The sequence below is a fragment of the Topomyia yanbarensis genome, chromosome 1 (assembly GCF_030247195.1).
Source record: "Topomyia yanbarensis strain Yona2022 chromosome 1, ASM3024719v1, whole genome shotgun sequence".
NCBI classification, from domain to species: domain Eukaryota; kingdom Metazoa; phylum Arthropoda; class Insecta; order Diptera; family Culicidae; genus Topomyia; species Topomyia yanbarensis.
Window position 1 is genome coordinate 93,876,309 of NC_080670.1, and position 72,089 is coordinate 93,948,397.

The window sequence follows — 72,089 nt, forward strand, 5'->3', positions numbered from 1 at the left end:
TAAATCCCAAGTCAAATTACTTCCTTGTTTGTAACGCAAGCGGGGAAGCAAATTGTCTTACGACCAGAATTAGTATTGGTTTGTTACGCAGAACGCTACTAACTGGACGAGGAATTCCCGGCTTATTAAGCTATAGCGTGTGGTATTTGTAACGCAGGTGCCACAAACTATACTTAGTCTAGAATTAGAAGTGGCTTGTACCGCAGGACGCTTGTAACTAGACCCAGCACCCCCTTCTGCGGCGTAAGATCGTTCGGCGGAACGATAAGCGATAGTCTAAAAATGACAAATCCTACAAAAAATGTTGTAGAAGTGGTTTTCACAAAATTAGTCAAATTTTCGAAATAAAATATTGAAAAAATCTTCATTGACTCCTACATTGAAAAAAATCGATTTTAAAAATTTACAGTCGATTTACAAAAAAATCCCACTTTTAGTTTGGATGAAATTTTGTTCCACGATAGATAATTATGTTCCCTACCTACCGTCAAAAATTCATGTTGGGCACTTTTGAGGAAAAATAGTTATTTGAAAAAAAGTTTACCTTGTTCAAACTGATTTTTTTTCTTCAGTGTATTTTTATCGAAAACTAAGCCAATGAAAGTCATGATCATCTCAGAATCCCAGCTGCTAGTTGCCTGATACATGCAAAAAGTATCAGTAACGAATTTGGTATATATTCATAACAAACTTGAATGAAGACTGAAAGATTGGAAGACTAAAAGACTGGAAGACAAGAAGACTGGAAGGCTTGAAGACTGCAGTTCATTTATTCCTCTCAAAACTGATAAGTTTTATGAAACAATTGACAATGAAATTTATTTTATGTTTGATGGAGCAGCAGCACAATACAAAAATAAAAAAAAACCTTGGCTTGTAGATTCCAGTCAAAGTATGAGCAAATACAAATAATATGTATTTGGTATGAGTTAAGGTTGGAGATAGAATGGGCCAAAATCGACAACGAAAAAAGCCTTTTTTCACACCGAATGTTAGATCTTCATAAAAATCAATCAGCTTATGTAAAATGTTGTTACAGTACTGCTGATTGATTTTTATGAAGATCTAACACTCGGTGTGAGAAAAAAACTGCTTTTTTTGTTTTCGGTTTTTGCCGATTCTCTCTCCAACCTTAAGCGCAGAATGGCATTTTGTTGCAGCATCTCATGGAAAAGGACCCTGTGACGCAATTGGTGGCACTCTCAAGCGAATGGCAAAAAAGCTTAAACTCTTTGATTCAAGTGGATTCCCGAGCAAACGAAAAGCCCATGATTCCCCTATGCTCATGGTCCAAATTCACCCCCACTGCATGGTGTTTTGATAGTGTTTGAAATGGGTTTTCAACCCATCAAAACATCATCAGCATGATCCGGAAGATCCCATATAAAAACCATATTCTGGTTTATTCATGGGTTTTCGAGACTATTTCATGGTGTTTTGATGGTTGTGAAATTTGGCCCAGACTATATTCATGATATTTCTATGGGGTTGCATGGTGTTTGAACCCGTGAGAATTTGCTCGGGTTGTACATAATTGAAAAATAATTATTCACGTAATATATTAAAACTCATTGTAAATTACAGAAACTCCACAAAATTAAATAAATTCGCCTATTACAATCGAAAACTGTCACCCATATTCTACAAAATGAAATGCAACATATGAAAACATATTTTATATAATTTGAGATAAAAAACGAAAGACACCACCACATGCTTAATACAAACGAAGAAAAAGGAACTCCGCCAATTTCGCCTTCCGCGAACTAGCCCCGGGCTCTTCTATTATTAGTTTATCTTTCGGCATAAATCCTTACATGTGAACGAAACCAGAAAAATCACAGTTCCAGATTCCTCTCGGCGACAACACCTGCCATGGAAACTGCCATTAATCACGATGTAGTAAATTTTCGATAAGATCAATTCTTCAAAAATCATCTAAATAAACATAAATTTTATTCTAAACACGCTTAATTTCTGTCTATCATAATTATTTCGTAATTTATTAAGTTATCTTGCAATTGGAGAAGGTACTATTTATCTACATAGTTTTAATTGGAATATCGTGTGCATATATGGTATACATGTAAACATTCCTCTTTAATTAATTTTATCAATGAATCTTGTAGTTACGTAAAACATTTTTGTCAATACAACAATAAAAGTTCTACAATTTTTAATGTTTGGTGGTTGATTCAGACTATTTTCCTTAAACAGATTCGATAGAAGTCATACAATACATCTAGCCAAACATGTCAAATGGTCTTAAGTGCAAATGACAGTTTCTCTTTGTTTACTTCCTCTTTCGCTAGTAACTCGGCCGTTTATACGTTTGTTCCTTAACTCCATATCAACATTAGAATAGGGCTAATAAGATTTGTAAACAAACTTTTGTTTTGCTGATTTCTCTTAATTTGTTATATTTTCAACCCAGAAGACATTTGAAATTGATTCTACCAAGGGTAAAGATGTTGATTCATGTGTATCTTTCATGAAATTCGACTCGACAGCGGAGTAATGAGCGAAATAAGTTTGTTTTTAAAAATCTTATTAGCCCTTTTGAAGAATTGATATTGAACTCTTAGCAAAGTATGCTAAGCCGAAATCAAAATTTATTGATATATCCTGAAATAATATTGAAAAATTTTATGATGCCGCCGTAATAATCGAAAGAGAAATTAACAAAGAGAGGCTCTCATTTGCACTTAGGACCATTTGACATGTTTGTCGAGGCATATCTTTCCTAAACACTTGTTTTTCTTTTTGAATGTCGGAAAGATGAATGAAAATTTACAACAATAATACTTCAAAAATGCTTGAGAGACTTCACAAAAAGCAATAAATGTTTCCCTGTAGTACAGCAAAAGAAATATTCTAGATGATAAACTTCCAGTTCAAATTCTGTGTATAGTCCCATTCATTAGATACACGGTCACCTATAGGACGAATGTATGTCGAAATGGGAAAATTATGCTTGTTTTAATATTTTTCTACGAGAATAAGTTATCTTTTTTGATATTGTCGGAAAAAGGTTATTCAAACATTCAGAAATATTTGTACGGGTAAGTGCGAAATATTTCGAAAAAAGCCCGACTTGACCTGTACCCGGAATAAATATTTTTTAAAGAACCCCACCCGACCCGTACCCGGTGATAACAAAACCCGAGCCCTCCATGATTCCTACGAGTACGGTTTCGGGTCGGGTATCGCGTAAAAATACCCGTACCCGCCCATCTCTAGTTGAAATCGGGATTTGCTACGTGTTCGAACGCATCACCCTGTAATTCCTGAACCGGATGTCAGATTCATTAGAAAAATAAATAGCAGCCAGTGGGAGCGCTGTACCTTTCATTTGAGACCAATTTCAAAAATTCGGTGAATTATTCTCGGAGAAACAGGTATGACATTAACTTTGGGACTTGGCAAGTTCCCTGGGGCATCAAGAACCGTCATAGGTGGCCAATGTGGTCAAACCGACTTCGATGGGTCATTAATGATCTAAACACGCAAATCCAACTATAATGTTGCATACATTTCAATATGTATTGCCTCATTTGGACATCATGGTGGTACCAGTTTATGTGGGAATTTGCTGTGCGATCGTACTTTTCAACCCGTAAATCCGGAACTGGAAGTCGGATTAATAAAAAAAATCAATAGCGACCGATGGGAAGGTTGTACATTTCATTTGAAACTAAGGTTGTGCAAATCGGTCCTGCCATCTCTGAGAAACAGAGCTGACATTTGTTTCCCACATACAACATTATTAACATTTTCCGATCTCGACGAACTGAGTCGCGTGGTATTTAAAAAATCTGCCCTCCGGGCCGGGATTAAGTTGGCCAGGTGCAGAGTGATTGCATAACCTTTCTATATGAGAAAGACAAAATATGAAGCTACATGAATACTTACTAAAATACAATTACTTTAGCTTAAACAATTCGAAGTATTCACAGACCCGTAGCATGCGCTTGGCCCGGCCCAAGATCAAGTTTCTTAGGGGGCGCAGAACCAAATACAAATTTGTATTTGGCAGAATGCTTGACCTGCTTTATAAAATATTCTAAAAATTCACACATTTCCGATCCGATTCAGTGACGGTATGAATGTTCGTATTTGAAGTGTATGAAAGAATATTGATGTCCGTGCACGCCCAGTTAAACCCATTCCGGAACCGGCTCTGAATTCTGAATGGATTCCAGGTCAAATGCAACAACCGATACTGACGCAATCGGTTGTCACATTTGAGCTGGAATCCACACTGACTCCATTCAGGATTCCAAATAGTTTGGCCGGGTGGTCATCAACCGTCACTGAAACGGATCGAGTAGGTATAAATAGTGCTTAAGTGTGTCATTTCAAGGTACACTAAATCATTGTTCGAAAATCAAACGTGAAGGGAGCCAAAGTAAACACAAATGGGATGCTGAACTGAAGCTACGCCAATGGCACTAGAAGCCAAAGCTAAGGCCCTGAAAATAGATAGAAACACCTGAACATACCTTGTTTTTTAAATCTGTGTTTGTGTGTTCCTTTTAACGCTTTCATTTATTTGCTGCTTATTTTAACAACAAGGCAAATTCTCAGAGTAAAGTAGTATTTTTTCTAAAATTTGGCAATTTGTTTCAAAAACAATAACCAATAGACGGCACCGTATCATAACGTCCGAAGAGTAGTGTGTCAACGCCCAGGACATTATGACGTACCAGGTTGCATCATAACATCCGTTAACGGATGTGTGTCATAATGTCCCGGACTTCATGTCGCACCCTTATGTTCGATTCTTATGATGCATGATGCATGCATTGTGTGTTATAGTGTCCCGAACGTGATGACGCACCTTCGATTTCGGATCTTATATCCCATTGATATTCTGGATACTGCGAAACACTTCATGTGATAAGAACTGCGTCATGTCCTTTCGTCCTAAAGTAATGTGCGTCAGAACATCCGGGACATTGTGACGCACGAGTGTCTACTTGTCTATCAGGGGGAGGGGTTCAAAAAATCTCAAATTTGGGTCTACGTCGTTTATTTATGGTCCCTTATAAAGAAAATGGGCTTTTATATGAAACGAATTTCCTCCTATTAATTAAATCCGATCAATGTTATCTTGCAAACTAAGCGGAAAATGTACTTCTCAGTACAATTGGTTGGTGTTAAGTCAGACCGGACTGTTGCAATATATTGATTTCGAGAAAACCGCGTTTAAAGTTTCAATCGCAGTATCCTTTACGTTGTAATTGGAAATTATTTTTGCCGTAATTCTTGTTTGTTGATACATATTCTAAATCTGGCAAGAGTCTATATGTAGCTGAAGAAATTCTTTATCCAGTGCTATCATTATCTCATTTTGTTGATGTTTTGAGACATAGTCCGGTCTGACTTAACACCGAACAATTCATACCCACATCTTTCCATTTTAAAATTTTATTCCAATAGCAAATTCTCGTGCTGTAGCTGGACTGTTCTTTCGCTGTTCTGAGTTCTAGGGTCTTGGGTTTTGTATCACACTACATTATAGACACGGCAAAGAATTCTAAATCAGAAGAAATACAGCCCCAGAGAAGATCGTAGCACCTATCTGATGGTAAGGAAATTAAGTGCATTTTCTGTCACGAATTAAATTACTGTACATATTGATATCATTCTATAAAACCTTACAGTGGGGATGAAAACGAGAAGCACAAATCTTGAGCGTTTTTTCAAAACGTCATATCTGCAATGAGTTACTCTCTTTGTTTACTTTCTCTTCTGTTAATAATTCGGTCACTTTAACATTTATCCCTCAGCTCTTTGCATAATATGCTAGTTAAAACCACTGTCTTTCGATCTGTACTGTAAAATAAGTGAAGAGTTATAGTGACACCGTAAAAATCGAAAGAGAAAGTAAACAGAGTAACTCATTGCAGATATGACGTTTTGAAAAAACGCTCAAGAAATATGAACCAACTGATTTTAAATACTTAAATTACCTCAAGGAGAAATTTAGCATCCGACTCTGTTGAAACTGTACACTGTAGGGCTACAATATGCTGATGAGCATAAAGTCACTTTGAGAGCACGGAAAGTAGAAGCACTTAAACAGATAACGCCGTGTAGATAAATTTGCCGTAAAGGCAGAAATTTCGAATTTAATTCAATCCTATAAGATATTCAATCCAGAGAAAACAACAGAAAAGTGACAGATAGCTTTACGTCAACTTCAAAGGTGGCCCTTTGGAAACAGTGGGAAGCATACGTTACCTTGGGTTCACTATGAAGCAGTATACGTTGCATTACATTACATTTCGAGCCACCGCTCGACCGGAATGACATTTTGCGCGCTATTTTTTCGCTGGCTGATTAGCTGTTCACAAGTTTTATAAAGAGCAGCTGATCAGCCAAGTAAACAAAGAGCGCACGAAATATCATTCCGGTCGAGCTGGAGCTAGAAAACTCCGCTATATAACAGCGTATTTTGCTTGATTGATTGCTACCTCGGTTTCGGGATACACTGCCAAACCCATTCCGGAACCGGTTCGGAATTCCGAATGAAGTTAGTATGGATTCCAGCTCAAATGCAACAACTGAATTGATTCCGACACAATCGCTTTCGGAATCGGTTGTTGCATTTGAGCTGGAATTCATACTGACTCCATTCAGGATTCCGAATGGTTTGACTGGATAAGAAGGGTACACCGGGTATTTACGAGAAACACTAATAGCGGTAAGCTTGAATCTAGTTGGTACCGCCACACGGTACTATCTTTGATTTTAGGCCCGAGTTTAGTCCGGCCTAAGACGTTAGTACCTGTCATAGACTTTTCTACGGCTCATGTACGTACGTCACATGACACAAATACTACTTCACTAGCTGGTGGAAAATAGTAAACAAAGACGGCAAAAGTAAATGGGATTGTTTTCAACCAGTAAGCTGCCCTGGTGTTCGTGAGACTGGCCGACAAGAACTCAATTACAGAAATGGCTGCATCCTGAAGCCAAATGAAAACAGTGTAAAAGGCCGCCATGTTCCTCTTGCATACATCTCAATAATCTCCTTGAACCTATCAAAAACTAAATATATGCTGTTTCGTTCATCTAGAAGAGCTATAGGCGTGCATCCAGACCCAAGAATGGGACAGTCTGTAATTCAGGAAACTAACTGCTTCAAATATTTAGGACTTCACTTAGACCCCACACTCTCCTGGATTGAGCATATCACATCTATAGAGAGAAAAGTTGCATCGTTATGTGGGGCTATGCGTAAAGTATGCTCTTTTGTTCCCCAGCATGTACTTCTAAAATTTTATTATGCGCACATCCACTCATTGCTGAACTACCTTGTATCTGTGTGGGGCCGTGCCAGTATCTCGAATCTGAAAAAGCTACAAACGCTTCAAAACAGATGTCTTAAAATTATTTATAAAAAACCATTTATGTACCCTACTATTTTGTTATACAATAATAATGCCCATAACATTTTACCTTTGCTTGGGTTGATTAACTACCAAACAATAATATACATCCACAATGCTTTGCATAATACTATTGCTCATAACAATCTAGAATTTACAACAGGCATTCGAGCTCACAGCACTAGACACGCCAATCATTTATTAAACTCCAGAGTATCCACGAACCTTGGTCAAAGACGCATTTCTTTCATCGGACCTAAGTTATTCAACCAGCTTCCTACTGATTTAAAGCAAATAACATGTCGCACTCGTTTCCAAGCAAAATTGAAACTAATTTTAAAAAATAAAATAGGAGAATTTTTAATTTAAACTTCGTTCACCACCAATCGAGCTTATTCCTTTAGCTATAATTGGTTAACATTTTTTTTAATAAAAACAATTGATAAATGCATTTTTTATAGCAATTAGTAATAAATAAATTTAAATTATAATGAGCTTCCTGCAAAGCTACGATGGGACCCTTAAAAGGATTCTTTTCCGCTGGGTACTCGCCGTAGCTTCTTGTCAAATTTTGTGTTTTGTCGGTCTCGTAATGTTTTTTTTTGTTCTCAGCGTTTCCGCGATTCGTAACTTTGTTTTGTTGTGCTGACCTTTTTTTTGTACGCTGAGAACTGATGTGTCCACTACCAGGGGGCTCCGTTTGTGAGCTTTTTGGTGTGGGGGTAAGAGGCGGGCTATTAAAAAAAAAAATTGAATCAACTTTTCGAACTTTATGTGCAATATTATGGCCCATGTTGCACAAAAATCATATGAGTGCAAGTAAGCAAGTTTTATCCCGTACGAAAAACAGGTGTAATCGAATTTTAAATGCATTTTTTTTAAAATATTCTTTATCGTCCTATATCTAGAAGGTGCTACACGCTCATTTCAAAATGCCACATCGAAGAGTTATATTGTAGGTTAGCAGAAGTCGAATCATATTGAAACAAACTGTCGAACGAAATTTTATAATTGGATTCAGAGATGAAAATTGTTTTCGTTCGTTAGTTTACCTATGGCTATCAAAATGAGTGAAGTTTAATTTGCTCCCATTTTTTAGTTATTTTAACACGAGGAAAAGAATATATAATCACAATTTGTTCCCTTTTCTACACTGAAAAAAATCCAAACGTTAAATCTATTCGCCTCAAACCGCTTAAAATTCAAATGAAAAAGGAATGCTATTGTTATCACGCGCACACATACCTTCTATGTGTCAACTGTATAAACTATGTATGCACACACATAAGTTATATGTGCATATTGTTATAGAATGGGGTTTTATGTGCCTAATAGTTATGAAATGTGAATGTAAGATTAATATTTCTTGTAAATACACACATTAGGTTTATGTGCCAGCAAATAGTGTCTATATGCCTCCGTTAATTGCAAAAATCTATGTGTAAAATCAATAGGCATAACGTTTACTTTTTTTTGAGTGTAGGTTTATCTTCTCTCAAAGAACACCACAAGCAAGTGGAAGTTTATTTATATTTTTACTGCTTTCGAAAGAGTTCAAAACTAAGATTGAATAAAAAACTGTAAATGAAGCCATGCCATATAGCCTAAGTAACACTTTTAAATACGACTGCAAACAAACTGTTACAAATATTATCATTTTGATCGTTATTTAAATGTTATCGGAGCTTGTTTGTATTGTTTCGTAATTTATAATTTTCTAGCATATCTTGAACGATTTGCATTTCCGCTGTAGTACAAATTTTCGTTTAATTCTTTATGATAGAACAGATATGCACAGGGTATGAAAGAGCTGTGAAAGCTGAGACTAGACAGATGACTTGGCAAAATTACGCAAAAAGTTGAATACGGAAAAATCGCTTAAATCGTGTCGGAACTTAAGGGGGGTTGTGTAAGGTATAATCGGCAAAAAATTGGATACTTTAATTTTTTTCGATGCAAAGATTGTCTTTTCAGTCTGACGCCACATCGAAAACTGTACACCATAACTCAAAATCTACTGGACCAAACGTTGAGACATTTGCACAGTTGTTTTTCACAGCATTTCACAAGTAATTAAGGGAGCTTTTATTGTTTGGTCGATTTTCGATTTTTTCATAGTACTTTGAAACCAAAGTCCGATTATTGCTAAAACAACGATTAACATGTTATTGTAAAATAATAATATTTAGCAGTTTGCAAAAAGCTCTTGCAGTTGCCTGGGCAATGATGTGAAGAAGAAGAATTGTGCAAAATTCAGAACGATTGGTCCAAGAAATTTTGTCTGCATCCAGTATCAGGTTCAATTTGTAAATTTATAATTGTCAATTCATTATCAGACAGATGGCAGACTATAGGAAATAACTAATTATAATTTTTATTGATTAAAATTACTGGACTTTTGGTATTTCAGGCTTGATTGGGTAGTCGTGCTGATAATTTTAATTACTTCATTTTCAGCAAAGTAGGTTGCCAAATTCTATATGCATGGTTAGTAGACTAGTTGGGTAGGATGGTATAATAAGCCCCACCAGGCTAAAATTTCAGATTTCCATTCCTTGGACGACATAATTATCTGAAGCAAATAAATACTTTTTCTGGCATTTTTCATGTGTTGCAGAACAGCAACTGATACAAACTTTTCAAAAGATGTAAGCTTCCACTCTTTTTCTATAAGCATTTGATTTAATTTGGAACAGTCAGATTTGGCTGAACTTACTACTAAGTGTAATGTTAGAGAAGCTCTTCAAGCCCTTGGAGTGGCTAGCGCCTAACATTACAACTCTATAACGTTCTCGATAGTATGCACCATTATTAGCAAAATAACGTTTTAGTCAATTATGGATCTTAAATAATAAATTGTTTAAGCGGTTACTCCACTGTACAATTTTAAAACAATCGATTTTTTATTTATTAGTCTAAAATGTGCTTTAGGATGTAAAATATGATATCCCAAAACATGGAGAACGAAAACAATTCAAAAATATACAAATCTCGACAAACATATGATTACGGCGTATAAGCCAACTGTCAAAATTCACTTTGAGAGGAAATTCTGGACAAACCGTTACTCACCAAGCACAAACGTTGGTAGTAAACGCAAGAGAAAAGTTTTCTCTTTCATTAACTGATGTGAACTGTATTCAGCCAGTAACGGTTTGTCCGGAATTTCCTTTCAAAGAGAATTTTGACAGTTGGCTTTCACGCCGTAATCATACGTCACTGGCCGGAAATGTAACTCGAACAAATGATTTTTGGTCGCTTTGAAATTTTCACAGTATATTCAAAATTGATTTCTCCAGTCACGTACGCAGGATTAAATTTTTTATTGCTTACCTTTTTATTGATTAACGATTTTGTGTAGATTTTTATGACATTTTCTACGCTTTATCACTCAAAACTGCGCCATTTCGCTTAAAATCAAAATATCGAAAAAATCCTACGTACATCGCTATTGACATAAGGAATCAGAAAAACTTTTGTTTTTGGCGCTAGGTAAAAAATCACGGGAGATAGATTTCCGACCATGGACCCCTTTCAAAAAACGCGCATGAGGTGAAAATGCTGCAGAGCCACCATCTTGTGAAGAAATTGCTCGAAAAAATTATTTTATTTGATACAATACTTATGTTATAAATCCCATTCAACAAGATGTCGATTCACCATTTTATTGAGCAATTAAAAAAATCTCGAAATAATCAGACTATTAAATGGCATTAACAGTTAATTTTAAATTAACTTTGGTGTACAGTTTTTTTTAACATAGCCGTGTATAGCTGATCAGAACGCAGCAATGCAAATGACAGCATCATGTTACCGGAAGAGGACAAAAATATGCAAAAAATTGTCATGCTTCTCCTGTACACATTTCGTTATTTTCAATCCTCTCTTCGGCTTTCTTCTGGATAAATATGGCTCCCTTTGCTCGCAATAAAGATGGCAATAAATAAGCCAGTTTATCAGGTAGGAAAGACAAGCACTGTCGAACTACACTAATAAAATAAAATACCAATTAATGCGTCGAAAACTACGCATTTTCAATAAAAGTGGAATAACCCATTAAGTGGGTAAAGAGTTCGTAACCATAAATGAATACAGCTCTTGTACGTCAACCTGGGTATGCTTTACCTTTTATTTTTCGCAGAACTGTTACAACAAAACGCGTGAAAAATATCCATTCATGAAAATCGCGCCAGAATGAAAAATACTGTCAATAGAATTATTTCTGAATTAAAAAAAATAAAATAACATTCATTTCACATTATTGTCTCCTTAACTACTTAACAAAATAAAACTGCCAACTGGATATATTTTGGTGGCTGGATCTTTTGGCTGCTCTAAAAATTCCAAACTTGCGCATATTTGCAACATCCTCAGTAGTTTAAACAGCCGTTTTTACGAGCATTGCCGAAATGTTCCGTTTCCGCCACGTACTCAGATGCAGGTCGGTAATTTGCAGGTTCCGCTACGAACCTTAGTTTGCAGGTAAATTCGCTTAAAATAATTCTTAATGACTTTTCACTCATTATTAAGATCAGTATATCCATTGACATTATCTCATCGAGTAGTTGTGAAATGAATAAAAAGCACCCACTGTTAGAAGCAATGGGTAAAGTTTTTTACCGTGTTTATCTACCCGCATTTTTTTATTTCCTCGTTCTAATTAGGCAATCCATTAGACGTTTGTTTGACAATTCAGCGGTGGGTTCTGTCAACAAGTCAACTCCCGCGAACAGAAAAACTCGTCCGACAGACAATTTTGTTAGTCCGATTCGTTTGATGTTGGATCGAATCAACGATATTGTCGGACGTCGCACCCCTCGGAGTAACGTCAGAATAAGTAAACAAGAAATAATCAGCTGATCAGAAACGTCTCATGGATTGCCTAATTCCTTCTCTCTACACGCTTGATTCCAATTGCACATCAAAGGGTTACAGTAAAGCACGTTTGGATAAATTGAGATCAATTCTCGAGTACTTTTTCAAATGGACGTAAGTAACATTGAGAGCCTCTCTTTGTTTACTTTCTCTTTCGTTTATTACGACGTCATTACAACACTTTGTACTAATTTTCCAGTACATATCGAAAGCCGACGGTTTTTACTACAATATTATGCAAAGAGTAGAGTAGTAAATGTTGAAATGGCCGAGTAATGAACAGAAGAGAAAGACCTCAAAGAGAATCTCTTATTGTTACTTACGTCCACTTGAAAAAGTACTCGAGAATTCAATCAATTCAGATCAAAGTTGTTTTTGTGAATTAGTAGCAGAACAACAATAGGAATTGTTTTGATTCTTTTCTTTTTAATTATTTCTAAGAGAATAAGCGAGACCATTTAATTCGTTAATATAAATCGAGAACATATTTTCACGCATTATTGCCCATATATCTATTGTATCACACATCAAAAAAAGTAAATAACGGAAGAAAATTATTGTTTTAGGGGATAGATCCAAACAAATAACAATAGGATATAGATCGTAAAATGCAATATTTTATGAATTTTCCTACACTCGTGGTTAGCAAATTGGATCAGAATGTTAACAGCTTAGAAATTAGCTCCACAAATACTCTAAGCTAAGAGTAAATAATTGATTTTAAATATGTGCAATGTTCCAATAAGAATAAAATCACATAAAACATCTGAACACAAAATATTTTGAAATTTATTGTGAACACAACGGTGATCAATATATTTATTTCGATTTTTGGCATATGCATAAATAGTTCTGAACAACCGTACATTATTCCAAAACATTGCTTGAACCGCGAATCACATAAATATGGAATACGTCATATTAAAATATTAATTAACTCTATAGAAATAATTAAACAGGTATAAGATTCTGTCAGTTGTTGTAATGATCATAATTTAGTTTGAAGCAAAATTGTGTATAAACGGCACAAATAGTTACAGGGGTGTTGGTAAAAATATATTGCTAGGATCTTTTAAACTCATTTATGTTTTAATGTACTTATTATTTTATTCATAAAATCATAGAAATTTTGTTAGCAAATAAAATCGTTCCAATTTGCATTGATGCATTATAGAAATATATTTATATTCTGTCTGCCACAGTGCAAAAAAAAAAAATAAATATAACGCTCGTGAATATAAATGATCATTCTGTCAAAGTTTAATTTTTTGTTTGATCTTTGTTTACTTTTTATTTAAACCTCGCTGAAAAACGTGTATAATTTTAATTCGCAGGCCTTCATTGATAATTGATCTTTATTTCAAACTTGTGAAAATTCACTTGAAACGAAAATAAATGTTCTCCCCACGTCGATAGGTATCATGTTCAATTAGAATGACACTCACAGTTCATTTTAAATTCAAATTGAAATATTTTAACTAATTTTTTAATCAAAGTTTGAAATGTCGACAAACATCTAATTCCGGCTTAAAAGCCAACTGTCAAAATTCTCTTTGAAAGGAAATTCCGGACAAACCGTTACTCGCCAATCACAGATGTTGGCAGTAAGCAAAAGAGAAAAATGTCCTCTTCCATTAACTGCTATGAACTGTGTTTATCCAGCGACGGTTTGTCCGGAATTTCCTTTCAAAGAGAATTTTGACAGTTGGGTTTTAACCAGTAATCATATTTTTGTCGAGAAATAACTATCATGGCACCAATTACAACCGATGGTTCAGCCACCTCTAACTCGACGAGCGCCTATTCAAACTGAATAAAACCTGTTTTAATCCACCTAGCGGTGCAATTGTGCCTTTCTCATTTCTCTAAACTATGGCACGGAAGCTTTTTATGTTCAACATAATTGTGGAAATGTCCATTACATTCTTAGTACACTTTGCACTTATACACAATGGCATGCAAGCCACGAACTTGATGAGCTACGTGTCGACGGTGGTACACTTGAAACAAAAAATATCATACTCCATTAGCCTAATCAGCATTAGTTCAATGTTATCTGCTTGCTAACTCATTTTGTCATGCGGGGGTGGGTATGTGAGGAGGGCGAAAGTCCCATGAACGAACGACTCCCCAGCTTAAATTGGTATGCTTTGTGATTGTTCACGCGGAAGACGAGATTTTCGGACACTTAACTTTTAAACACTGCACTTATCGCGAAATCGAACTGTTTATTGTGGGAGAACACGTCTTCACTGAACGATAATTTATTTCAACTAAACTAATTTACTATCTACTACATACAGTCAGCTGATCGAGCTCGGAAAGCCTTTTCGCTCCAGAGAACTTTCCAACAGGAGAGATTGCGAAACAGGTAGAAATTTACATGCGAGAAACCGAGACAGATCAAACGATCTTGATCGGGACTGTCTAGGGGTGTTCAAAAATAATTGGGTTTGACTATGTACTATCTTGTCTCGCTCAACCAGTGATATAGTGGTGGTTTAAAGATGATGGGGTTGAAAGGGAGGAGTATGAGGGCTGGAAGGGGTGGTAGTCTGAGGGGTGATTTAAAGAGATTTTTAAAGAAGGTGAGTGAACAGTAGAGGGGGGGGGGGGGTGTAACCCCTCTCCGTAAACCATCAACTATGCCCCTATTAAAATCCAGAAACCTTATGCGAGTCGAAAAAAAAATTGGAGGGCCGGGATTAGGTTGACGTTTTTCAGAGTGATTGCATAACCTTTCTATATGAGAAAGGCAAAAATGTGCCAAAATCCAAAAAAGTGAATCGTCGTCAAATTTTTTTTCGAGTTTGCATCAAATCTCGACGTTTCATGCACCTTGAACACATTTAGCATCAAAAATAAAAATTCTATTTTTAAGTTTTCCTATAGTTTATATGAGAAATTTCGGTGTGGCCGCACTCTGAAACCCGTTATTCCGGAACCAGAATTCCGATCGATCCAAAATTCTATAGCAGCCGATGGGAAGGTTGCACCTTTCATTTGAGACTAAGTTTGGGCAAATCGGTCCAGCCATCTCTGAGAAAAATGAGTGACATTATTTGACACATACGCACATACATATACACACACATACACACACATACATACACACACACATACATACACACATACAGACTTTTTCCGATCTCGACGAACTGAGTCGAATGGGATATGACACTCGGCCCTCCGGGCCGGGATTAGGTTGACGTTTTTCAGAGTGATTGCATAACCTTTCTATATGAGAAAGGCAAGAACATGCACATGTATATCAATTTATTTTCTTTTGTGCATATTATGTCACTACAAAGTACTGTACATCATCGGCCAACTTTCAACTATCCAACATGTTAAAGTTCTATGTTCAGAAACATATCGGCAACAAGTTGGCAAAATTGTTCTCAAACCCTATGGAACGAGATATTTGACGAAGAAAAGCTATTTTACTGCAAGAAAATATCGGAATGAATTTACTCATTTTCTTTAACTTGAATTTGTTGTTTTTTAACATTGACGTGTAACGCAGATCAGAACGCAGCCATATAAATGACAGCATCGTTTGATTAAAGCTTACCAAATATTTTAGGCCGGTTTAAAAGTTAGTCCGGCTTAAAAGCAGTTAGTACGGCTTTGTGCTTACGGCTATAAGAAAAATAAATGATCGACTTAACATGATAAAAGCATGTTATCTCGCGTGTTTTTTGAAAAGGGCCAATAAGCATACTGTCAAAATTCACTTTGAGAGGAAATTCTGGACAAACCATTAATCGCCGGGTATAAATCAGAACAGACGAAAGAGAAAAGTTTTCTCTTTCATAAAATGTTAACATCCATTCTCGGCAAGCTACGGTTTGTCCGGAATTTTCTCTCAAAGTGAATTTTGACAGCATGCTTATTGGCCGTTTACAAAAAAGACGCGAGATATGTTGAAACCATACACAAATGCTGCTAAATATATCTAATACAATTATAAGAAGCTTCATGGCTTTATTGTAACCAGGAACATTAAGAAAACCAAGAGAGAGATTTTGAAGACATTGAACAATCCATATTTACGATAAGCGACTGCATGTATCGAAAGTACACCGCTGATTACATTACTGGCCTTTTCTGTGCCAGAATCGTTGGATTTGCGAATATTGTATACAACTTGCCAGACTAAAGAGATCAGCGGATACTCAGCCACGTTGAAACTTACGCCATTGCGGATAAACTAGCTCGGGTGCACTTGAATATATCTTCAACAATGTCAAAACACAAACTATTTAGGAAGGATGTTTCTAAAAGATCAGATGCTGCAGCGAACACAATCGTGGTACTAAGAATACTCGGAGGAGAAAGCGATACTTTACACTACAAACGAAATTCTGAAAAAATCCTCGTTTGATCCTAATTAGAATCAGTTGTGTCACTGGGGCCATATACTAGCGGCAGTCAGCTGCCGGCTGGACTTGTGGGTGACAGTTCCGCAGATAGAAGAAGTTCTGTCGCATTGTAATAACAAAAATACTCGCCTTGTCTGCTACTAGTTGGTCGAATCACAACAGAGCCTGCTTTTTGAATTGTGATTCTGTTGTGGATTTCTCATTATGCAGTAATCTATTGTTTTACGAATCTTCCTCCGGGTGGTGGAGGACGAGGTGGTTCATCGATTATTTGATTCATGTCCGGATCCATTTGGTGCTCTATCACCGCTTTGGGATTCGCCAAGAGGAAATTAGCTTATCCAGTGCCGAATATTTCTACATTCCATTTTTAAGAAAAAAAATATATTAATATAAAGCGCAAGTTAACATCAAATCGTTTTTACCTTCAAATATTTCCAATTCAAGTTGTTTAATACACAAATATGTGAGCAGATCACTTTGTTTTGAATAGACGCCAGCTTGCTAGTTATACATCGAAGAATGAACAGATCAAAATGAATTAGAGCGAGTACGTGATTTTCACGTAACAGTGACGGGGTAACTGCAATGAAGGTAACGTGCGCTTCATTTCATATTTATTAATAATCCGATGATTGTTACCTTTGTCAGGTAAACTGAAGCGAAAAAGTATTTTCTTGGATTTACGTGATGTGTTTCACGTAGCATTAACGTGTGAATTATTTTGAGTGTATATATATATATATATATATATATATATATATATATATATATATATATATATATATATATATATATATATATATATATATATATATATATATATATATATATATATATATATATATATATATATATATATATATATATATATATATATATATATATATATATATATATATATATATATATATATATATATATATATATATATATATATATATATATATATATATATATATATATATATATATATATATATATATATATATATATATATATATATATATACCTCATTGAAGTGAAACCCAGTGAGCAAATTTTCTGGCAGAGACGGCTCTGCTAGATTTCTGTAAGTCTTAGTTTGGCAGCCCTGTCAGATTTCTGCGCGTATCCTGTCGGGTTAGTTGGGCTAGGGTGAACTCGGTTTCGCTCGAGTTTTCTGGCAAATTTTGACAGGAACCGAGCAAAACCCTGGCTTAACTCGGACATAAACTGTGCAAAGATCCTGGCAATTTCTACCTGGTAGAATTTAGCACGAATCGAGCAAAACATCTGACAAAGATGTTGCAGGAAGCGTGCAGAGATCTTGGCCGTACATTTATGACTGGATTCTGGATAAAAGCGAGCAGCATCGGTTGGTTTAACTGCTTCTGTCAGAAACGGTTGTTGCATTTCAGCGAATTCTTTGCCAGAATTCTCGCGCAAATCGCGCAAAATGCTCGCAGAAGCTCTGCCAGCATCAATTTCGCTTTGCTCAACTTTTGCTAACTTTCTACTTGCCACGCTGACCGGGAAGGAACGGTATTGGCGATTTGCGGCAAAGCCAAAATTAGTCATGCGACACCTATGATTCAGCTCATGAACTGGGAAAGTGATACAGTTTGCTTTTTTTCACCCGTAAGTGAGTCGTAGCTTACAACAAAATCTTCATTATCTTCTCGGAAAAAGCTTACCACTGCCAAAACATGAATGAAACGAGTAAGAAATTTAGTTTTATTTGCGATTATTCTGAAATTACAGCAATTTGCAACTATTTCACTCATACATTTCTTCGAAATGTAATCGGGGTATTATTGTGGTTATAAAAAATCGTTCCATAAATAAAGTTCCAACTCGAAACCGAGACCCAATCAACACCAATGTCAAACTCCTTTATATATTGAACTACGTAGGAGATTCAGTGAAGACTATCGGAGAGAAGGATCGGCTGTGCATGATACAAAGCTGACACTTTCCTATTAGCCGGATATATTCTTTCCTCGCGTGATCTGGAGAGTTTCATGAATTTACACCATCTCATGAAGGTTTAGCTTAACTTAGGACGAACGGGAAATGCTGTTGCGGCGGCTACGGTGCTCAACAAATTACATTTCGAAACAGCGCGCATATAGCTCTGCGAATAATATTAGAAACCACTATGTTTTACACTCTTTTCGCAAGATGTTTACTCATCATCTGATAAAATGATGATTTTCCTCCATTTTCATAAACAATTATCAACAAATTGATCGGTAATTTGGTGTTTAAAAGTCATTTTTTACCAATGTTTACAGAAAATATATGCACTACACTCAGAAAAAAGTAAACGTTATGCCTATTGATTTCACACATAGATTTTTGCAATTAACGGAGGCATATAGACACTATTTGCTGGCACATAAACCTAATGTGTGTATTTACAAGAAATATTAATCTTACTTTCACATTCCATAACTATTAGGCACATAAAACCCCATTCTATAACAATATGCACATATAACTTATGTGTGTGCATACATAGTTTATACAGTTGACACATAGAAGGTATGTGTGCGCATGATAACAATAGCATTTCTTCTTCATAGGGGCCGTACACAAATGACGTAGCTTTTTTCTGGCGATTTTCGACCCCTCCCTCCCCCCTCGTAGCATTTGGTCACAAAATTCTAACCTCCCCCTTGTAAATGACGTAGCATATCTCTAACCCCCCCCCCACGCAACGCGACCGGGAGATGAAAAAATTTCATATGTTTTTCAATTCTTTTAAATATATGTCCTTACAAAATGTTTGACGACTTTTATCGACATTTTCATTATAACAGCAAATTGCCTACAAAAGAAGCCCATTTCATGACAAATATAGTGTGGATAGTTTTGTTTAGAATTTTACATGTCATAAAGCACGAAGAAAAGTTCACAATCCTGCAGCTGCCAACGATTTTAGGAAGCATAAGCTCAACTAAATTACTAAATTTTCTTTGATTGAATCCGAAAGAAAATTCAATTCAGCTATTAAAATAAGTCTACTAGTTAGCAATATTAGCTAACTAATGTGGAAATTTAAATCCGCATGAAAAAATTATCATTTTCTTTGCGAGCCTGCCATTCCGCGAACAGTAAAATTTACAAAATGAAAAAACCGCGTGAAAATAAACTTAGGAATGGAGGAACATTAAATTTTTTCTCTAATTAATGGGTTTTGATGCCCGCCAAAAAATTAAAACTTAATGCTACGTCGCACAACTTCTGACCCTACCCTCCCCCTCGTCACACTTCATCACAAATTTGGTGTACCCCCCCTACCCCCTAAAATGCTACGTCATTTATGCATGACCCCATATGAATTTTAAGCGGTTTGAAGCAAATAGAATTAACGTTTGGATTTTTCTCAGTGTATGACAGAACAGAATAAAATCAACAACACTTTCCTCCCAGCGCTATCTGCGAGCGGTTTCAACGTAGAATCGCCAATATTGCTGCAGCTTCTATGTAGCATGAAAAAGTGCCAGGCTGTTTACACCCAAGCTAGAGCGAATATAGTAAGTATTACACCGATGCTACAATACTATTTGGCATTTCATAAGATGTTTGAAAATCTGGACAATTCACAGATGCTTTTGACGACTAAATTGCTTGCTCAATATGCCCTATCACCCGTGAATAGAAAAATGCTTCCGGCTAACGATTTTAGTTGACTTCTACTATGACGTTGGACCGATTTTGTGAGACGTCGAACTGGAATCAATCCACCCAAGAAACGTTACGAAATAAAGAAAACAGAATTAGCTGAGGAGAAACGTCTGATGGAATGCCCAATCGTCAATATGCTGAGGATTGATAATACCACAGACTAACAGATTTACATTTTGTCACATTAGAGGTAAGATAAGACGCAACATAACATGTTTTTTAGGAAAAACAAAATTTGATTCGTGTGACGTACATTCGTGGGAGTTGATAAAAAAGTTGGAATAGTTTTGAGCAGCGGGTGAAATTCAGGACAGTATTTCCGTGGCAAAGCAAATGAACGATCCTCAAATTTCCTATTACAGCGCAAATTCGTTAGTTGGGTCACGACTGCGCCCCAACTAGCGAATCGTACCCGTTAATTGGGGCAACTGACAGCTGACAAAAATTACCCAAGGGAAACGCTGATTTTTTGTTTTCTTTCATAAAAAACAAGCAAAAATATTTTACGATTCACAAAAGTTGGCTGTTTCCTTCCAGTTTATAGTTTTTTTTGTGACAAAGTATGTCATTAGTGTTCTTTTTGCCATCAATTATTTTTGATAAATTCCCTCACATAAAACAGGAAATGGATACACCGTCGGGAAAAAGCCGATAAAGCACAAACATACTACCACAGATAACAGACGTTTGGGCTAGAACAAAATTTCTTCAAAAACCTGTGTAATTTTTCAAATTGATAAACGTTGGAATCCGTGTTTCACTATTGCCATCTGCGCAACTGTTTGCTACACGTGTTTGACAGCTGCACTCTAACTGCATTCTATCGATCACTGCGCCATCTACAAACGTTTGCCAAACGTGTTTCAGACGTCTGATTTATTCGGAATTTCAGTAGCGGGTATTTACACACGATTCAAATCGAGCCTAAACGTCTGTTATCTGTGCTAAAAAAGATTGGATAATGTGATTGAATACATCAGAGATGACCTTCAAAAGTTACTAAACTAACGTCTCTGCGACACAAACTAATTGATGCTGACTGGAAGAAGCGAAATATTTAACACATTTGTTTCACTAAAATCATTCCGAAATATGAATTCAAAAAATAAAATTCCATTGAATTTAAAAGTATGATTTTTTTTCTGGATCGCCACAGAAATTAACCAATGAACCCCTTGAAATCAATGACATTCATGCCAGTTGCGATATTGCAGCGATTTTTTCGCATTCAGTGCGTGCAGGATTTTTGTCGTTGATGCCGAGTATTCGCAAAACATTTCAAGATGGCGCAAACTGAAAAATTGATTGAACTAGTAAAAACATATCCAATTCTGTTCGAATTATTGCACGAAGACTACAAAAATATTCGTAAAAAGGATAAGGCGTGGAACTAAAAGAAAGTGGTAAGATTGTTTTTATTTGCATTTACAATATGTAGGTGTATACGCGATTGTCACAAAAATTCTCATGTTGATTTTTGAATCGAGTTATATTTCTGTATGTTATTGAGTATTTCAGACTGATATATAATGAGTATTTATTGAGTATTTATTTATAATTAATATCAACAGACACAGTGTGGTCCTAATGATAATTTCTTAATCTATTTAAAAAGTCAAATTGTAATCTGCTACGTGGAATGTGAAGATCGAACTCGGATGAAACTCTGTTGAAAGTCCGCTGCAAACCAATGATGGCACCGTTTACTCCATAGTTAGTCCGGCGAAGAGGTAATCGGAGGAATAAATTATTGCGAAGGGCGCGAGGGCGAACGTTCATGTTTATCGCACTGAGAAGCTCGGGGCAGTCAATTCGATCTTGCAAAATATCCGAAATCGTCATAGCACGGAATAGATCCCGTCGCACTTGCAATGTATCGAGTCCAATAAGCAAACCCCGGCTTTCATAACTTGGCAGCTGGTGAGGGTTGCTCCAAGGCAATCGACGAAGGGCAAACCGAACAAATCTGCGCTGTACTGCCTCAATTCGATGGACACCGTTGAGATAATGAGGGTTCCACACAACTGAACAATATTCCAGAGTTGATCGAACGAGTGAGCAGTAGAGAGATTTCAAGCAGTAAATATCTGAAAAGTGCTTAGATATTCTCATTATGAACCCCAAACAGCGTGATGCCTTTGCGACAATATAGCTGATATGCTGTTTAAACGTCAGTTGTTCATCGAGAAAAACTCCGAGATCTTTGACGCAATTCGCTCTGTCAATTGTGGATTCAGCTAGACAGTAATCGAATCGAATTGGCGTTTTTTTCCTCGAGAACGTAATGACCGTACATTTCTTGGAGTTTAGGGTCATTCGGTTGATCTCGCACCATTCCGCAAAGGTTTCCAGTTGGCGTTGAAGGAAAGCTGCATCGTGAGTATTCCGGATTCTATGGTATAACTTGAGGTCGTCGGCGAAAGACAACCGTAGTCCTTCTAAACAAAAGTTAACGTCGTTGAAATACAGAAGAAAAATCAATGGACCGAGATGGCTGCCTTGCGGAATACCAGATGAAGCACAGAACTCTTCGGATACACAATCACCTATCTTGACTGCTAGACGACGATCACTGAGATACGATTGCATCCAACGGAGAATATTAGTACCAAAGCCGAGTCTATCCAATTTTGCCACTGCAATAGCGTGATTTATCTTGTCAAAAGCAGCTGAAAGGTCCGTGTAGATAACGTCAGTTTGAAGGCCGTCCGACATAGCATCTGTAACATATGTTGTGAACGACAGAAGATTCGTAGATGTTGAACGTTTCGGCATAAATCCATGCTGAGTCTCGGAGATATACTGTTTGCAGTGGCTGGAGATGGGTTCCAACACAGCCATTTCAAACAGCTTAGGAACTGCGCTTAGCGTTGTAATACCACGGTAGTTGTCAACTACCTTTTTATCACCTTTTTTGTGAACTGGAAACATGAAGGAGGATTTCCAGAGTTCGGGAAATACTCCGGTTGTTAGCGACAATTGAAACAGATGACAAAGAGGTTCAATTAGACCGGCAGAGCATTTTTTTAGAATAATAGTTGGTATACCATCTGGGCCTGCCGAGGTTGAAGCCTTCATTTTCCTAGCCGCCAGTTGTACCATATTATTGTCGATATTGATAGAGTTCAAAGACTGGTATGATTGAGGTATATTGAGAGCCGCGCGTGAAGCCTGGGTCGGTGTCAACTTCTCGTTGGAGAAAACACTCGCGAACTTTTCAGAGAATAGTTGGCAGATCTCCTGTAAACTAGAGCTCATACGTCCTCCATAGCTCATCGTTGAAGGCAACCCGGATTCCTTTCTTTGCTCGTTTACATGCTTCCAGAATGTTTTAGGTTCGGACTTCAACTTACGTTGCACGTTTCGCAAGTAATCGGCATGGCAACGCTTCGATGTCTTTTTATAGACTTGGTTAACATGAACGTAGTGTTGTCGCAGCACGTAGCCCCCAAACTTGGAGTACTTCTTCAGAGCGGCTCTTTTAGTCGCTTTTAACCGTCTCAGCTCGGCAGTGTGCCACGCTGGGTGCTTAGATTGAAGGCCACTTCTTTTGGGTACATAGCGATCGATAGCATAGCTCATAACATTGGAGAAGGTCTGCACTGCAACGTTGACATCATCATTGTCGAGAATTTCAGTCCAGTGGATATTCGTCAGGAAGTCAATAATGCTATTATAGTTGGCTTTTCTAAAATTATAGCTGACGGTGTCAGAAGCATTGCAGTCATGCTTCACTCGAATCGCTTCAAGCAATATATGCAGCGGAGGGTGGTGTCTAACAGTCTTTACCAGGGGGAACGGTGCTGCGGTAACTTTTGGCGCGTAGTCAGATTTGCTCGAAAAACAGAGATCAAGGATTCTGTTGTTCTCGTTCACCACATTATTCGTTTGGCGCAGCAGATTTAGACTGTAGCAGTCAAGCAAACTGGTGATACCAGCATGAAAAGATGACATTTCGGGATCAGCGAACATAAATCCGTCAGAAGCAGAGCGCCATTTTAATCCGGAGAAATTGAAATCACCAACAATCAGGATCTCATCAACCGGGCTTGCTTGAGCGGAAATCCGTTCCAGTGACTCAGTATGTGAATCAATCAATGTCGAATCGCGAGTGCGATCCGGTGGAAGATAAACCACGCAAAGATAAAGTGCGTAGCCAGCCAGTTTGATTCGCACCCACACCTGCTCGACACAGACCCCCAAAGTATCGTCAATCAGTTGCGCTTTTAATCGACGATGGATAGCCACAAGTACCCCGCCGCCGGTAGCCTTGAGACTGTTGCGTGAGCTGCGATCAGTTCGGAAAACATCGTAGTTGGCACCAAATGCTTGCACTGACAGAGTGCTATCGCTAAGCCACGTCTCTGTGAGGGCGATTATGTCGAAGCATTCATCCGAACTTGCTACCAGATAATCTTCGATTACTGAATTCATACCACCGGCATTCTGGTAATATATTTGTAGGTTTGAATGCCGCGATTGATTGTCGTTGGTATCGATTTGGAAGACCCCTTCACCACTCCTGCACACAGGACCGTGACGACTGGTGAACGCTGGCTGCAATGGCTCGACTGTGGCAGGGGGATCAAGGGCTTCCATAGTGCTAGCTGCAGTGCGTCCCAGGGTGCGATGAGTCATACCAGCATAGCATAGAGTGCTTAGTCCTTCTGTGATCGTTGTAGAGCCGAGTGTGCTGTGAAGAGACGAGCTCGTTACGATGGGATCCAAATTTTGTTTTTGACATTGAAGATTCACAGCGGCGGTAGAGTTGTGTTCATCAGCAGACTGTAAGTGAAATTTACATTGAGGGGGTGCAGCATCTTGTATTGCTTCGGAAGGACATATACCCTTCTTGGCTTTACCTGACACAGAAGAAGTCGCCGATTCGCCAGGTAGACCTGAATCGCTCGCCGGGATACAAGAAGTTGGACAGATGAGTTTATCCGGAACAGCTTGGCGCTACTGTCCACCACCAGATGGATTCTTCTCCGCCGCAATCCTGATGATAGGTCGTTGGATTTTTGAATTGGTCACAAATTCACGGAAGTAGATGTTCTCCGGCCAAGAATCTTTGGACAGAGCCTTATCCCTGTATGATTTGCTAACGCCAACTTTGAAAGTAATGAAGCTCAAAGATGAGATATCCTTGTCCTTAGGAACTAGACGAACTATTCTCGGTTGCAGATTCTCCCCCAGACAATCTTTCACAAGGGTAGAAACTTCGTCATCCGTCGTGCTGGGATCGAATGCTGACAAGTAAACCCATAACAGCTCCTCAGGTGGTGAAATTGTTTTTATTGTTTCAAACGCAGCTTTGGATCCACGAATATTAGGAATTTTTGTTTTGGGCGAATCATCTTCGCGTTTGCGCTTAGGCGTGTTTGAAACTGGATTATATTCAGCAATTCGATTCCAAGGCGTTATAATTGGGGATAGCGGTTTAGAGTCAACTTTAACCGAGAGTGCTTTGACGACATCTTTCAAATCAGCTATGTCGTTCTTTATAGATTTCAGAGAATTGTCGTCAGGCACTATATCGCAACAACGCGAAGCCATTCTACGGAAATTATCATTTGAGAATAAATCAGCACAGCCATTACACATCCAGAATAAATTCCGTGGGTGGGTTCCCAGGACGTCACGAACATCATAATCCATCTTGACGCATATCATGTGGAACGAATTTCCGCAGTATCCACGACATGTGATTCGATCAGAATCATTAACCACTTTCGAGCAGTTGTTACAAGCCATGCTTTTGATGTAGAAATAACGCCTAGCGGGTATGCAATATGCGCAGGAGACGTAACGTGCGTCAATGGAAGCAAACTTGCACGCAACGTGTGACAACTCAACTACCCACCAGCAGATGTCGCTTTTGGCGAAAAAATTGAGCGTAACGTCTGTGCAGTGATAATGACAAGTGAAAACAAAAATCTCAACCAAAAACAATCACTTTCACGAATCACAACGGCAGATATAATCGTGCTTGAAGTCACGAAATTTCAATGCACACGTACTACCGAATAAAACGATATACAGATAAAACGAGAATAAAAATGATCGCGAGTGTAAAACACTAAAAAATCAAAAAAAAAACTATCAGCTCTACTGACGACCGTAATATAGCAAACAGTGATGCCAAAAAACAGGTAAGTATGATTAATTTTCTAACAACTTTTCTTCACTTTCAGCTGCTGCTCGTTGCTGTTGCTGCACCGCCAATTGCTGGTCGAAAGGAAGTGGAAACAATCTGTGAATCGGTCGTATGTATGTTCCCCTTCTTGTTTTGATAGTTGCAACACGAATGATGTCATCATCGCCGGGTTGAACTGCTTCGATCCTTGCTAGTGGCCAAGCGACGGAAGGTTTTCCATCCTCCTGCAGCAATACCATTTGGCCAACACGGATGTCCACCGGAGAACCGGATTTCTGCCACTGCTGATTGAGCTCGGTAAGATATTCCTTCCGCCAACGTTGCCAGTGATGTTGAATCAGTTGTTGCAACTGCTGATAGTGCCGCAATCGGTTTGTTGGTATTTCGGTGTACTGAGGGTCCGGGAGGGTTAAAAGTGGACCGCCAGTCAGGAAATGGCCGGGTGTTAGTGCGTCTAATTCGGTCGGGTCATCGGATAGTGGCGTTAGTGGGCGAGTGTTCATGTTTGCCTCGATCTGGTAGAGGACAGTGACCATGTCCTCGTAGGAAAGTTTTCGGCAGCCGATTGTTTTTACCAAAGAGGACTTTGCTGTCTTAACAGCCGCTTCCCAAAGGCCGCCGAAATTTGGTGCTCGAGGTGGAATGAACCGCCAAGTGATTCCTTTGCTGCTGCATTCATTGATTAATTTTTCCTTGTTGTGTTTGATGCTAAATAGGCGATGCATTTCCGTGAGTGTGGTTTTTGCTCCTTTGAAGTTTGTATCTATCAGAATGGATTTCCGTTGGCAAGCCGCGCCGGGCAATAAAGCGTCGAAGTGCGGCAATGAATGCGTCCGTTGACAAATCGCACACGAGTTCCAGGTGAGTGGCTTTGGTAGCGAAGCAAACAAACACAGCAATGAAAACCTTTTGGGGGGCCGCTCGTCGATGAACAGGTTTTAAGTATATAGGGCCACAGTAGTCGACACCGGTGATTGAGAATGGTCGACTAGGGACAATGCGTGCCTTGGGAAGCTGTCCTTGAGGTTGGGCTACAGGGACAGGGTTGTGGCGGAAACAAATTGTACATTTGCGACACACATAATTGGCAAGAGTTTTTCCGCGAACCGGCCAGAATTCTCGACGCATTGTTGCCAGGGTCATTCGGGGGCCAGAATGAAAACATTGCGAGTGGAAATGCGCTGCAATTATACGAGAAAGGAGGTGCTTGTTGGGAAGAGCCATAGGGTGCTTGGTTTGGTAGGTTTCGTTGGAGAAATTCAGCCGGCCACCGACACGTATTATGCCATTCTCGTCTAGGAAAGGATATCGATTTTTCAGGGGTGATTTTGAGGGAATCGGACGTTTTTGCTTCAACTGAATCAATTCTTCTGGGAACACTTCTTGTTGAACCACCTTTACTAAGGTTTGCTTTGCTTCTTGCAGCTCCACCGTCGAAAGGAATGCTTCATATGCATGATGTTTAGAGCGGCAGCGTGTAATGAATCGACGAAGGTAAGCAGTGATTCGAACTAGACGCCCGAATGAAGAATAGCGCTCAAATAACGGGTTTTCCTGCGACGTTGACTGAACCACTAAAACCGTTTTCTTTCGTTCCAGGATGTCCTCGTTTGGAAGAAGCGGGTGTACATGCTTTGGCCATTTATCCACTTCGTCTGCCAGCCATCCGGGACCATTCCTCCAAAGAATGTCGACGATGAAATCTGCCGGCAGCATACCACGCGAAACGTGATCCGCCGGATTATCCGTACCCTTCACGTGATTCCAAGGGTGTCCGTGTGTCAGCAGCTGGATTTCCGATGTGCGATTGCCCACAAACGTTTGCCAAGTGTTTGGGGGTGCTGCGATCCAGTGCAACGTGACCGTCGAGTCCGACCAGAACCAGCAAGGATTTCCCTCCATCCCCAGCGCTGCGGATACTCTAGTATAGAGTTTGGCACCCAATAATGCAGCACACAGCTCAAGGCGCGGTAAACTAAGACGTTTGATTGGCGCGACTCTTGATTTTGCCGCAATGAGCTGGATTTGAGCTTTACCTTCCTTGCTGGCTGAGCGAGCGTAAATACATGCTCCGTAGCCTACTTCAGATGCGTCGCAGAAAACATGGAACTGAACCGTTGTAGCTTCCGATGAAAATATATAACGGGGAACTTTGTATTGCTTTAGTAGGGGCAGCTGTGAATGGAAATCATTCCATTTAGATTCGATCTCGCGTGGAATCGGATCATCCCAGTCGATGTTAACTAACCAAAGGTGTTGCATCCGAATTTTTGCCCAAGCAATCACAGGTGACACGATACCAAGCGGGTCGTATAATTGCGCAATCTCCGAAAATATCTTCCTTTTTGTCCATTGATCGTCATATTCCGTTGCTCGTATCTCAACACACAGTTGGTCCGTTCCTGTCTCCCACACTACTCCAAGCGTCTTCACCTTTGTTTCTGCATCGAAATGTAGCGTGGATTGCTCCTCTAGAGCTGTGGAAGGTAAGTCGGCTAAAACCTCCGGTTGATTAGAGCTCCACTTCCGCAAGTCGAATCCGCCTTCAGTCATAAGGGATTGAACTTCGCTTCGCAAACGTTTCGCCTTCGAAATCGATTCCGCTCCGGAAAGAAAATCGTCCATATAAAAATCTTTCTTTACAGCAGGACCAGCGTACTCGTATTTGTCACCGGCGTCTATGGCAAGCTGTTTTAGTACGCGAGTGGCAAGGAAAGATGAAGGCGCTAAACCGTAAGTGGCCGTCTGTAGCTCGTACACCTTGATCGGTTCAGCCTGATCGAAGCGCCACAGGATCCGTTGAAGCGACGCGTCCTCCGGGTGAATGCGTACCTGCCTATACATTTTGGCCACATCTGCAACTAACGCGACGGCGTGCTTGCGAAAACGGATCATGATGTCCAGCAGATCGTCCTGAATTACTGGACCCGTAAGTAGAGTGTCGTTGAGCGAGTGATTTGTGGTGGTTTTCGCTGATCCATCGAACACTACCCGTACCTTGGTCGTTGAGCTAGACTCTTTAAACACAGGATGATGGGGCAAATAGTAAGTAGTGCGCCCTTCATCCAGTGTATCCTCCATTTCTCCGATCAGTTGCATATGCCCCATTGCAAGGTATTCTTGTAGGAATTCGTTGTAATGATCACGTAAGTCTGAATCCCTTTCCAAACGCTTTTCTAGCTGCCGAAATCGTCGTAAGGCCGCACCCTTCGAATCGCCGATTTTGTCGTGGAACCCATTCCGTTTTGGGTACTGCACTATATAGCGTCCCGATTCGTCACGGGTGAACGTGCTTTGAAAGTGTTGTTCGCAGTCCTTCTCTTCCTGTGATCGAAGCGGCTTCTCTGACAACTCCTCAATTGCCCAGAATTTCTCGATGATCTTATCAAGCGGCTCGGCGATCGCTACGTGACAACTAACGGTAGCTTTTCTTGTAGACCACTCCGACTCGCCCGCAGCTACCCAACCAAATACCGTGTTGACGAATATCGGCAAAGGAGATAGGAGTTTGCAAATTTGTATCCGGCCACCATCGAGTAGATGAAAATCGTAGAAGAATTGAGACCCAAGCACCAAATCGATCGGACCAGAGACGAAGAATTCCGGATCGGCTAGCTCCATGCCGTTTGGTGGTTTCCAATCTGCCAATGGTAAAGAAGTAGACGGCTGGTCGCTTGTTACCTGCCTCAAAACCAGAAAGTTCATTGACAAAGAAAAATCCAAAACCCGTGACGAAACAACAGCAGAAACTTCGTGAGCTATACTTTTCTTTGAGCACCCAATACCGCTGATTTCTACTCTTTTATTTCGTCTAGGTAGTTTGAGTAGATGAGACAAATTCTCCGACATCAGATTCGCTTGAGAACCGGAATCCAACAATGCCCTAGCGAGATGCGTTCTACCCCAGCTGTCCTTTATTTTCAACACCGCCGTTAACAAAAATACATGTGTTCCAGAAAGCCCCATAGCCATATTGGAGGAAATTGATTCAACCGAACTTGTTACTGTACCACCGGAGTTCGATGCACCACCAGAGGTTGATGGAGCCGTAGCTTGTATGCTTTGTGTAGCTGAAGAGGAGGCAGTGGAGCTGGAAGCAGTACCAGAACCAGGAAATCCAGGATGAAGAAGAGAATGGTGCTTTTTAGAGCAAGTTCTGCACCGAAATTTGGAAGGACAGTCTCTCGCCATATGATTTCGCCCCAAACAATTGCTGCAAAGACGCTTCGAATTTGTTAGCTGTAGCCGTTGGTCCACTGGAAGTTTGCTGAATGCCGTACATTGAGCGATAGAATGCTGATCACCACAGGATGCGCAGCTTGGACCTTTGTTTCCGGTCGCCGAGTTGACCGAAACCTTTGCAGGACGAGATTTGAACCCAGTTAATGCAGCTTGACTGCTTGACGTAGTCATCCGTTGGTCCACCGAAACTGCATCTAAAACCCGTGTTTGTTTTTTGAGAAAATCCACCAGTATTGTAAACGAAGGTTCGACCTCATTAGAAACGCTTTCCTCCCAATGTTTTTGTGTGACGTCGTCGAGCTTAGTTACCAATAGATGAGTAAGCATTGCTCCCCAGCCACTAGTCTTCTCACCCAGTTGATCCAAGATTTTGGTGTTGCGTTCGAAACAATCGATGACGTCATGAATCCCCGCTGCTGACTCTCCGAATTTTCAGGAACTCGAACATCGCATTCAAATGCCGCTTCTTGAGAAGATATCCATTAGAGAACCGTGCAACCAAACCATTCCAAGCAACCCTGTAATTCGCCTCGCTCATTGGGTACGAATCGACCAACTTTAACGCATCACCCCTAAGAGACGCCCGCAGATAGTGGAATTTTTGAATACCACTGAGTTCCGGTGAAGAGTCAATCAAGGCTCGAAATGTGTCATGAAAAGGCAACCATTTTTCGAAACTACCATCAAATTCCGGTAGATTTATTTGTGGTAGTCGCACATAAGTGTGTACACCAGCCGGTTCGGAACTAGATCCGTTTTGTGTCGGCGCTGGAGTCCGCCGTGGTAACTTGCCAACCAACCCTGCCCTTACCTCGAAATATTTCTCCTCGAATTCCGCCCGAACTTGCCGATGTGCCTCCGTGTTCTCTTCATGCTCCTCCGATCCCTCGATATCGCATTGAACCTCCTCAAACTCGTCCCACTTCGCCTCGAGTTTCTCCAGACGAAACTGTATTTGGAGTTCATCGGTTGCTTGGCTACTGTTGAGAAATTTCTCCGTCCGCAGTAGAAAATCTACGATGCTATCCCGAACGTGGATCTTAGGTTTCAGCTTCTTACCCATAGTCAGATCCGTTGAGCTGGAGAGTTTTGGATCAGCAATCGTCTCCTAGAAAAATACCAAGCGGAGAACCCTTCCAAGAGAGATGTATCGATTTGGACCTGGTGAGCCTGTCAAATAGGCCTTGTATCTTTTGTCTCTCAGGAACTCTCCAAAAAACTCGTAAAGCTGCTACCAATTTTCTCCAGATCCTCAATAATGACGTCAGTAACCAAGACAGCCGTATGATGACCCGATGATCCGAATGATGCCGACAGTATTGTTTGCAAAACTGTAAATATGCACAAGCGCAGCACAAAACGAAACCAATATGTCGAGTAGGACAGGTACTCACCTGGGAGCCTGTCACTACAGGCCTTGTACTCGACTTTATAACTGCGACTCGTTCCTTCTTCCCGTTGTGTAGAAGAACCACAGGTGGTAGCGCTTCGCTACCGTATTTCAGCACTTCTGACGATGAATGTAGACTCCGTCTTCCAAAATGGCCGCCGGCGAATTACCAACCCGTTGCTGATGAACAACCTTGTCAGAGTATACCAGCGACGTTCTCCGTAACCTCCCAAGCCATGCACAGCGATCCTCGTACCAAGCGATCGTTCTGTTGTTGATCCAGGAAACTTCCTCCGATGCCAAAAATACTATCCGAGAAAGAGAATGGAAGTCCCCTCCGTTCAAGGTGTTTCGTCCACCGTATGAACACCGAGCGTAGTGAAGTATTTACCCAAGAAATAAACGTAGAAAAAAACGACCAGGTAGCGATGAAAGCTTAGATGGAGTTATTGGACAGATACTCACCTTGTGAGCCTATCCAATAGGCCTTGTATATTTTAGCTTCCCTGGTCTAATCCGAAAAACTCCAATGGCGACGTCAAACGAATCCAGAACTGCTGAGTCGCAATGGCTGTACGCAAGTAGAATGATGGCGACTGCGCGCGATGGCGGTATCTGCTTTGTCCTCGGACTCAAAATGGTGTTACCGACGCCGCGTCGTACCCGATTTTACCGTGTCCATCTGTAGTTTTAGTTGAACTACTTTTGCGCAGATAGCGTCACTGTGCCAGTTCGGAAATTATGTAGTACACACATAACACATTACACATCAAACACTTTATTTCCTAACACTAAACTACATTTATTACCTTACACGTTTATTTCACTACGAACTATACTTTACTACACGATATTACAAACTAAGTACAAATATTCAAACGTCACTACGGACGGTGACGAACCTATCGCTATGAAGGCTGATTACGAATGACGATAATTTTCAAACTCATACCACATACACAGAAAGTTACAAAAAACATATGCTGGAGACTTCTCTCGAAACATTAATTTCTCCTCTCATTATTTTATCCCCATCTCTCCTCTCTTCAATGTCTCTCACTTCTTTCGTTAAGTTTCTACACATATGTATTTAACAGTGAGAACGACACGCTCATTCGTCTCATCTGTCAATCATACAGCTATGCTGTGTTGAGATCAGTGCTAGTGTGAAACGTCAACATAAACAAAACAAATATTCCAAAAAAATGAAACTCAAAGGAAGGAAATATATTCAAATAAAAATATTAATAACACTTTAAAAATTGTCCTAGCCTCTGAACAAGATTATCCTGCTTGACACAAAGCCATTTGGCATAATATCGTTTGACATAAGACATATTTATAAGTACCATTTACTTTCGAGTGTATTTAGTGCCACATGTTTGAGTAAACCGAGCAATCGGGTGGATCGTACAAAGTCATTATTTTCTAACTAATAAGTGATTGAGATACTACAATCACCTCATACGCTTCTTGCTAGACATGTTTTGTACATATTTGGTGAAAATATTTCGACATAAACACAAGTTTCCAAAACATGTCCAAAAAAGAGACATGTTTATAGCGTGTGGGTAAAATGAACATGTGCTGGTGGTAAAATGAACACCTTCTAGTAACCTGCAAAATGTTCTGTATGTATGCAATGCTTAGCGTTGAAAAGTAATTTCCGAGCATTGCTGATGTCCCAGCGGCTCATGAGCATTGCATACACACAGGGCATTTTGTAGGCAAAAAAACTTGTCACGGAAAAATTAAATTTTTATGTAATACTAACCAATTTACAATTCTGTGACATGGAAACACATCTACAAACTTGGGGTTATCCATAGGTGTTTAAAATTTAAGGATCTGTTGGAGAACAGTGAAGATATAGCAACTTGAACTTAGCAATTAATTTTGAGGCTTGGTACTTGGAGCAGCAAGATGGTTCATATAACCCCCACTACAACCTGTTCATTGTACCCCCTAAGACATTTTATTTTCTAACAGCCGTTCCGATTGAGCCGATTTGTCCCTATATATTGCTGTTAAATATCTGCAACAGGTGTTTCTTCTTCGATTTAACACTGGTTACGATGAAACCTCCTGTTCTTCTTAATCGAACAACACGTGACGGTTCTATGTTGAATTTACACGGACACTTTCTTTCTTCAGTGAAAGATCGCGGATACATTAAAAACAGGACCGATCGAGGTGATAATTTTATTGCAACTGATTCTGGTATACTCGCGTTGCGCTATCATATATTCCTTCGGTTATCACCGTTCTTATCTCACTACTACTGTACAGTGTATACAGTACAAGTGTGTTGCGAGAGTGAGTTCCTCTGGCGATCATGTCTGAGAGCTATGATCATTGCAGGGTGGGTTCGCTAGTCGAACATATCAGATTAAATTAATCAAAGTATTTTACACCGGCCGCCTTGAAATACAACCGGGATTTCAAACTATTTGTCGAGTAATTGCTATGCCTTAATTACTATTATAGAATAATGTGTACATTGGAATTTTAAATTTGGTATAATCTGCTGCATTCGGCTTCCCTGGGTTGAAGCGACTCCAGCGCTGGCTTGTTGCAAATAATGTCCGATTGGTGGATGTCGACGGCTTGACTCCCTGGTGAAATGCTGCTATACGTGAACTCGTTGCTGATGCTGTATTTCGGATAATCTTGTGGGCATGTCCTAAATCGTGTTAATCGGCCTTGTACCGATATTCGTGTGTGGTCTTGAAGTAACGTGTCGAAGAGGCGATCCTTATGGGGGTGCACTCCCCAGCCGCCGTGGTGGGATTCATTACTGAAACAAAGAAGGGCGATTTTTTACATGAATTTAACAATTTAACAATTGCTTCCCTGGAGCGGAGGCTAGAGCGCCTCCGCGGGCGCCTTCACGCCGATGATGATAACGGTGGCTTCATTTCTCTTGACGTAAGTGATGATGTGACAGGAGCTGTCCTATGCCTTACATGGCTGGTTGATGTCCTATGCCTTACATGGCTGGTTGATTCTTTTGATGACATGATGACGAATTTCGGATTTTCATGTGACGATGCACGTGCTGATGAGAATTTCGGATTCGCGAATGCGTAACGGTGCGGTCTGCTGATCCCAATCAAGCAGCATGGAAGCACGTAGTGACGACAGCGGGTTCCTCGTGTAGATGATTCTGTCCTGACGATTATGAATAGCAAACCAAACGCAGTAATTCGGCTAGACCCAGTGATGTGGCCATCATCACAAGGACGATCCGAGGTGAACCGGAGGGATGGTAATTGCTGAGTTGAATGAAGGACAGTCATCTGGACATTCGGAACAGGGATGAGCAGCAGCCTTTCTGGTAGTGTCCAAGGGAGCCAGCGGCTACCCTGGGACGGACGACAACTATGGGAGACGAACATTCCATGAGATTTTTGATAATTTAGAACAAAACAAACACTTAACTGGTCATCTGGCTCCCGCGAGCGCTCTTGCGCGTTCGATGAGGGAGACTCAGATCTCCGCTTGAGCTGATTGGTTGTCGTTGTCGCGGATGGGCAGGATGCAAATTTTTGATATTCCCCGAGTAAAGCTACCATCCTTTGTTTTTACCGTAACAACACGGATATTTCCGTCGCTGCCCGATGTGATATGCGTTGTACGTCCAAGTGCCCACTTGAGTGGGGGGAAGGTTATCTTCCTTAACCAAAACCATCGTCCCCACGAACAAATTGTTTCGTTGCCTTGTCCATTTGGTTCTGTTATGTAGATTGGACAAGTATTCCGTTGACCATTTGGCCCAGATGTGCTGTAGAAACTCTTGTGCTTGTTGCCATCGAGATAGCCGGGTTGCTGGAACCTCCTTCAGTGCTGGCTCGGGTACTGCCGTCAGCGGCCGTTGTATTAAAAAATGCCCCGGTGTTAATGCCTCGAAATCTGACGGGTCGTTGCTCAGCGGAGTGAGAGGCCTTGAGTTTAAACATGACTCTATTTGCACAAATACCGTTTGCAGTTTATCCGGAGTCAAAATCTTCAATCCGATCGTCCTTCGGAGATGCTGTCTCATCGATTTGACGGCAGCCTCCCACAAGCCGCCAAAGTTAGGAGTTTTTGCTGGAATGAACCGGAATTCCATGCCGGAATCTGCAGCTTCGGAGATGATCGACTGTTGTGATTGTTGCGACAGAAAGGTTTGGCGGAGCTCGTCTAGTTCACGTTTTGCCCCCACGAAGTTACTGCCGTTATCACACATGATGATCGTTGGTTTGCCACGTCTGCCAACAAATCGTTTCAGAGCGGCTAAAAATCCTGGCGTCGTCAGATCTGCGACCATTTCGATATGGACCGCCTTGGTCACCAAACACACAAATATGGCAGCGTAATATTTCACAGGAGCTCGTTGGCGATTAGGGTATTTGATGAAGAACGGACCACAGTAGTCTACCCCCACACGGAGAAAAGGCGGTGCTGGGGTCACACGTTCAGAAGGCAGGTCTGCCATCAGTTGTTCGTGAACCGTCGGTTTGTTGCGAAAGCAGGTTACACAACGGTGTATTGTCTGCCGGGCAAGACTACGTATGCTAAGCGGCCAAAATCGTTCACGAACACTGCCAATGAGCAGTTGCTGACCGGCATGCAACAATTTGTAGTGATAATGAAGCATGACTAGTGACGTGAACGGATGATTTTTATCCAACACTATCGGATGCTTTCTCTCGGTTGAAACTAGAGCATTCACCAGTCTACCACCGACGCGAACTATACCATCCAGCATTATCGGATGAAGAGTGTTAATGCGAGACGTCGATTTGACTTGGCCCTTTCGTTGCAAATCCAGTAGTTCCTGTTCGAAGCACTCCCGTTGAGCGAGTCTCACAAGATGAAGTAGAGCTGATTCTCGTTCTGCATAGGTTAGAATCCCAGACCTTCGATTGTTGTGAGTCCTCTGTTGCGCGTTGTGCTTCCATCTGAGAAGTCAGGCAGTGATTCTCACTAGACTTGTCAGCGATGATCTGAGGCTGAAGATTTCGTTCGGCGGAGACATATTGACTACCACGGACACAGCCGAATTTTCTTCCAGCACAGTTGGGTCGACACCTGCCACGATTAGGTGAACATTTTCTGGCCAACTGTCTTCGTTTCCTCGCATCCACGGTGCTCCATTCCACCATAGGGGATCTTCGCTCAGCTGATCTGCAGTAATGCCACGAGATAGTACATCTGCTGGGTTTTCTGTGCCTGGTACATGACTCCAAACGCCACCTCTAGTAGCATGTTGTATTTCCGATACTCTGTTCGCAATGAATTGCTGCCACCGTGATGGACTCGATGACAACCAATATCGGACTATCATAGAGTCGGTCCAGAAGTATGGTCGAGCAGTTATTTTCAGACTGGTAACCACCTTTTCATAAAGATGAGCGAGTAATAGTGCGGACGACAGTTCTAATCGCGGAATCGACTGTTTCCTTTTTCGTTTCTTTAAGTCTTCAAGCGGTGCAACCCTTGATTTTGCCACTAGCAAGTGGGACGTGACACTTTCGTCAAAATGCTTGCAGCGCAGGTAAATGCATGCTCCGTAGGCCTTGGTAGAGGCATCGCAAAACCCGTGCAATTGCATTGACAGACAATCCTTGCTGAAAGCAACCCAACGTGGAACTTGCAGATTCACTAAGCTATCCAGACTTCTCCGAAAGTTGCTCCATTGCTTTTGCAAGTCTTCAGCAAGAGCATCGTCCCAAGATGCCTTCTGTCTCCAGAGGGATTGGACGAATATTTTTGCTGTGGTGACTACTGGGCTGACTAGTCCAAGCGGGTCGAATATTCGGGCCAAATCTGATAGAACAGTTCGTTTACAAATTTCAGAGTGATTCCAGGTAGGAACCTTGAATTTGAAGCTGTCTACCCTAGGCTCCCATACAAGTCCTAGTGTCTTTATTGTAGCACTGGAGTCGTCTAACTCGAATGATGTACGATCATCTTTACAGTCGTCGGGTATTTGCTGCAGAATGGCAGCACAGTTTGAGCTCCACTTTCGAAGCGTGAATCCACCTCCGCTGAGAAGCGTTTGAATATCAGCACACAGTTGAACACCTTCATCGATGCTGTCAACGCCAGACATCATGTCGTCGACATAAAAATCTTCTGCCAACACCTTTGCCGCCTCCGGGAACCTATCTCCATCAAGTTCCGCCAATCGTCGCAAGCACTTCGTTGCGAGGTAGGGAGCAGATGCTGTCCCATAAGTAACGGTTTGTAGCTCAAAAACACGAATGAACTCATTCGGAGTGTTTCTCCAGAAGATGCGTTGTAACTGACGGTCGTTGGGTTGGACTTGTACCATTCGATACATTTTCTCAATGTCTGCGACTACTGCATATCGGTGAAGCCGGAACCGCATAACTATTGAAACGAGATCATCCTGTACAGTCGGTCCTACCATTAGCGCATCGTTTAAGGAAATTCCGCTACTAGTCGAGCACGAAGCATCGAACACCACGCGCAACTTGGTGGTCGTACTGTCAGGTTTGAGTACACAATGATGTGGAATATAGTACTGCTGCGTTGTAGACTCCTCGTCGTCTAGTACTTCCCTCATGTGGCCGAGGCGATGATACTCCTCGATGAACTGGGTATACATCAATTTGGTATCAGCATCACCTACTAGGCGCCTTTCCAAGGCAAGGAAGCGCTTGAGCGCTGTGTTTTTTGAATCACCAAGCCGAGCAATAAGGTAATCTTTCTTGGGCAACGAAACGGCGAACCGCCCGCTAGAATCACGCACAGTTGTGCGGTCGAAGTAGACTTCACAGGCGGATTCCTCAACGGAATGGATACTATTAGAACGGCAGGTTTCTAGCTCCCAGAATTTGGTTACCAAGTCATCAACTCGTTCGCTAAATGCACTTGCAACCACTGGCCTGAAATGGTTCGATACATTTGGAATTCTACCACAGATTATCCATCCGAACTCTGTATTTTGCATAGCAGGACCGTCTTCTCCGAGCTTAAATTTATCCGCTGTCAGCACGTCAAAGAATAATCCAGCCCCAATTATTATATCGATTGATCCTGGCTCAAAGTAATTCGGATCGGCTAAAATCACTCCTTGGGGAAGTGCCAAACTGCTAGTATTGATCTTCGTGGTTGGAAGGTCCTGAGTGACTTGTGGTAGCACGTAGAAAGTCTCCTCCTCCACGAAACCAGATACTCGGGATCGAATACGAGCAACGACAGACTGTTTACATTTCTTCGTGGCTTGTCCAATTCCACTTATCGAAAGAATTTCTCGAGACCGTTTGAACCTAAGCTGCTGCGACAGATTTTCTGATATGAAACATAACTGAGAGCCGCTATCAAGCAAAGCTCTAGCTAGGGTAGAATTTCCATAATGGTCTTCAAGTATCACGAGTGCGGTTGCAAGCAAGACCGTTCGTGCTGCCTTGGTTTCACTAGCGGAGAGGACTGCATTGTGGCTTGTGGTTGTGTCTGTATTGGGTGGCGTTTGAACTTGTCTACTTGAAGTAGCAACTGAGAAGGAATTTGTGTTGGGTTGATTGGATGGTTGTTGAAGAGTTTGTGTTGGTTTCTGTGTGTATGAGGTTGAGGGTGTCTGGGTCGAATGTGGGTTTTGCGAGTTCGGCTGCGATTGCGGTAGCTTATTCGATTGTGCAGCTGATGAATTGCTTCCAGTCTGGCTTGAACCTTGATGCAGCATCGTGTGGTGTCGTTGTCCACACAATCGACAGGAACTGCGAGAGCATGATTTGGAAATGTGACCTCGAGATAGGCAGTTAAAGCACAGTCGACCAGTTTTCACCGCGTTTCTTCTCTCCTCTATCTTCATGGATTTGAACTTCTTACATTGGAAACCTTGATGTTGAGACTCGCCGCAGAATGGACACGCTGTTTGAGTTGACCCCGCACAGCTATTGAACGTCCGTGATGTCTTCTTGGAATCATGTTGCTGGGAACTGGATCGTTCGGGAGTAACGGATTGTAGAACAATACAGTGGTTTTTAAGAAACTCCAACATGGCGGTATATCTGGGCACTTCTCGTGATCGGTGTTCTGTTTCCCAGAAGCGTAGTGTTGTTGTGTCCAGCTTACTCGCTAGTATATGTGCCAATATTGTACTCCATTCGAAGGTATTTTCACCCAACTTGTGCAGCATCTGCAAATGCTTATCAAAATCATTTATCACATGGTTCAAGGATTCATTCGTAACCCAACTTTGTACCGGGAAACAAGTGCTTTTTGTTCTCTCCGGTGTGGTTTAGTTTTTTCGGTGGTACGAAGGTGCTTGCTGTGGCAGAGGCTGCAGTAAAGCATTACTAATAAACAGTCCCGCGAGTGATAATTGTTACCTGCGATATCAGTTAAAGTAGTGCAGTGAAGTGCGTTACTAAACATTTTTCTTGCCTGAAAGACGGCTTTGTTTAGACGAGCTATATCAGCTCTAATGTGTGAAGGTCACGCGGGTGACGAATAAAACAAACGAAGGATCAATTCACCTACCAGCTCGTCAGGAACCAACTGGTGAAGTGTTTCGTTTTTTACTTTTCTTATCGATTTTTTTCTTTTTATTGCTTTTGATTTTTTATTTTGATTTAAGTTAAACAGTGCGGTCGAGCGTGTTGCTCCCGCAACAAAATGGAACAAACAGAAGGATCACCCTCCGAAGACGAATATTATGGGGAAGAAGAACATATATCTGATACTGAGACAGATAATGTTATGGTCGATCCACTTCCCCCCAATGTCTCACAGCCCCCCCGAGTCAAGGTTTACCAGGATGGATCCGCTGGTCCTTGGGTGGTATACTTTCGGCCCAAAAATAAACCGTTAAACAGCATAACTGTTGCACGGGAGCTGACAAAACGTTACTCGGCCGTAACCGAGATTAAAAAGGTTCAGTCAGACAAACTGCGCGTAGTCGTTACTGACTTGAAACAGGCCAATGATATCGTTAGAAATAGCCTCTTTACGCTGGAGTATCGCGTCTACATCCCTTCTCGTGATGTGGAGATCGACGGTGTGGTAAGTGATGCGGGTCTAACTGTCGATGATCTGATGAATGATGGGGCTGGCCGCTTTAAGGACCCTAACCTTCAATCAGTTAAGATTTTGGAGTGCAAGCAATTGCACTCAAAGTCCATCGAAGATGGTAATTACTATCCATCAGACTCGTTTCGCGTAACCTTCGCCGGATCTGCACTTCCGAGCTACGTTGAAGTGGGAGGAGCTCGTCTACCTGTACGCCTGTTTGTACCGCGGGTCATGAATTGTTCCAATTGCAAGCAGCTAGGTCACACGGCCACCTACTGTAGCAACAAGCAACGGTGCGGTAAATGTGGGGAACGCCATGCGGATGATACTTGCAGTAGCCCTGCTGAGAAGTGTGTTTACTGTGGGGAGAATCCGCATGCACTTTTGACATGCCCAACGTACAAACTTCGCGCGGATAAACTGAAGCGATCCGCCAAAGATCGCTCCAGACGCTCTTACGCAGAAATGCTTAAAAGAGCTGTTCCACTTATCTCCGAAAACCCATTCGCTCTCTTGCCAACTGACGATAACGCCTCTAACGACCCTTGCGAGGGGCATTCTTTGGCTCCGCTTGGAAACTCTAGGAAAAGACCTAATCAAAACTCACCTGAACTTCCTCGTAAGGGTCCTAGGTTGTCCCAAACAAGGGTACAAAATAAAAATAATTCATCAACTGGAAGGGCTGGTACAAATCCGAAGATAATACCTCCTGGTTTTGGGAAATTGAGATACAACCAGGAGTTCCCAGCACTCCCCGGGGCACCAAAAATCCCAAGTGCTCCAATTTTACAGTCAGAAACTCAACCTAAAACGGGATTCCTTAAATTTTCTGACATTGTGGACTGGATATTCACAGCTTTCAACATTACCGATCCTATGAAAAGCTTGCTGGTTGCTATTCTACCAACAGTAAGAACATTTTTAAAACAGTTGACTGAACAATGGCCCCTCCTTACAGCGATCGTATCCTTCGATGGCTAACTTATTAGACGGAATCAGGGATCTGATCACTGTTTTACAGTGGAACTGCAGAAGTATTATCCCCAAAATTGATTCATTAAAACACTTGCTAAATTACAATCATTGTGATGCATTTTCCCTATGTGAAACATGGCTAACTTCTAATATAAACCTCAACTTCCACGATTTTAACATTATCCGCTTGGATCGAGAAGACTCATATGGGGGGGTACTTTTAGGGATCAAAAAGTGCTACTCCTTCAATCGAATCAACCTCCCTTCGACGCCAGGCATTGAAGTTGTCGCTTGTCAAACAACAATCAAAGGCAAAGATCTTTGCATTGCTTCTATTTACATTCCTCCTAGGGCCATGATGGGATATCGAAGATTCTCCAACGTGATTGAACACCTTCCCTCGCCCCGCCTGCTTCTTGGAGACTTTAACTCTCACGGTACGGGGTGGGGCTGTCTATACGACGATAATCGATCTTCGACAATTCAAGACCTTTGTGACAACTTCAATATGACAATTCTGAACACAGGGGAAATGACACGAATTCCTAGACCACCTGCGCAAGCAAGTGCACTGGACATATCTTTATGCTCGACATCACTACGGTTAGATTGCAAGTGGAAGGTAATATCTGATCCCCACGGTAGTGACCACTTACCAATTGTAATTGCAATCACCACTGGTTCAAGACCATCGACACCAATCAATGTTCCCTATGACCTCACACGAAACATTGATTGGAAGAGCTACGCTGCTGAGATATCCAAAACTATCGATTCAACACAGATACTTCCCCCGGAGGAAGAATATAAGTTTTTGTCCAACTCGATTCTCGATAGCGCGATTCAAACTCAGACGAAACGAGTACCCGACGTGAACACCCAAAAACGTTCTCCCAACCCGTGGTGGGACAAAGAGTGCTCAGACGTGTACGCGGAGAAAGCTGCCGCGTATAAAACTTTCCGGAACGACGGGTTAGTTGCTAGTTATCGAGTGTACGCGATATTAGAAAAGCGAATGAAAAATTTAATGAAAGCTAAGAAACGCAGTTACTGGCGCCGGTTTGTCGACGGGTTAACAAGAGAAACATCGATGAGCACTCTTTGGGGCACGGCCCGACGTATGCGAAACCGAAACAGTACTAACGAGAGCGTGGAATATTCAAACCGTTGGATATTCGATTTCGCCAAGAAGGTTTGTCCGGATTCCGCCCCGGCACAGAAAATCTACCGCGCCGCGTCGCCTTACAATACCGCGAACGAAACACCGTTTACGATGGTGGAGTTCTCACTTGCTCTCTTATCATGTAACAATAAAGCCCCGGGGCCAGATAGAATTAAATTCAACTTATTGAAGAATCTGCCAGACTCTGCCAAAAGACGCTTGTTGAATTTATTTAATAGGTTTCTTGAGGGTAACATTGTCCCACATGACTGGAGACAGGTGAGGGTCATCGCCATCCAAAAACCAGGAAAACCAGCCTCCGACCACAATTCGTATCGTCCGATCGCAATGCTGTCCTGTATCCGGAAGTTGTTCGAGAAAATGATCCTGTTTCGGCTCGACAATTGGGTCGAAACAAATGGCTTACTGTCAGATACACAATTTGGCTTCCGCAAAGGCAAAGGGACGAACGATTGCCTTGCGTTGCTCTCAACAGAAATTCAAATGGCATATGCTAACAAAGAGCAGATGGCATCAGTATTCTTGGATATTAAGGGGGCTTTCGATTCAGTTTCGATCAACATTCTTTATGAGAAGTTGCACCAGCATGGTCTTTCGCCAATTTTAAATAACTTTTTGCTAAACCTGTTGTCTGAAAAACAAATGCATTTCTCGCATGGCGATTTATCGACATCACGATTTAGCTACATGGGCCTTCCCCAGGGCTCATGTCTAAGCCCTCTCCTCTACAATTTTTACGTGAATGACATTGACGAATGTCTTGTCAATTCCTGCACGCTAAGGCAGCTTGCAGATGACGGTGTGGTCTCTATTACAGGTCCTAAAGCCGTCGACTTGCAAGGACCACTGCAAGATACCTTGGACAATTTGTCTGCATGGGCTCTCCAACTGGGTATCGAGTTCTCCACGGAGAAAACTGAGCTAGTCGTATTTTCTAGAAAGCGTGAACCAGCGCAACTACAGCTTCAATTAATGGATCAAACTATTGCTCAGGCTTCAACATTCAAATATCTCGGGGTATGGTTCGACTCTAAAGGTACCTGGGGATGTCACATTAGGTATCTGAAACAGAAGTGCCAACAAAGGATCAACTTTTTCCGTACAATAACTGGAACATGGTGGGGTGCCCATCCAGGAGACCTAATCAGGTTGTACCAAACAACGATATTATCAGTGTTGGAGTACGGATGTTTCTGCTTTCGCTCCGCTGCGAACATACACTTCATCAAACTGGAGCGAATCCAGTATCGTTGCTTGCGTATTGCCTTGGGTTGCATGCACTCGACCCATACGATGAGTCTCGAAGTGCTGGCGGGCGTTCTTCCGCTGAAAAATCGATTCTGGGACCTCTCACATCGATTGCTCATTCGATGCGATATTCTGAACCCATTGGTGATTGCAAATTGCGAAAGGCTTGTCGAGCTTAATTCTCAGACCCGATTCATGTCCTTGTACTTCGATTACATGGCACAGAACATCAATTCATCTACATATAACGTCAACCGTGCTCATCTCTTAGATACTTCTGATCCAACTGTATTTTTCGATACATCCATGAAGGAAGAGATTTGTGGAATTCCGGATCATATTCGCCCACAAGTGGTCCCAAATATTTTCTATAACAAATACCATCAAGTCGACTGCGCCAAAATGTTCTACACTGACGGATCAATTCTCGACGGGTCCACAGGCTTCGGTATCTTCAACGAAAATCTTGCTGCCTCATTCAAACTCAATGATCCTGCTTCAATTTACGTCGCAGAATTAGCTGCCATTCAGTATACTCTCGGGATCATTGACACCCTGCCCTCAGACCATTACTTCATCGTTTCGGATAGTCTCAGCTCCATTGAGGCCATCCGTGCGGCGAAGCCTGGAAAGCACTCACCGTATTTCCTGGGGAAAATACGGGAATATCTGAGTGCTTTATCTGAAAAATCTTACCAGATTACCTTGGTTTGGGTCCCGTCACATTGTTCTATTGCGGGCAATGAGAAGGCGGACTCTTTAGCCAAGGTGGGCGCATTAGAAGGCGACACTTACGAAAGACCAATTTGCTTCAACGAATTTTTCAGTATCTCTCGTCAGAGGACGCTCGATAGTTGGCAAACCTCATGGAGCAATGGGCATCTGGGACGGTGGCTACATTCCATTATCCCGAAGGTATCAACGAATGCTTGGTTTAAGGGGTTGGATGTGAACCGGGACTTTATTCGTACGATGTCAAGGATCATGTCCAACCATTACTCGTTTGACGCGCATCTCCGTCGTATAGGGCTTGCTGAAAATAATCATTGTGTTTGTGAGAACGGCTATCACGACATCGAGCATGTTGTTTGGCTGTGCGCAGAGTACTGTGTTGCCAGGTCCCAACTAATAGATTCCCTTCGGGCCCGAGGTAGATCACCCTATGTGCCAGTCCGGGACGTCCTGGCAAGCCGTGACCACCCCTATATTTTTCTTATCTATATCTTTTTGAAAACCATTGATGTCCAAGTTTAATACATTTTACCCTCTCTCATTCACAGTAGAATCTCACCAACCTATCCCTGTATCTACAATATGGCATTGCTTCACGAGTCTTCGGTGCACACTCTTCTTGATAACCGTCTATCCAGAACATCATGACATACCGCACATGCAGATGATATAGAGTGCCAATTATCCGAAATATCGACCCTCCCCTCGCCCCTGCGATTACAGGCTGGAAACTACAACACTACAACAAAGTGTGCATATCCGCCACAATGATCAATCAGCAAACGACGATGTCAATTACACAATATGTATCCCACTTCCTACCTTTGTCCTTTACTTACATAAGAGGGGAGCAAGCCGCCCCTAAATACGGCTTTCCCTTCCCCCACTAACATGTGACATGTAATATAAAAAAAAATGAATTATCGGCCTCGTTAAGCTACAGCATTTGGGCCTAAATAAACGTACTTTAAGATACGAATCCCAGTAAAAAAAAAAAAAAAATGGTTCAAGGATTCAAAACTCTCCCTTTTCATAGGTTCGATCGATAACAGCGCGTCGAGATGAGATTTTACAAGAAGTTTTTTGTTTTCATACCGGGACTCCAACGACTTCCAAGCTATCGAATAGTTCGCCGCTGACAGTTCTATCGATCCAATTTCTTGCAGAGCTTCCCCTGACAACGACGTGCGAAGGTAGGTGAACTTGTCAATCTCAGTGAGCTGTGCGTTGTCTGAAATCAGATTCTTAAAGGTGTCCCTGAAGGTGATCCAATCTCTCAAGTGTCCACCGAATGTAGGAAGCTTCAGCTCTGGGAGTTTTACACGCATCATTGATAGAGCAGAGCCCTCCTGGTTGGTTGATTCGACAGGCACCACACTGGAACTCGATCCGGAGGGAATCATCAGACCTTGCATCGATTGCTTTATTGCGAAGTACTCGTTGATGAAGTCTTTCAGAACCTTTTCATTCTCTTTCACCTTCTTTGCCTTCGTTCTCGCCGTCCTAACCGCATGATCTTCTTCAGATTCATCAGGATCCACGAAATCTTCGTCAAAGTCTGTATCCTCCAATATCAGGTCGATGCGCATTCGAACTTCACAGAATAAGTCGTAGATTTCATCCAGTTTCTGAATTCGTGCTGCCAAAGATCCCTTATCGAGGTGCTCTTGGTAGTTTCGAACGAAGTCCTTCATCACGTCCATCACATTTCGCAATTGCCGTTCTTGCTTGGACAGTCGTCGCAGCTCGTCATTAGACATTTTGCACCTTTCTAATCGCACCGCACTATTCACAATTTGACCGACCGACTGATATAACCGAAAACCGCTCGCAAATTGACAGAACCCACCGACTGACAGACAATCACAGAATTGAAAAAACTCTCAAAATAATCCAACTAACAATAGAAACTTAACTCAGATAATCATCACACCCAATATTTCCTTTCATCAATGAAACGCATAACATGCAATTTACATCCATTTATTTGTCACAAGAGCAAATTATCACCATGTGTGAATCTCACCTTTGCAATGGCGGACGTCTGACCATGCTTTCAGGACGCCACCCAGACAAACCTTTTTCCCTTGCTACTTATCTGCAGTTTTAAGTGATGATGATCCTCTTCATGCGACGAAGTTCGAATTGTCAATTCCCGATGATGAATGTCCTCAGCAACTTGCCCTTCAACGATACATGCACTTAACCGTCGATCAGCAACAATAGCACAATGCCGCTTTTGTTAGCGAATTTCTTCCCGGATTGATCGCGTTTTTCACGGTCTTCTTGCGATCATCCGGCTCGAAGGACCAGAAATGTTTCTTCTTCGATTTAACACTGGTTACGATGAAACCTCCTGTTCTTCTTAATCGAACAACACGTGACGGTTCTATGTTGAATTTACACGGACACTTTCTTTCTTCAGTGAAAGATCGCGGGTACATTAAAAACAGGACCGATCGAGGTGATAATTTTATTGCAACTGATTCTGGTATACTCGTGTGCGCTATCATATATTCCTTCGGTTATCACCGTTCTTATCTCACTACTACTGTACAGTGTATACAGTACAAGTGTGTTGCGAGAGTGAGTTCCTCTGGCGATCATGTCTGAGAGCTATGATCATTGCAGGGTGGGTTCGCTAGTCGAACATATCAGATTAAATTAATCAAAGTATTTTACAACAGGTTCAACTACTGTCATGTAACACCATTTTCACAATAAAATTAGAATTTCACCACAAAAGACCTTATATTCTACATGCCGAATTTAACATCAGCGACAAACACGAATGCCGATTTTGGTTTTCATCATATTTATTTCACATTCGACAGCTTTTTATCAAAAGAAATTATTTCAATATCCTTTGAATACTTGGCAGGTCACGTTTCTGTGAAGTTTGTTTTAAATTTAACTAACATTGACTTGATTTGGCTACCTGTTCATTTTACCCCCCTGTTAATTTTACCCACAAGTCCCCTACGAAACATTCCAATGCAAAAGATGGATAAATATTCTAAAAACACACCAAACTGTTTGTCAAAATGTGTATTCATTTCGATTTTTATATAGATTCAAGGAAAGCTCGAAAGAAGGAATCAACACCTATGTTTGAATAAATCGGGCAGACGAAAAGATCAAAAGTTTTGTGCAAGAGTTATTTGGCATAAATATTTAAAAAACTGTTCATGTTTGAAAGAAGGAATCAATTCGTATGTTCGAGTAAATCGGGTATGCAAATGGATTTCAACGGCTTATCCTCAGCAACTAAACACTGCATCAGTTCCTTGCCTTATGTAATGTACAAAGTATGGTTTCGCCACATATCCTTACTTACATAACACTGTTTCAATCTTTTGGATCCTAGGAAGGAGGCTACCGCTTTCTATGGTTTTTGCCAAATGGCTCTCAAAAACACACCTGTACTGAATTTTGCGTTTTGTCCTATATGTTTATTAAAAGAAATGTAAAAAATATTGCTATTGTCTAATACTGCTAGCAGTGCACTCTTCGAAGGAAACAATATGGCCACCATTCTGAAAAATGATTTTTGATTTTCATCAAGATTTTTTCCCACTTCAAAAACAAAATGTCTGGGGAATGGTTATATCTGTGGAATGAACTTCTGAGCATTGGCTCATTCTGGACGTGGTTTTCTTGAGAATAGTTCATTCTGGGAAAAACACTTCGGTATTTTAGTTTCTGTGGAATGGTTTTTGTGGAAAGCCAGCAAATTCTTATTTTAATTCGGAATTAATAATGTCCTAAATTCCGGTTTCCACACAATGCAAATCATTTCAAATGTGACCGATTCGAAAGCGAAGAATGTCGTTCGAGGGAAGTGGGAAGGAGTAGTACATTTGAGAAAATCATCAATAAAAAAATAAAACTTTTTGGGGAATGACTTTCTGGGAAATGGTGCATTCTGAGGTATTGAATTCTGGGGAATAGTACATTTTGGGAAATGACTTTCTGGGGAATAGTATATTCTGGGGGATGATATTCGGGGGAGTGAAATTCTGGGGAATAGCTTTCTGGGGAATGATTTTCGGGGGAATAGTATACAATCGAGTAGGACATGGTTATATGAAAAAAATAAAATTTCGCTCAAAGTAACTTTTTGGGTCCCATTCAGCTACCAGAACAACTCTGTAAATTTTTAGTTCGATCGGTGAAAATATATTTTTGCGCCCACGGTATGGGGAAATCTACTTTTGCAAAATACTTCTTCCAAGAGTCGCCCGTTATCTTCTAAAAATAAATAGATAACTGATTTTTATAGAAAATTTGTCAGGGAAACAAAGCCTAGAAGACCACGAAACGATCTGATGCTTGTGGAAAAAGTTATTAGGCAAAAACTGATTGATGCCCTGATGATTGATGAAAATTTCACTTTTCATAACATCTGTGTTGTTTCACACACTTATCAAACCACCGGACACCATGCACATCACAGCTCCAGTGGGACATTGCAAGATGACGTCATATGAGTAAAAATGCTCGAAAAAATGACAGTTCAGCGAGCTTGTTTACATGGTGTTAGAAAATTTTTGATTCCACCCAGTACAAAAAACTTGGTTCGAATCTAAGTCCATGTAAACAAGCTCTGTGAACTGTCAGAAAAGTGAGGTTATACATTTTCGTGCAATGGTCTTTAGTACGATGCAAAATGACCGATAGCCGCGCACACCACAGCCATTAAGGGAAGGGCCGCCCACAGACAACACAACAGCTGCCAGCGTACGACGTATGAGCCACCAGATACTGTGCACGTCACAGTCACCAGCAGCATACACGATGAATCTCATACAGCTGTGCACACCACAGTCACAGCGGAAAACACCTCAATTGGAATGGAATGGAAACCTATTTAATTCTTTACTAATAAAGGATGAAACGCTGGTCGCCCTGTTGACCAAATCATTCGTTTCATTCCTCACACCAGCCGCAAAGGTACGACGCCGATGGTAATATCAGCAACAGCGGACACACCACGTTCGCGAATCGTCTCGATAGTTCGCGACGAAAGAGGAAGCAAAAAAAATTAAAGGGTTGTGTACAGGACACGACCACGGTGACATTAAAAATGTAGCTTTTTCAAGAGCGTGCAAATGAATTTTATTTATCACACATATCGACTCACGTTCTTGTTCACTCGCCTGTTTTCATATGTTACAATTTGCTATATACCCTCCCCATTAAAACATAATTTATTGAAGGTCTTTTAACGTTAATCAGGTATCTCACTAGATGATTGGCATTATTTGGCTGATCCATCTAGTAAAAATAGGCTGGTCTGTCAGGAAAATATATTCAAAAGAAAAGTTCCATATTGTGAGCTGTGATGAGGAAGCCCACGCCCGCCAACGGAAATATACAGATTCTCCATGAAATATGAAATTTCATTTTCCATTTAAATTTTCAATAATGTACTAATGAACTTAAGTAAACAATCTTAAGGTTAAGTATTTCTTGATCGATTAGTGGTGGAAAAAATGAAATTATTTGATAAATTACATTGTTATGCAACGTTCGCACTACCAGTTAAAATCTTGGTGACATTTTTCTTGTTACTAATTATTAAAACGTGTTATAACTCTGTAGTGTAAACATTGTATTATTAAACCAATTCTGCAGCATTTTATGTTATATAGGTGTTTTATGTGGTAATAGGACTGACATAATTATATCTTCAGTACAGCGGTTTGTTTCATAATTTAAAACAGATTTCTTTTAAAATTTAAATTAGTATACCCAACCGTTCTATTTGTTGTATACTTTAAAACGCTATTAGAACTGTGTTTTAAATACATAGGGTAGGACAGATATTCTGACTGGATAAACTGGGAAACAATTTTAAGTCCAGTAACGCTTAAGACATGGCTTGAATTTGAATCGAAAAAGAACACCCGCTTAAACTGCTGCTGGGACGGTAAGTTCTGTTTTAAAATTTTCCGTTGAGTGCAGTACGAAACAAAAGTGTTTGAAATTAGAGAACAAAAGGGGAAGGTGATTGTTTCCGATGCAATTACACTCAGATTTTTCACGCACACTGAACCAAGATATCTCATACAAATTATTAGAAATATCACATAGCTCAACTCTGATGACTATCGTATTAATACTATGTGTACCCATTAAAAGTTATGTGCCAAACACATACACTTCATTATGACACACATATAATAATCTATTGTCCATATGATACATTGTATGTGAATGAAAGTTATTAGTGTTATCTGATCAATGATATATGATTTGCAGATATGAAAAAAAGATTTCAAAATGGTGAATATTTGTGATCAATTGCTGATCGATTTAGGTTACTTGGTGGAATAAATACAATGTAAGTTTGTCGTTTAATAATAAACTCATCAACAATGTGAATAATCCCATTCATCTGGTTTTATATTTATAGAAGTGGACTCTTCTTCAAGCCTCTAACTTGTTCAACGAAAAGTAGTTTTTCCATGCTGACGTCTGAAGCACACGGAATGATTTTTGGGATACAGTGAAAGTAATTAAATTTTTTTCCACGTTTGTTGTAAATAAGTTATAACAAAACCTGTTGCAATGAAGATATAGCTTGTACCAAAACAAGAAAATCATCTTTATATATTGTAATATCACATGACCCTCACAATCAATGGTTCTCATAAGAATGCCACATAAAATGTATTACCTAAAACCAATAGCCGTAAATGGCAATTCATATAAAATGTATGTGATTATTCCAATGAATGTAATCAAAACCGTCTCTCGAATGTTTATGTATTTCGCACATAGAATTTATGTGAAAAGCCGCATGGAAAATAATTATATATGTTTTCAGATAAATTTTATGCGATTTTAGGTTCAATGCAGGGGATACAGGCCGTGTAAATGAAAACCGCGCAAATTTAAAAAAAAAACGAGTTAATGAAAACCGCGTAAATTTCAAAATTCGCGTAAAAAACCTGAGTGTACTCTCCTATATAAAATACTACGTTGCTGAACAGTGCAATAACTACAGAAGCACGTTGTCAGATGACTTACTGATAAAAACATATAACCGAAATATGAAACATGAAAACCAATAGGCTCTTTACCCTACGCAGCTACAAAGCGCCGTAAACATGGATTAACAAGTTACAACGCACACGCATGCATAAAAATAAATATATTTTTTTTCAAACGCAACACTCTTAAGCAGCACACACCGTATTGAATTAAATCCAAACCACCCCGCCCACCCACTTTGCAAATCATTCTGTGACACCGTGCTGGTACCCGAAAAATCCGCACACGGCCACCGCTGCCGAAAATGCATAGCGTCTACCGCTTATTGTAGTGCCCACACGCTGCAGCCATGATCTTACCCGTTCGACATAAGAACAAAAACTGATTCAAACGGGTACGCGTCACCTCTATTCATAAACTAACCGTATATGATTTAGTCACTTAGGTGCGAGTGTGTGCAAATGCCAACGTTACCGAGAATCGATAGCGCTTATTGCATCGCCCGGAGACGATGTTGCTCGTATGGGATAAGAACAACAACTGATTTAAACGGACATGCGTTGCTTCTATTTATGACTTTTCGTGTTTCATTGAGCAACTAAGCTGCCCTCTACTGACGGCTGTGTCTGAGAAATCTGCCTCACGAATGGTAATTTTCCCGTTTTTCGTGAACTTTTTAATTTTACCAATTTCCAAAAGTCTACTTTTATTGGGGAGATATTAAATTATTACCAATATTTAAGTTAGGTGTTTCTGAATCGGTTGGTGTATGAATGATTAAAATCCATCTAGTAATATCGGAGTTATAAGCGTGCAAACCTTACATAGTTCCGTTACATGGGAGATAGTTTAGGTTTTAGAATGACACCTAGCCCCAGATAGTGGAGTAAGACATTTTAATGTCAAAAAACAGCACGCTCGCTGGGTGGGGTGGGGCTCTCTCAACGACCGATGCTGAGTGAGACACGCTCCCATAAGCTACCTCTGGTCGCCGTGTTGGCAAGGCTGGCTCTACTCTGCTGCTCGATGGGTTTTCTCTCTCGCGAATGAAATATTATTTTCTCTTTGGCTTTTTTTCCATACGTTTATTTGACACAGCATTTGCAAAAGCTTTTTACGCCAGTTTCTTTTTTTGCATAGCACATTACAAAAATACTTAAGACTAATTTTAACTATACTAGTAATTTGTCTAAAACTAACATTGAAATCACTTTATTGCATGCTTTTTTCCTTACATTGTTGTATTTCATAATGATCTAGTATTTTCGGGTGTATTTATTTACTTTTTTTCTGTTATTGTCTAAATTTAAAAACTGAATATTCTAGGACACTTTAATTGGTGAATGATTAGCCTTGGATGAGAGTATGAGGAGATGAATTAAATTAAATTTTAACAGACACTGTTTTTAAAAAATGATAGATAAGTTCCATGTATAGAGGATCGCGATACGCCAGGATGTCTCTAACAGGAACATGGATTGGTCTTCCTCGGACTTGTAAAGAATTTACTAATTGTGATCTGGCTTCACGATATTCAGTGCAGGACCAAACAACATGCTCTATGTCATGGTAACCCTCTCCACAAGCACAATGATTACCCTCAGCGAGCCCAATACGATGGAGATGCGCATCTAAAATATAATGATTGGACATGAGCCTAGACATCACACGGATGAAGTCCCGACTTACATCCAATCCTTTGAACCATGCCTTCGTTGATACTTTAGGGATAATTGAGTGTAGCCATCGTCCCATATCTCCATTGTCCCAAGATGTTTGCCAACTAGCAAGTGTCCTCTGTCGAGAAGCGCTATAAAATTCATTGTAAGCGATGGGTCTTTCATATATTTCACCATCTAGTGCACCAAATCTTTGGCTTTTATTTCCGATGTTTACTTGTTAATGGTACAAAACAGAATGAATCTGGAATCGTATCTCGCGGGTTTATATTATGGCTCGTTCACTGCTCTAGCCAATCAGCGCACGCCACTATGACGCCCAATTAGCGTACAGCATCAATGCTACTGACGGGAGAATTGTATACAAAATCTTTAACTTTCTCTTATTATGCACAAAAGAAGCCTCAATTTATCCCTTAAAACTCTTGCAAAGTGGCCAAACAGTATAGATAAAGATTTAGATAAATTAAGAGAAGATCAAAACCAAATTGCGTATAATTGGACAACCAACAGCAGTGGTGCTAGAAAAAATGAATATTTTATCAATCGTCAGACCATCAATCGGTTTCTGCTTAATAACTTTTTTCTCAAGCGTCAGATCTATTCGTGGTTTTCGAGACATTGTTTCTTTGTTAAATTGCCTATAAAAGCCACACAACGATTTATTTTTAGGAAGCAATGGGCGACTCCTGGTGGAATTATTTTGCAAAAGTTAATTTTCCCATACAAAATCCAATGTAAACTTTAAACAGCTGGCGCAAAAATATAGTTTCAGGGATTGAGCTAAGAATTTGCACAGTTGTTCTAGGACCCAAATAGTACCTGAAAAGTTGCTCGGAGCTGGATTCTTTTTTTTGTCCCACCCTAATATGCATGTGTAGACAGTATTGACTAAAGTATTGTACGTGTAATGGAAAAAAAAGTTGTATTGACGATGTACATTTCATATGGGATTGACATATTGAAGCAATATCGTCAATACTCGTATTGACAAAAATATTGAACGTGTAAAGGCCGCTATAAAGGTAAATGAGTAAATTACACTACCTTGCTTCCGTATTCTAAATCATAATTATTCATTTACTGCTAGGTATTGATTAAATCGGTCGAATAGACATCATGTAACGGTCCAAAGTGGACACTACGTTTCTACGATTCCAATGTACTGTCGTGATATGCAGAACAGTACCACATGCATAGGAAACTTATAGCAAATGGGACTGTTATGCGGATCACGGCAGTGTGGTCGTATCGGCAAATCATCCAGATGCTTAGTATTACGAAGCTGCTGATCATTTTTTACAAAAATCCGCCAATTTTCAAAACCTACCGGATCTTTCAATGTCACGATAGTGTTTCCGGGGTGAGTTTCAGCATATGTTGAGCATGAGATAGAGCCAACTCGTCACGATTACGCAGCACTCGAATAATAAAAAGCAAAGCGGAAATCGACATTACGCTCCTGACCGACTTGCATTACTACATGTGCATTCGCCTGGGTATTCCATGTATCAGTCTGCTATTGAAGTACTTCGTTTTACGATAACCACTAAGAAAAATCTAGGCCAATCCAATCTGATTCCTTAGGTAAACAGCAAAAGAAGTGCACCGTATAATTGTATAATCTATTCAAATTTATTCACAAATTCATTTTTTTCAGGTGTTGAACATGATCATAGCATTCGGTAGTTTATTCGTTTTCGTGACGCTCATTCAGGACTTTTTTTGGGTAGGATTGTTTGAGCCTGATCTCCATGATAGTCCACGCTGGACACTAATCCAGGCACATTAACCTGCCCAGAAACTGGTATCATCCGACCATCGTACTACTGCAAAATAAAAATTGCAAACTCGTTCGAGTCCTAATGCTTTCCGAGTTTCAAAGTCGTCTTTTTATATCGTTGCATTGATGCCTTGTGCGAGACAAATCGTCCAAATAAAGTCGGTTTTGGTTCTGCTTAGCCGTGGATTAGTTGGCTGACCTAGCACAAAGTATGGAAATTGTACAACACTAGGAAGAATACGTCCAGCAACGGAGCCATAAGCCAATTGTTAGTGGTCGAAAAGGGCACGTGTTACTCCGGAACTCGAGCTGGTGAATCACTAATAATCTAATTGCACAATTATTTCGAGGTTAGTTTGTGTGCTGTGTGTACATTTCTGATTCTTGAACCTCCAACTGCCGAACGTTTTTTTTCCTTTCCAGGAAATGAAGCACATTAACAGCAGCCGATACACCTCGTTCGCCTTTTCTAGTGGAGGAATCGCTGGCAGCGGCGGTGCCCGAAGGTAACTGAGCAGTGGAAATTTGAGCCGAACACTGAGTAGTCCGATGGCAGAGTCAACACAGCTGGACAGCAGCGGTATCCGGGGGAATCTACGGCAGTCCGGTACGACAGGTGGGAGTTGTGAAAAGGAAGCCTACCTCTCCGTTGCAAAATAGCAGGACAAACTTCAGAAGCAGCGAAAATCTAACGGCGTCCCTGAATGAATCGATTGATTGATCCTAAGTGGGTTTTCAAGATTTTGCATGTCCTTTATGGGTTTTAATTTAAGTTTAATTTTGCAGGATTTGCACAGATGCTCAGAGTCGAGGATTGGTTAACCGGTTGTAACAGTACGACGACAAAACGCAATCGTCGTTAAACAGGAGTCAATCGATGACTAGCCTGTACTCGAAGCCGATTCAATTTCCTGTGGTTCACTTGAAGAAGACAGAAATGAAATATTCGCCGAGGGGAAACAATTCTTCGATAACATCGGTTCGGATAGCCCCACCCGAGAAGTCCGTGTTTCAGGCTAACACAAGGTCGAACATTTTACGGACGGGATCGTTACTCATTTCGGTGGAACATCATCTGAAGATGGCCCGAACACATCAGGACGAGGATGAGACTGATGCGGAAAATCGTGTGATTGCGCCTTCGACAGAACTGGAAGTGGCCCCAACACGAAATGTTCTTTATGCGCAGAAGGGAATATCACGCAAAAGGATAAGCGACGAGGAACTGGATGACGATCGGATTAAGAAACAATATAAGGAACTATCAGAGGTTGATTCAGGCGGAGCTGGCACGAAGCGAGCTCGGGAAATTGAATCGTCGGTTTTCCCCGTCCGCGGATCAGCAGCTGCAGACGAAGAGAAAATGTAATAAAAACAATATCTCAAGTTCACTTAGCTAGAGCCTGGTAATGAACACTCCGAAACGATTGGAACACGACCGGCACGATTAAAATAAGTCTCTCGACGTCGCCAACATTAAATGCGACGGTTCCAGTTAGCATGATTGAATCGAGCAAACCGGCAAAATTAAGTAGGACTGATTCGGCTCCTTTACCACAGATTACGAGAATTGTTCCGGAGTTTCAACCGCCTATGGTTGAACTTCCGCAACCAAAGCTAACGTTGTTTAACAAGAAATATGACGAAACAGTGGTCCGACCCGCGTCCACGGACAGCGAAGCTAAATCGCCTATTATGAGCAGTGACAAGGTTGCTCTAAATTGTTCTAAATTATCGTTGATTCTGAGCTGCTTGAGTGATGATTTTGATAATCTTTTTTTATTACATACAAAAAAATCTTTTTTTATTACATACATCGATAAAGCTGATTTTCGTGATTGCAACAATGTTTTTTCCAACTCAGGAAACGTGAAAATAATATTAAAATTTAAAATAAAGAAATATTTTGACAGTCTGGATTTGACACTATCAGAAGGATTTGACACATCGAATTTCACGACAAATGATGCCCTGTCAGAAAAAATTAATATATGTTTTCCCGGTTTTCCGCAGGGTTATTTTAATTTGACATAAACACCATCCAATGCACAAAGAGAATAGTGAAAGAGACGCAGAGTGAAAATCAGTCAAAACGGCAACACTCCCTTTACGATGATTTCAACACTAGAATTTGGCAACCGTTTCCAAAGGCAGCACTTTAAATGACTCCTATTATATTTTGAAAACAAACCTTTTGTCGCTCGTTGGATTTGTTTATCAAACGATGTGCATTTTGAAACAAAGAGATGAAATAATTCTAAAGCTTGTTTTTACTCATACATAGACTCTAGAATGCACCTTACAATCACGATTGCACTAAATTCTGACGAAAATTCAAATTTCTTTTTTGATAGATTTACAATACTTATCTCCTCCAACTCAGGCATGAGTAATGTTTATTTACATTGCACGATTGGTCTGCTCAATAAGGTATTTTTGGCTTCACACTATTCGTCTCTTTCCCTATTCTCTTTGCCAATGCATATAGTTTTTTTTCATTTTGCGTGTTGTCTTGATAGACCAGATGTAAACAACCGCAGTTTTCCTATGTGTGGTTGCCAAGTTTACATAAGATTTATTTTAAAAAACAAAAAATTCGTTTTAAGTATTACAACGAATTTTTTTTTTAATTAATGTGGGCCCTATTCTCACCGTCACCTCACCTCACCTCACTTGAGTCACCGACACCTCACTTACCAGTCACCTCACCCACGAAGAGGTATTCCGAGACTCACTTTTGGTGAGGTGACTGTTGGGTTACCGTCGTCACCCAGGTGACTCTCAGAATCGCAATTTTTTAAGTCACCTCACGGAAATTGTAAAGTGACTGCTAGGATCACTTAATCACTGCCCCGGATATTTCGAAAGTGCATTGTGTCGATTGATTGATTGGTTGGCATTTTGAAATCCAAGACGGCGCCATTTTGAAATCCAAGATGGCGGCTTCCGGTTTTTTTTATTCATTTCGTTTATTTGATAGGCACAAATGCGTTAGCTTGGCGGTGCCAAATGCTTATGTTTTTACATTTTGGATATCTTAAAACTAGGAGGTTACAATGTTGAAATATTTTTTTACAAAGAAAAAAAAAGTTTACAGCTATCTTAAGACTAGAAATAAGATTCAATATACAAGAGAGGGCCAAAAGATTTTTTTATGAAAAAATTTAAAACAAGGGATTCACTTTGATATACAAGAGGGGGAGTAATAGTATTTTACGAAATATTTTACGGTTATCTTAAAACTAACAATATAGTTTAGTATACAAAAGGGGGAACAAATATTTATGAGAAACTTCACAGAAATCTTAAAACTAGGGATTCAATTCTATTTACAAGATGGAGGAGAAGAGTTTCAATAAAGAGTAAAAATTATAGCTATCTTAAAACTAGGAATACAGAATACTAATTTGAATTTTTTAACTAAAACTTTGTAAGCAGCAGTTGTATCAAGGACAGGGGAGAGACAGGGAAAGAAGAGCAAAACTTGCAACTTTCGATCGAACGGGGGGGTAAGGGGGATCAGCGAAACAAATTTGCGCCTCAGTCTAGTAAGTCATCGAGTACCGGATTGGCGGATGGTATTCTTCGGACCCGCGGGGAATCCTGGCGGCTTCCGGTTACCATAATACACTTAAAACCACCATCAATATGGGTGTCATTTGAAAGGTCAATACCTACCTTTAGTAGAATGCGAAAATTGACGATTGGCGCCATTTTGAAATCCAAGATGGCGGCTTCCGGTTACCACAAAACACTTAAAACCACCATTAATATGGGTGTCATTTGGAAGGTATTGATTAGTAGAATGCGAAAATTGACGATTGACGCCATTTTAAAATCCAATATGGCGGCTTCCGGTTACCATAAAACACTCAAAACCACCATCAATATGGGTGTCATTTGAAAGGTAGTGACTAGTAGGGGGCGAAAATTGACGATTGGCGCCATTTTGAAATCCAAGATGGCGGCTTCCGGGAACCATAAAACACTTAAAACTACCATCAATATGGGTGTCATTTGAAAGGTAGTGACTAGTAGAGGGCGAAAATTGATGATTGGCGCCATTTTGAAATCCAAGATGGCGGCTTCCGGTTTCCATAATACACTTAAAACCACCATCAATATGGCTGTCATTTGAAAGGTATTGATTAGTAGAATGCGAAAATTGACGATTGGCGCCATTTTGAAATCCAAGATGGCGGCTTCCGGTTACCATAAAACACTCAAAACCACCATCAATATGGGTGTCATTTGAAAGGTATTGATTAGTAGAATGCGAAAATTGACTATTGGCGCCATTTTGAAATCCAAGATGGCGGCTTCCGGGAACCATAAAACACTTAAAACTACCATCAATATGGGTGTCATTTGAAAGGTAGTGACTAGTAGAGGGCGAAAATTGATGATTGGCGCCATTTTGAAATCCAAGATGGCGGCTTCCGGTTTCCATAATACACTTAAAACCACCATCAATATGGCTGTCATTTGAAAGGTATTGATTAGTAGAATGCGAAAATTGACGATTGGCGCCATTTTGAAATCCAAGATGGTGTAGCGTCGGCCGCCGGTGGCCACTGGTTTTATATGACGGGAGCAGGGTGGGCGTAAGCTATTTCGTTTTCTTTCGCACAAATATCGCACAGAAAAAACACTAAATTTCACTATCTTTATTTGTTCTGCGTTACACCTTCAGGCATATACCTACATGCTCACATACGGTCGAATTTTCCGCTTAATTTTACGACGCACCCCGGTTTTCGCGTGCTAACTCTAACTTATATCGACTGACCGACACGCGCACGCCTTCTATCCGTGCGGTCACTAATTGCCTTAATACGACTGACTACAACGACTGAACTCTTCGACTTGCTTATCCGACTTACTTCTTCGCCAGCGCGCCTGTTGCGCGTGCGAACCCTAAGTAACTTTTCACGACTCCCCTAAACGACCTGACGCAAAAGACTTTTATCATTTCGTCTGTGTAGACTTCTCTCTGAGAGAGTCTCAGACCTAAACAAAACATTCTTTTCCACGCTCGCGAGAGTAAAGACCCCGGTGGATGAATCAGTAGTTCACTATGACTCATACTCGGAAGCCTTTACTTTCTATAATAGCGTCACCGTCTGCTGCTGGCAGCAACAAACTGTGTTTAATTAAACAAAGTGTTTATTCTTTTCCGTAAGCATATGGCTTGGAAAGCGCGAGTGCATCAAAATATCAGCTTAGCTTAAGGCTGTAGCTGGTGATGTAACCCAGGAAATTAGCTTCCATGGTGCACCACTTGGAGAAATTTTCCAGGGTTGATGCTGGCCGAAAACTATGGGCGCTGCATGCCCCCTTACTTACTGAGCTTGATGTTGCCTCGGAGAGACGCATCATCAAGACGTTTGCGCGGGTCATTAGAAAAATTTGTGTCAAAAAGTCTTTTGTGTCCTAACTCCTAAGATTGCCATTACATAAATAATATTTGTTATCACTTTTGTCAAAACCAAATATTTACAATTTTCTATCATTATTTGACATTTTCTTAACATCCTAACTTTACGATGGTCCTAGTGTGCACCCCTGCTGTCCTTCTCGCGGCTCGTCCAATGCTTATACCGGTGTTTTCACCAGTGTGCTGCTTGGCTGCTTCCTCTCGGGTCGATAATGGTTTTCGGGACTTTGATCTCGGGGCAACTCCTCTGGTCCTGCACCCTCCTAGTGGTATACTGTCTTCATGTTTCGTTTATATTCGCACCAGTCAGAGTTTGGTGTTTCTGACTGTGCCTTCCATTCGCCTTGCTTCGGGATGTCCAACCACCAGTGTCTAACATGACGGTGGCTGTCTTTCGGCGCAAAGTCGGTTTTGGTAATTCCGACTGCGTATAGTGCCTCATTATTGGAGCGGCTGACTGGGCTTTTGATTTTCTCCAGTCGTGTCTTCGTTCGGTAATTCACCGCAGTCGGACGTTATGGTAGTTCCGACTGGGGCAATATATATGTGTTGGCCGAGCATCAGTCGAATTGTAGTGTGTCGACTGTGCGGCATGCTTATTGTTCTTGTATCATCGGTCAGAGTGTAATGTTCCTACCGAAGTACTTTGTAGTTAATTATATGACCGTAGTCGGGTTGTGATGTCCCGGCTGTAGCCTTTTTGCTCGTGTTTTGGAGTGAGCCGGGTATTGGCTGTACCGACTTCACTCCCTATGTCTTCTTCTTACTTCCAGTAGCGTAGCGGCTTTCCGTTTCTTGTTCTTGTTGTCTTCTGTGGCGCCCCTCAATCGTTCCCGTCACCACCTTCGGCTGGTTCCATCCTTATCGAACGCGTTGGGTAGTCTAACAAAGCTACCTTAATCCATCCTTGTCGAACGCGGTGCTCGTGACTACCTTCTCCACAGGGCACACACTTCTCTGGACTTCTGCTTCCAATTTATACAAAATCTCCTATGTTTAGTAGTTATTATTATTTTTGTCAATATACGTTATTTGCTTATTTGTTGTACGGTTTTGATAATTTGGCTGCTATAGATTATTATTGTATTAAAAATATAAACAAACTAAATTTTTTTTGTGTTATCTTCATTCTCACCCTGTAATTTACTATATCCATTTAATTATTTCAATTTGTGTTTGTTTTCAATCATTTGCTTTAATCTTTAAAATTTGTCATATGTGAAATTATTTTTGTTTATAGTTTATTTTAAAATGAAAACCGACTCGATTGGCAATCTTCCTAATCTTCTAATTTATTTTTGTCGGTGATTCTTTGCAAAAGAAAAAGAGTGTTAGTGGTTAGTATATTTCCCCCAATTCCTTCTTTTTCCCCAGATGTGTTTTTTTTTTCTTTTGTTTTTTTTTTCGAGATCTTTTGCTACTTTGCTCATTTTAATAATTTCGAGTTCTTTTGCCTGTTGTGCTCGGTTTTTAGATTTTTTTTTTTGTAATATTGTTTTAGGCTCGAGATGGATAATATATTTTTTGTGTGTTCCTCGAGTTGTGTCTTTTTTTTGTAATTGTGTTTTTTTTTTCATAATGCATTTTTTTTTCTTTAAATTTTTTTTTTTCAAAAATGTTTTGTGTCGACAACATTTGTCGAAGCGAGGTAAGTATTTTTGCGGGAATACTTCGTTATCTTCCTTCCTGTCTATTGTGGCTATTGTGTATTTGTTGCTTCGACATCTCCCCCTATCCAATTGAGGTTGACCCAGGAGGGTACCTGTAAATAAAGACTTAAATTCCCGAAAAGATACATGGTATTTGTAACCATGCGGTTATGAAGGAAAACTACTCTGAAAACTTACCATAATCAACTACATCCATCCTAGAGAGTACCTGAAAATTACAATCGCCAAGGTGGACTGATGCGCAACTTGTGAAACCAAATCGAAATTCTCCTAATAATATTTAGAAAGATAGAAAAAAAATAACGCCCTTTGGCTGATTTGCGATTCTTGTGAAATTTCAATATGAAATTCTTCTGCAGTGTCTGTCTCTACTGCAACTTGTTGATAACTTTTTTGTTTTGGCATATTTGCCCTTTTCATAAAATATTTCTCATCTGGGCGTTTTACTCGCCATTACTACTCATCTGCCTTTCATTATGTGTATTTATGTTTTAATCAGTACCTTGGACGGATTCATGTCGCGTCTCTTTGGTAAAATGTAATCTTCTGAGCGTGTTCGCTACACGTCTTTTTATAAATTGTTTAATAATGTCTTCTATTCCCACTTTCACGTTTTTCGTGATGCTTTCATCACCTATATGTTATAGTGTCCATTAACACTTCTCTTTAATTATGAAACTTTTTCCCTTGTTTTCACCGCTAAGATCTCCTAATGATTATTCCCTTCGTCTTTGTCTCGTATTCCTGTTCTTCACCCTTTTCGCCCTTACTTAATTCGGTCTCGTTTGTCAACCTTTTCGTCCTATCTGAAATTTTAACACTCGTTCATACTTCACTCATTTATCATGCATACCGGCGTAGGTTTCCTTGTGTTCATTCACCCTTGTCATTCTCAGGAGTCCTACCTCCCCTTGTCCATTCATTCTTGTGCTTCTAATCTCGATTCTTCGGTATTGTCAACTCTGGAGTTTCAAATCGTAGTATAGCTTACACGATCCGATTTAGAAAATACGTGAGACACCCTATGATTTTGGCTCTAGCTCTGGTCCTTTGACTCTGGCTTTTGGCTCTACTCTTATTTTGGCTCTGGTTCACTGACTCAGGCCTTCTTTTATTTTTACTTTATAAATTGCACTCGACTCAGGTCCTTTGACTCTGGCTCTTGGCTCTTGACTTTTATTTCGGCTCTGGTTCAATGACTCAGGCCCTTCTATATTTTTGCCTTAGTTTGGTTCAGGTTTCTCGAACTCTGACCATCTTGCGTTCGACTTTATTATCACTGTTTTGCAACCTTCATTCTGATTGCCCTTTTTTCCATGTATTTATTATATCCCATATTTTATACGACAGTCTACTTGACTCGTTAATAAAAAAAAAATTCCCACTTTCTGGCTTTATATTTTCTACCATTTTAAATTGCTTTTTATCGACAGACACTGCTTATTTTATTTTAAACTTTTGATTTTTTTTTGACATAAACCCTTTTTTTTAAATTAAACATTATGTCCTCGTATTATACTTTGCCCTTCAGTTTGCATTCCGTTATTTATTTGTTCTTCGTTGTGTTTTTCGTACACATATTTATTCTTTGTTCCTATTTCAGTATACACAATGCTGACTAGTATATACATATTGATTTAATAGCTACTTGTGTTTATATGTAGAATAGTTTAATAAGGTGAATATGTACATATGTATTTACAACTATGTACATTTTTTTTTATTAGAGCTCAGTCCATATACCTTTTTAATCGGTTGACATGTACTTTCTCGAGCCTATTTCCGTTTTTAATTACGGCTGTTTGTTCACTTGGCAGTTCGACCACTTCGTATGGTCCTCTCCATAGATTTTGCAATTTCTGTCCTACACCTATGGGGTTGGCTTTAACTAAAACCAATTCGCCCCACATGGGTTGCCATTCGTTTGTGTTTTTATCGTATATTTCTTTTCTTTTTTGTTTCGATAAAATCAAATTTTCGCGTGCTTGAGTATGCATGCGCTTGAATGTAGACCGCATCTCATTCACATAATCTTCATAATATACGCCATCACTGTCCCATTTGTATACTGAGTTCGGGATGTTTGCGCGTTGACCATATAGTAATTCGAATGGTGTGTAACCAGTCGATGAATTTAACGTTGTATTATATTCAAACGTAATGAAAGGCAAGTGTTGATCCCAAGTTCTCGGATCCTTTCCAACGTACTGCCTTAGATAGATTTTTAATTCTCTATTGGACCTTTCCACCAAATTAGCTTGTGGGTGGTAGGTACTTGTGGTGATTTTCTTTATTTTTAAAATCTTACATACATTTTTCATTAAGGAACTTACAAAATTTGTTCCATTGTCTGTAACTAACTCCAAGGGAGTTCCAAATTTACAGATGTAGTTTTCTACAAAAGTTTGGGCAACCGTCGAACTTTCCTGGTTCTCCATCGGTGCTACTGTTAAAAATCTAGTTAGGTCGTCTTGCATGACTAGACCGTATTTATTTCCCCAATCTGATTCGGGTAATACTACAATATCCATGTACAATTTTTCGAAAGGTGCAATGGAAGTAGTTGTAATTTTCATCGGAATCTTGTTGAACCTACCAATTTTATTCTTTTGGCACGAGTCACATTGTTTGACGTAGTTTTCTACGTCTCTACGCATGTTTTTCCACTCGAATAGTGGGCTTATACGTTTTAACATTCTTTTACTTCCGACATGTCCGGCCAGCGGAGAGTCATGAAACTCTTTAAGAACAGTTTCTCTCTCTTCTACTGGTACGTGCATTCGCTCTTTCTCTGGTGCATATAGAGTGAACACCTTATTGAATTTTCCTGCAATGAATCTTAAAATATTTGTTTCCAGTGTAGTTTGTATATTTCTGTAAGAGATAATTTGAATGTTCTTATCTCCTTTCATATGTTCGGGACAGTTCGCAAACGCATCAACTAACCCTTCAAAAAATACTTTTGTGGCTCTTGATCGGCTCGACCCGTTTAATATCATTCCCCATATTTTTCGGTTGGGTATCGCAAATACTCTACCGTTCAAATAATCTTTCAACCCATGAGGTAGGTCGAACAATTCGCTTAGCTCTTTATAGGCTGATTTACTGTTGACAATCACGAATGTGGCGTCTGTTTGGCTTTCTTCGATCTTGCTCTTCGAAAATTTTAATAATTTAAAATCAATGCGTCCTTGGGCTAGATCATTCTGGAAGTCTTGATGTGAGATCAATCTTTCAACATCACCCTTCTCGTCCCATTCGAAATCGATATTCTCTAAACCATCCATGTGCGGATTCCACTCGGATATCTGTTTATTCTTGAAAAGACCAAATCTTCCCGTTTGATCCGTAATTTGTATTGGGGTTTTGTTCTCTGCGTCTGTCCGCCTCGCAAGTTCTTTATCTTCTTGCTGCTGTTGCCGCTTTTGCTGTCGAGTAACTACAGCGACAGTGTGAGTAATTTCATCCTTATCGGTTTCCGGATGAAGTCTTGATAAAAAATCGGCTACAACATTGTCCTTGCCTTGTTTGTAGCGAATATCCATTTCTAACCCTTGTAATTTTAGGCGAAGTCTAGTAAGAGTCGGGGAAGTCTCTTTTAAATGCCATATCGAAATCAATGGTCTATGATCCGTATAGACAATAAATTTTTGGTTGTATATAAAGTGTTTAAACCTGTTTACTGACCATACGATTGCAAGTAATTCTTTTTCTATCGTATGGTACCTTCTTTCTGCACCGACTAGACCTCTGCTCGCATAGGCTATGGGTCTATCGGTGGACTTTTCATTAGAGAGTACTGCACCAATGGCATACTCGCTTGCATCTGTTGTGATCACAAACGTATTTTGTAGTTCGGTCTTACCAACAGAGTATCTGAAGTTAAAAAATCTTTCAATTCTTCGAATGCTTTCTGACATTCATTAGTCCAACTAAATTTTACATTTTTCTTTAGCAGATCGTTCAATGGTTTACGTTTTTCTGCTATTTGTGGTATGAATTTACCATAAAAATTAACCGTTCCTAAAAACGAACGGACTCCTTTAACTGTTTTTGGCACAGTCATTTCTTTGATGGCCTTTATATTATCTTCCGTCGGCCGAATGCCTTCTGAATCAATTGCATGTCCGAGATATTTAATTTCGGTTCTTAAGATTTGGCATTTTCCTGCCTCAATTTTCAAATTGTGTCGGCGCATAGCTTTCAAAACTTTTATGAGGTTTTCATTGTGTTCCTCAATGGTCGACCCGTAAATGATAATATCGTCTAGGTAAACGATAGCTTTCACATTTTCAATTTCATATAATATTGTGTTCATCAACTTCTGAAATGTTGATGGACTATTTCTAAGGCCCATAGGCATTCTTGTGAATTCAAAATGCCCTTTTGGGGTGGAAAAGGCTGTTTTAGCCGCATCTTTTGGATTGATCGGGACTTGGTAAAATCCAGATTTCAAGTCCAATGTTGAAAAATATTTTGATCCTCCGAGGTTGGCGAGTATTTCGTCGATCAGCGGGATTGGATATACGAATGGTTTCGTTACTAAATTCAATGCTCTAAAGTCGACCACGATTCTATACTTTTTATTTCCGTTTTCATCGTGCTTTTTAGGTACGCACAAAACCGGTGCATTCCATGGACTTTTACTAGGCTTAATAATGCCCTGCTTCAACATTTCCTCGATTTCTGCATTTATATGCTTTTTCGTTGCTTCGAGAAATCTATATTGCCTTTTATTTATCGGCACGTTTGACGTCGTCTCTATTTCATGGACCGCCGCGTCTGTAGTTGTTAGATGGTCTCCTTTTTGGTAGAACACATCACTATATTCAGCCATTATTGATTCCATGGCTTGGAAATTATATCCTTCTAAATGATTCAAATTAAGAATTTCTAATAATTTTTCAGTTCGTTCATTACTACGTAACTGATCGTACTTTTTATTTTCAACCAGACAATAGTCCTGGTTGTCATCCAAGTTTTCTGAAATTTGTTCTTCATAATAGGAATCCACGAAGCTCTCGTCGTTGGATTCATTCATGTAATTCTTTTTGTAGTAATTCTTATTTGTACCATAATCACTTAAAACTGTCCTATTTTCTGATCCGTATTCTGGGACCATACTAGTCATACACTTTCTTCTGTGAAGTGTATCAATTTGATTATTTAATTCTTCCATATTGTACTGAGACCCAGCATCAGTATAATTTATAATTGCCTCTGTCTGGCTTGCCTTCTCGGCTGTAATTTCGCATTTGCGCGACATATTTGAGGGCATTTCATTATCTCTTACCATTTTATTTTGGTTTCTATTATTAATCGCGTCCCTTCCTTCGGGGGTCTTATTACGTTTTACTCCGACGTATTTAGTTGGATTCTTTTCATCCGCGTTGTTCGGAATATTTTCCCCTCTTAACGGAAAATTATCAGTATTTTGTATCTTATCCCCATTTGACTTTTTGTCGAACTCATTCGATTTACTGAGTGCGATGTAGTCCAAATGCTGGGAGATAAAAACTGTGTGTTCTTTTAAAAATTCTGCTCCAATAATCCCTGGAACACATAGGTCTTTTACCACATAAAACTTAATTTTATAATCGGAATTCCCAATTATGAAATTGGTCTCTACTGACCCAATGGTTTCTGTCTGTGTCAGATTAAAACCGGTAATATTTACTTTATCTCTATAATTGATGAGTCTGGCTCCAATTTTCGAGAGCGTGTCCCATCTTATTACATTAAGGAATGCTCCTGTATCAAGCATATACTTAACTTTAGTATCTGGCCTTGCAACTGAGGCGATATTTACTAGTAACTGATTGTTCCTAGTACATTCTATATTCAATTTTTCATATTGAGAAGTATCTCTTCCCAATTTATTATTGCCGTTATCTGGCCTTGTCTTGGGCCTTTCGTCACCATTGTATCTTTCGGCAGGCAACTGCCTGTTAGTATTTGCACCCTGTCTGGTTGCGTAATAATTCCGTAAATTTGTATTTATGCTTCTTTCATTCGTGAAGCAATTTACGCCCAATTGGCTATTTTGGTCTTGATAGTGACCTATGTTAGAAACATAATCTTGCCTTCGGGGCTTCTGATTCTGTTTAAAATTTTTAGTTTTTGTATTTTGATCAAAATCTGACCAGTAAGTTTCCTCATAATTCTGCGGTGAATATTTGAAATTACTTTCGCCTATTTCTGGCCGATAATTTCTTTCAGGTAGCTCATAATCTCTACCTTCATCTATATATTCAATTGGATTTCCGATATATCTTTTCGGTGTCCAACATTGTTGCGTAACAGTACGTGTACGCGATAATTCTAACAATTCTAGCCTGCTTTCTATCTCTTTCAGGCACTGGTTTTCAATATCTACTTTCTCTAAGTAGTCCAGTAATTGCACTAGTGGCATCCCTCTGTGTCCACGCGCAAATAATTTTAACTCTTCATTTCGCAGACCCGCGATAAAATGTAATCTAAGGCTAATAATCATTGGCATATCCTTGATGCCAGTCCCTTCATTATAAACATCAATTTGATCTTTTATTATTTCAGCCCGTATTCTATATTCTTTAAACGATTCGTTCGGACTTTGTCGAAGGGTCTCAATTTTTGAAATTACCTCTTCTATCCGTTCTCGTTTACTAAATTTCTTTATTAAATTTTCTTTTAATGCTGGCCAAGTATCGGCTTTAATTTTCAATATTTGGGCTGCTGCATTCTTTCTTAGTTTTAAGAGTACCACGTAGATCAACTCATCTCGTGACACTCCCTGGGGTATTTGTTTTTCAAAGTGTTCTATATGATAGATGAATGCATCTAGCTCATCGGTAGATCCATCAAATTCTGGAATGCATTGAATTGCTTCCGTCTTCGGAAACTCGTAATCCATCTTTTCAAAATAGAATAAATACTTAATATGGTTGCCAGCTATTAAGTATAATTGGAATATTAACTGGATTAAATCCTTTTATTATTATATTTTTATATTTATTGAAATATTTTCGTTCCACAGCACACTCTGCTGCCATGCGATTTTTAATAAGTTTCTCAATATTATTAATTTATCCATTTTTCGAACAAAACCTTATAACAAATATTATGCTAATCATAATTACCCTGATGTTCTAAAGTAAGCTTGACTATGGTCAAGGCTGGCTAAATAAACTACATCATAACTGCACGTGATTCATAAAGTGATAAGTCACCTTGCGCAAAGCAACGGGTGACATAATATAGTCAGCATATAACAGTGTTTTTACCCACAGGTAAACACCGTATTCCAATGGCCTGCATGGTTTTAAGTTATTGTTTTCGCGGTCAAGTTATTGAAACCTGACCTTCAATTTTCGACGCTTGCATTTGCTCGAACCTGGCATTTAATTCGTTCTTCCAACTGTTTTGCGCTATGTAGTTAGTTCTGCCGTTGTTTATTCAAACAGCTGTGCTGCATAGCGGAGCGAAGAATTCATGGGTTCATGGGTTTGTTTTTAATTTTTTTGTTTCTTTTTATGGCAACCGGGTGAGACGGTTTTCATATTGAATGAAACGTTGGACAGCTACTTTTTTTTGTTAATGAAATGGAGCGTTTATTCTCTTGTTCGGAAAGTCGGTTTCTCGTTAATTCTTTTGGTTTTTTGATTAAATGACTAGTAGTCTTGATTACTCTATCGCCTTTTTGGTTTGATATTGACGTAGTCCTTATTTTTGCCTCGTCGATTGGTTTAATTTTCGTAGACTTTTCAGTTTTCTTCACCACGCGATTTCTTAATTGGATTACCCTATCTGTCATATCTACTTGATAGGTTCAGCATTTCCAAATAAATTAAATTGGACAGCCACTTTCGCGTGTCACCTACAATGTGCTGCTCCGGGTCATGATACCCTGGTAGCGCTTTCAGTGGATCTTTAACCAGTGATCCTTATATCCTTAAGGATGGTTGGTATTAATAAAACAAACTGACCTGATAGCTTGGGCGCGCCATTTCTATCGGTCTGTTTAGTGTTAGTATAAAAAATTTGTCAGCGATTTAGTGTTAATTTGTCATCAATCTGAAAATTAATGATTATTTGCTTGAATAATTACTTTAACCCCGTATATTATGGTTACCACATGGGCTGAAAGCGAAATATATTGCGAGAGATCCAATATTTTTCATCTTCATCTCCAAAAATCAAAGTTTTTCCTTAAGAGAACTTATTGATTAAAGTCCATGAGGTTACTAACAAACTTGCCGGCTGTGCTAAAAAGTGATAGCTGTTTAAAATTCGATGGTTCGAATTAGAGGACAGATCTCAGCGCTCAACAAGATGAGAAACATCAAATGTCAGCGCTCAATCAAGATGAGAAATATGAAAAGTATTAGCTTGTAACTTTTCTTCAGGCAATAAAAAATTTTTTTTGGCTGAACTAAACTTTTTGAGTCATTAATATGAACATGACAGATCAAAGGACTCTAAGGGAGTGAATAACTAAAATGCCGAGTAAAATTTTGCTAATAAAGTGGAAACGGTTCACTTACCTGAACTGCATTGTTGCTCTGCCCGTTCTTGCCGAGATGATGTAGACCACTATTTCTACAGCACATGGAGCGCCGCTAGTTCCACAGCACAACTTCACGTGATGCCAAATCTGTTGGAAACTCTTTCCAAACTCTTATCAAGCGCAAAACGATGTATTTGTGCGGGACCGTTGACGCACTCTGTCAAAGTTTTGCGAACAAAGAAACTTGCACTGAATCGATTAGATCTGCTGAGTGTTTGCCTTTTTCCACATTTAAGCTATCGCATTTTTCGTGGTTTGTTAATTTTTCTTCAGTTTTCACCATAAATTCCGCAGACAGGTGGAGAATTTTTTTCTTCACATTCAATATTAACACAATCAGAAATCGTCGAATTTCTGCTTTTCTCGGATCTACACTTATGGTTAAGGTTTCCTCGCGACGAGACTTATTTCAGGCATTAAAACTGGTTACCACCAACAAGCAAACTTTCTAAGATATGTCCAAATCCACAACTTTCACTCACTGTCTACTCCAATCGTTTTTGGCGTTTCCTAGCCTTTCACTTTTGCGGCTTCAAGTCCGCTGTCACCAGAATGTAGCGTCGGCCGCCGGTGGCCACTGGTTTTATATGACGGGAGCAGGGTGGGCGTAAGCTATTTCGTTTTCTTCGGCACAAATATCGCACAGAAAAAACACTAAATTTCACTATCTTTATTTGTTCTGCGTTACACCTTCAG

General features: G+C 40.1%; 3 protein-coding genes and 1 long non-coding RNA gene across 4 annotated transcripts; 1 reads left to right on the top strand and 3 right to left on the bottom strand.

Moving 5' to 3' along the window:
* Positions 1 to 26,491: 26,491 nt before the first annotated feature.
* LOC131696386 (uncharacterized) lies at positions 26,492 to 27,211 on the bottom strand. Its single transcript, XM_058984930.1, has one exon. The coding sequence runs from the start codon at positions 27,209 to 27,211 to the stop codon at positions 26,492 to 26,494; it is 720 nt and encodes a 239-aa protein (XP_058840913.1).
* A 213-nt stretch (positions 27,212 to 27,424) lies between these two features.
* On the bottom strand, positions 27,425 to 30,107 carry LOC131696387 (uncharacterized). The gene is made up of 2 exons (XM_058984931.1): positions 27,567 to 30,107; positions 27,425 to 27,517 (listed from the first exon to the last, which is right to left on the bottom strand). The coding sequence occupies exons 1-2, from the start codon at positions 30,105 to 30,107 to the stop codon at positions 27,425 to 27,427; spliced, it is 2,634 nt and encodes an 877-aa protein (XP_058840914.1).
* A 1,821-nt stretch (positions 30,108 to 31,928) lies between these two features.
* LOC131696388 (uncharacterized) lies at positions 31,929 to 47,040 on the bottom strand. The gene is made up of 4 exons (XM_058984933.1): positions 46,354 to 47,040; positions 37,088 to 40,267; positions 35,707 to 37,039; positions 31,929 to 32,059 (listed from the first exon to the last, which is right to left on the bottom strand). The coding sequence occupies exons 1-4, from the start codon at positions 47,038 to 47,040 to the stop codon at positions 31,929 to 31,931; spliced, it is 5,331 nt and encodes a 1,776-aa protein (XP_058840916.1).
* A 2,579-nt stretch (positions 47,041 to 49,619) lies between these two features.
* On the top strand, positions 49,620 to 57,517 carry LOC131678060 (uncharacterized). The gene is made up of 4 exons (XR_009303573.1): positions 49,620 to 55,545; positions 55,619 to 56,091; positions 56,165 to 56,468; positions 56,528 to 57,517. It is a non-coding gene; the product is annotated as an uncharacterized LOC131678060 (long non-coding RNA).
* Positions 57,518 to 72,089: the final 14,572 nt, after the last annotated feature.

Coding starts and splice junctions, on each gene's coding strand:
- LOC131696386 (XM_058984930.1), bottom strand. CDS start 27,211: ATGCATCGCCTATTTAGCATCAAACACAACAAGGAAAAATTAATCAAT.
- LOC131696387 (XM_058984931.1), bottom strand. CDS start 30,107: ATGGAGCTAGCCGATCCGGAATTCTTCGTCTCTGGTCCGATCGATTTG. Junction 27,518..27,566: donor GAAAAACTCTTGCCAATTAT/GTGTGTCGCAAA, acceptor CTGTCCCTGTAG/CCCAACCTCAAGGACAGCTT.
- LOC131696388 (XM_058984933.1), bottom strand. CDS start 47,040: ATGTCTAATGACGAGCTGCGACGACTGTCCAAGCAAGAACGGCAATTG. Junction 40,268..46,353: donor ATGAAAACAAAAAACTTCTT/GTAAAATCTCAT, acceptor AAGCATTTGCAG/ATGCTGCACAAGTTGGGTGA. Junction 32,060..35,706: donor GAAATATCCGTGTTGTTACG/GTAAAAACAAAG, acceptor GCATATTTACAG/TTTTGCAAACAATACTGTCG.